Genomic DNA, 62,351 nt, shown 5'->3' with positions numbered 1-62,351 from the left:
CAAATTTCCCAAAGCTTCTATTCTGGTGCCTTGGAACATATTTTTACAATCCAACAATGCATTTACAGTTGGGGTGTCCCTCTGACCTTCCTGCCAATCAGCTTAAAGTTCTGTTAGGAGAATTGGTGCTAGACTTATGGTTGGAAGTCACCACAACATGAGGAATTGTATTAAGGGGTTGCGGCATTAGAAAGGTTGAGAACCACTGCTGTAATCCTGCAATTTGGGCTAGAGTTGAGGCAACTGGATGGAACTGAGTATTTCCTGAAACCATGCAGAATTCACAGTACAGTGTTTCCTCGATTTTCACGGGTTCAAACTTTGCGAATAGCCTATACCACGGTTTTTCAAAAAATATTAATTAAAAAATACTTCACGGTTTTTTTTCTATACCACGGCTTTTCCTGCCCGATGACATCATACGTCTCAGAACGCATCCCCCGCGAAAATTGAGGGAATACTGGTATATATTTTTTCTTTACGCCCTAGGAGAGAAACATTGGCCACTACGCTAGGATTGAACTCTCAACCTTTTGACCGGGAGGAAGACCAAGTATGTAGTATTACAGTGAATGAAAAAATCATGGCAATTTCAGTCAATTGTCTAATGTGGAAATAGTGCAAAATTTATTTATAATAGGGCTGTCACATTGGAGGTCGTCTGGTCGTGGCTGCTTTAAGGATGAATCTCAAAATACCTTCTACAGAGAGGGGGTCTCCTTTTCAGTCAAATAAACGTTCTTTATATATACAGTGATCCCCCGATTATCGCGAGGGTTCCGTTCCAAGACCCCTTGCGATAATCGATTTTTCGGGATGTAGTGGTGCGGAAGTAAAAACATCTGCGCATGCGCACCCCTTTTTCCATGGCCGCGCATGCGCAGATGGTGTTTTTACTTCCGCACCTGGGAAGACCCAGCAGCTGAGGAGCCGCCTGCCTGCCCGCTTGTCCGCCGCTTTTCAGCTTGTCCGCCGCTTGTCCGGCCGCTGTTTTTCCGCCCGCCACTTGTCCACCGCTTGTCCGCCGCTTGTCCGCTTGTCCGGCCGCCGCTTTTCCGCCCGCCGCTTGTCCGCTGCTTTTCCGCTTGTCCGGCTGCCGCTTTTCTTGTCCGCCCGCCGCTTGTCCGCCCGCCGCTTGTCCGCCGCTCTGGGAGTTGAAGACCCAAGGAAGGTTCCTTCGGCCGCCCACCAGCTGATCTGCTCGGCAGCGCAGTAGCAGCGAGGAGCCGAAGATGGGGTTTCCCCGTTGCCCACGCAAAGGGGAAACCCCATCTTCGGCTCCTCGCTGCTACTGCGCTGCCGAGCAGATCAGCTGGTCGGCGGCCGAAGGAAACTTCCCTGGGTGCCGCCCGCCGCTTGAGAGCAAGAGGGGGAGAGATAGAGAAAGAGAGAGAAGGAAAGAAAGAGATGAGAGAGGGAGGAAGAGAGTGTGAGAGAGGAAGAAGCAAGATAGAGAAAGAGAGAGAGAAAGATGGGAAAGGAAGGGAGTGACGTCATCGGGTGGAAAAATCGCGATATAGCGTTTCGCAAAGCTCGAGATCGCGAAACTCGGGGGATCACTGTACTGTACTTTGAAATAATTAAAAGCATTTTTTTATAAAGAAAAGACTGGAAATATTTTATTTATTTATTATTTAGATTTGTATGCCGCCCCTCTTCATATCATAGTTTGAAAAACTTATTATTTTGGAGAAATATTCACATCTTTTTGTCCATTCCAATATCTAACTTTAGTTTTAGCAACTTTGAATGAAATAAATTTACGTGCGGAATGGGAAAATATCTTTATTTTCATAACCAAATACCAAAGATGAGTAGAAGAAATAGTTACATAGAAATAAGTGAGACATAAGCAGAATGTGCATGCGATTATTGCAATTATAAATATTACAATGGAAAATTTATTCGATGTGCAACACTGCAGGTAATATTATTGAACAATATTTTATAAACACAACAAAATAAAGAATCTACCTTCTTTAGCCACCTATTGACGATTATATAGAGATGCTTTTGGAAAGTAGTTATTATACAGAACATGTAATATTTTATTACTGGAAATATATCATCAATTTTGTTCTGCAGACATGTAGGAGGCTCTTTTCATTAAAGTAAGATCTTTTCATTACACATATTTCAATTTTCAGAACTTATGTCTGAAAAAAATAGTGATGTTTCCACTCAAGCAATACAGTACATTCCACCCCATTGAGATCAATATGATTCATCCTTAAGTAAGCAAATGCTGCTTGGAAATCATTCTTCCCCATCCACTCCTTCCTGTAACTTTGAATTTATACATTGCACTAAGCCAATAACATTAAACTTGATTGTGACTTAGTGCAAAGTATTATTATAGTCATATTGGTATGTCATCAAGGACTTTTGCTTAATGTTCTATCTACCGCAGTCAATTGTGGCTTACTCCACAAATCAATTGCTAGAATCACACTGGTATGATGAAAAAACATTATAATGTGATGAACATATAACTGACAATTTAGCAAACCAACAAGATGGAGTGTTTGTGGATCAGACAAATCTTCAGTATTTCGGAAATACAGTACGTCTTTAGGGCTTAATATCTGACAAAGTGCAAGACAAAAAAAGTGATTTATGTGAAATACTATGGTAGCAAAAAGGAACCAGAAATTTGAAACACCTTGTATAGCTTGATCTATGACTTGTTCCCTACAGAAAGAATCCAAATGTATTGATGGAAACCAGTAGAGCAGCTTTGTTGATGTTCCGACAATCAGTTGTTATGAGATGAGTGGTAAGATTCAAATTTTTCCACTACCGGTTCTGTGGGTGTGGCCTAATGGGGGTCATGTGAATAAGTGGGCATGGCCAGGATGACAACACTCACACCCATTCAGTCACATGGCACCCCCCCAAACCACGCCCACAGAACCCATTAAGAAAGAAATTGAATTTACAGCTACTATTTCCACCTATTTTCTGCCCAGGCCTGGCCTAATCTGTCAAAGGCCTCCCGCATGCTGCCCACTCTACTTTTGCTAGTTGCACACGTCACCTCGTTTCCCCTCCTTTACAGGCCCCGCCCCTAGCCCCATTTCCTCCCCCACAACTTCCTCTTTCTTTGGATTTACCTTCCTCCCATGGTGGCTGGTAGCAGAGGGGAAGGCAAGCACTCTTTTGGGGCAACTGTGAGAAGCCTCCCACTTTGAGGCTGTGTCGGCTGGCTGGAGGCCGCAGAAAACTGTCGGAAGTCTGGAATGCGGCAAAAAAGCCACTGCAAATGGCACTGCAATGACCTTTTCAGTATATTTGAGAGTTTTCAGTGCAAGAAGCCTCCAGCCAGCTGCTGCTGCTGGCTCAGTTCTGGCTGGCAAAGAGGCTATGGCTGGGAGGCTTCTAGAACCGAAAAAACCATGTGGCAGCTGCAGGCTTCTTGCAAATAAAATTACCTCTGCTCCACTGTGCTGCCACTGCCCTTTGCTATGCACTTACCACACAGGCAGACCCCATTGCCTGCTGCGGCGCTACAGTAGGACTGGTAAGTCCCTCCAGCCGCCACAATGAAAAAAAAACACATGATGGCTGCAGGCATCTTGCAACAAGGGGAGGTGAGATACAGGCTGGTGGGGAGCCCAGTGGTAGCGAAGGTGAGTGGCTGGCATGCATCAATTACGTTTGGTGAGCTGAGCGGGCATCGGTGAGGTGACTGGCGATGCGATTAGCTGGGCTGTGCGGCGAAGGCAACATACATGGTAGGGGGGGGTGGGGCAAGCATCGGGTTGGCTGGATGGGGTGAGCAAGAGATAACCGGGGGGGGGGGGGCATGGCCAGCCGGAAGTCGCTACCGGTTTAGCTATCCCAGCCAAATTGCTGCTACCGGTTCTCCTGAACCGGCTGAATATAACCTCTGGAGCTCTTGCCAAAAGTAGGCAGCCACTGGGCAGCTTCCGATGAATATAATAATACTACAGTATTGGGAAAGCTGTCCTAACTTGAGTATTCCGTTCCTTTCTTCCCATTGTGTGATGTGTTTTCATTCGCTAAATGAAAAAGTTTTTAAATGAAGCCTGCTGCATTTATCAGGACTAATCAGAGAAGATTTACTTCCCTAGATTAGATTTAATTTTTTATGATGTTGATTCCATGTCTTGCGGCATAGATATTAAAATATGGCCAGTATTAGAGTTATATTCTTTCTCTCTCAACGTGTTCTCATTTGACCTACTCTTGTTTCCTACATTAGTATCACATGATTTATGCCTTAGAACCTTTTCCCACTGCTGTTGAATACTATCCATCTGTCCTTAATTTGGGGAAAAAACGATAGGACGATATCTTCCACTCAGGTTGCTGTCATCTATCTTGCTCCTCTGTAAATCACTGCAGTCATCTGACTTTGTCGCAAGATAATTTAAAGTTAATAGATGTAAATGCCTCAAGGCTACCCTTTGATAGTATCAGAATAAGGAAGAAACAATATTATAACACCAGTACATCTAAGGTTGATTTAAGCTTGCCTTAATGGACTGGGGATGATATGAAGGTGTTGTCCAAGAGACTTGACATTAAAAGGAGATTCTCGGGGCATGTTTGTAGTCTGGGCAGGTTCAAGAAGGAGATTGCCTTTAGATAAGCAGATTATGAAAGAAGCTCATGTCAGAAATACATCTCATCAAGTAATATCTGATCATCTCTATCATATTAAACCCTTGTGAATAATTTTTGTGGATAAATGAATATATATAAAACAAAGCAAAGCTGGTTGTGAAAAATTTGCTTAATTCCATCTAATATTTGATGCATTTTGTAGTGTGGTTAGGTTTTTGAAGGAGATTGCCTATATACAAACAGATAGATATTTCTTGCATGAATCTACAGCCATACAAGCTCTGTATAATGGGTCCCTGCCATTGACAACTGCAAATATAGCTCTGTGCAAAGATTCATGCAATGTGTGATCATAACATTTGAAAACATTTGAAAGCATTCGTAAACAATACAAGATACATCGAGTCTTACATATACTTTCAGAATTGAAGTTAGGTGCATACATTTATAGACGTACTGAAGATCAGTTTAATACAGGTAGTCCTTAAATTATGACCATAATGGAGCCTGCCCACTACAGTCATGAATCATGAAAGTTCTTAAGCAAGATGCCCACAGGATTGCATCACTTAACAATCTCAGGCCCTGCTCTCACAATTGTGTTAGGGTCTGGATGGGTGTCAACAGACTCAAACTCAACCCTGTGGGTTTTGCCTCCCAGGGACAATTCCATCTGTCCATCCATCACCCTGGGGGGTGGGAATCATTGACCCCTTCAGAGAGGGTCTGCAACTTGGGCATCCTCCTCGATCCATAGCTCACATTAGAGAAACATCTTTCAGCTGTGGCGAGGGGGGCGTTTGCCCAGGTTCTCCTGGTGCACCAGTTGCGGCCCTATTTGGACCGGGAGTCACTGCTCACAGTCACTCATGCCCTCATCACCTTGAGGCTCGACTACTGTAACGCTCTCTACATGGGGCTACCTTTGAAAAATGTTCGGAAACTCCAGATCGTGCAGAATGCAGCTGCGAGAGCAATCATGGGCTTTCCTAAATATGCCCATGTTATACCAACATTCCACAGTCTGCTTTGGTTGCTGATTAGTTTCTGGTCACAATTGAAAGTGTTGGTTATGACCTATAAAGCCCTTCATGGCATCAGACCAGAATATCTCCGGGATCGCCTTCTGCCGCACGAATCCCAGTGACCAGTTAGGTCCCACAGAGTTGGCCTTCTCTGGGTCCTGTCGACAAAACAATGGCGATTGGTGGGACCCAGGGGAAAAGCCTTCTCTGTGGCGGCCCCGGCCCTCTGGAACCAGCTCCCCCCAGAGATCAGAATTGCCCCCACCCTCCTCGCCTTTCATAAGCTCCTTAAAACTCACCTCTGTCATCAGGCATGGGGGAACTGAGATATCCTTTCCCCCTAGGCCTATACAATTTATACATGGTATGTTTGTGTGTGTGTGCTTGTTTGGTTTTTAATAAGAGTTTTTTTAGTTATTTTAAATATTAGATTTGTTATATGCTGTTTTTATTATTGTTGTTAGCCGCCCCGAGTCTACAGAGAGGGGCGGCATACAAATCTAATAAATAAATAAATAAACAGACGTTCTGGCTCCAATGACCCATGGAGTCCTCAGTGGTTGGGGGTGTCCTAGTGTAATTCCAGGCCTACATTTCAGCACCTTCCCTGTTCACACCAGGCCTGCTCCTGCCTCCCAAGGTCTCCCACACCCCTGCAGCATTGTGTGCACTAATTCCCACTCTGCTGATACCCCACAGGCCTTGGGGACTGCAGAGGGAGACTGATAGGGGAAGAGCAGGCCTCCTTCCCAAACACAATTGCCTGTCAGCTTCCCTATACAACACTGGGACTTCATGTGCCACTCCGGAAGTGGGCACCATTTCTGAGTGGCCACGCTTCATTGCAGCTATTCCCCAGATGGCATCTGTTGTCCAGATGATGCAATGTGGCTTTCATATAGGAAGGCCACCTGTCAGATCAACTGCTCCCTCCAGGAGATCTTGGAAAAGGTAAGAAACTGAGTCATTATGAGCGTGAAGAGGAGGGTGTAGGCCCAAGCAGGATCAGAAGTAGGCCCAAGGCCTGTGGGCATCGAGGAAGCACACTCAAAGCCTAAGTGGACCAGGAGAACATTCAGGTTTTTTTTCACATGACCCCAGGGTGGGACACTTCACCGGATATAACTAGGTAGGGGTTGTAAATCCCTTTGTGCAGCTCCATTGTAATTTCCAATAGCTGCAGAAGAAATAGTCATAAGTCAAGGACAACCTCTAACCGAAAGACTTATATTAAATTGCAATTTCATTATGGTGTTCTAGAACAGTGTTTCCCAACTTTGGCAACTTGAAGATATCCGAGTCTGCGGAGAGGGGCGGCATACAAATCTAAATAAACATAAACATATTTGGACTTCAACTCCCAGAATTCCCCAGCCAGTGAATGTTGGCTGGGGAATTCTGGGAGTTGAAGTCCAGATATCTTCAAGTTGCCAAGGTTGGGAAACACTGTTCTAGAAAATACAATATGCAAAAATTCTATTGTTTCCAGAAATGATTTTTTTTACTCAGATTCTTAGTGGCATACTTACTTAACAAAAGTGTAGGTATTCTTTATTTTGGTCAGTTCAAATCTGCACATAAATGGTAAGTATACATTCATATTCACAAAATGATGTCATATTTAATTTTATATCATTGGGGTCAGTTAGGATTTCATTAAAATATGTAGTTTAACCAAGAGTGCCTAAACACTTGCCACTATATCTCAGTAGCAAGCCTAATTAAGCTACAATTGATATATCCATTTGTAATATCATTGAAATTTTGATTATTATCTGATATCTTAATATAAAAATTGACCAGTGAGAATCAAACTAGTTATATTTAATATGTGTTATATAAAGGCTGAATGAGTGAAATGTAGTGGTTTTTTTTAAAAGAATGCATTGGCCACATAGTTTTTATTTGCATTAGCAATCAATAGCAATATTAGTTAATCTCAGAATACAACTGCATCATCAGATCATATTACATTTCAATATAACGTAAAATAGGATGTTGGAACAGATGTAGAGAGTATTAAAAGATTAAAACACTGCCTGGCAGAATCTGATGTGTGATGCACTTACTTTTCACAAATCATCTGTTTCAGGAACACCATTGACCTCTGTAGGCTGTATAGTTATCATTATGGGAATATTCTCAGTGGTCCAACCTTTAGGAGTCCTGTTGAATGATCTCCTGGTAGAAAGTGGGTTAGCAAGGACCATGAACCGTGGATCATTTAACAGCAGAAAATTAAAATCTGGAACCTTGTACTTGATAAGTTTTGATGCTTTTTCAAAACCTCCAAAAGGTATGGCAACTCTGTAAATGATGGAGAAAAAACAGAAATAAGACAAATGCTTATTCGTCCATCTGAAAAGGGGATTTTCAAAAAAAATTCTCCCTGTGTTATAAAAGCCTATATAGAATGACTAAGAAACATATAAGATTGACGGAAGAAAAAGACCTCATGGTCCATCTAGTCTGCCCTTATACTATTTCTTGTATTTTATCTTAGGATGGATATATGTTTATCCCAGGCATGTTTAAATTTAGTTACTGTGGATTTACCAATCACGTCTGCTGGAAGTTTGTTCCAAGGATCTACTATTCTTTCAGTAAAATAATATTTTCTCACGTTGCTTCTGATCTTTCCCCCAACTAACCTCGGATTGTGCCCCCTTGTTCTTGTGTTCACTTTACTATTAACCTTTCCTATCCTGAACCTTATTTAACCCTTTAACATATTTGCATCATATGCTGGCTCTGTTAAAAAGTGCTGTTGCTAACATGTTGTAAGCCGCCCTGAATCTTTGGACCCGTTCAATTTTATTAATATATTTTTGTAGATGAGGTCTCCAGAACTGAACACAGTATTCCAAATGTGGTCTCACCAGTGCTCTATACAGCGGGATCACAAATTCCCTCTTCCTACTTGTTATACCTCTAGCTATGCAGCCAAGCATTCTACTTGCTTTCCCTATCACCTTGACCGCACTGTTCGCCCATTTTGAGACTGTCAGAAATCACTACCCCTAAATCCTTCTCTTCTGAAGTTTTTGCTAACACAGAACTGCCAATACAATACTCAGATTGAGGACTCCTTTTGCCCAAGTGCATTATTTTACATTTGGAAACATTAAACTGCATAACTTCAGCAGTGGAGGCATCAGAGCTGTTCTCCCTCTCCTCAGCAAGCTGGGCCTGAAGGAATGTAGGCCAAGCACTGGAGGGTCATAAGGTGCTCTCTCACATTGCCCCAACATGCGTTTCCAGTGCGCATTTTTCTGTCCTGATGTGGGAGGTAGGGGGAAGGGAGCAGGGGAAAGAGTAGGGAGCTTCTAGGAGGAGAAGCCCAGTTGGCTTTCCTTTTGGCATGCGGCAGAGGGAAGACCCAATAAAAATCCAATTTCCCCCAATAAATGGGAAAATCAAACCCCAGTGGTCCAGAGTCCAAAAAGGAGTGTGGTCTGTTCATCAGAGGATCAGAGAGGAAATCAGTTGAAACCTGGCAAGAGGTTATTCAGAGAAGGATCTGTCTTGGTCTCTTCTTCCCTCCTGCTTTGATTCCCCTCTCCTAGGTTCCCCCTGTCCCCCCCAGCCTCATTTTAAGGGGAGGGGGAAGCAAGGTGGGACAATAGTAATTAAAAGTGAGGGAGGAACGGATAGAGAACCTGTTCCGTGGTATAACTGGCTCTTTGTCTTCCCACCTGCTTTGGACCATTTTCCGTGGGGAAGTGAAGGGCCTTGGTTGGAGGCAATGGGCACAAAATCCAACAGCTCCAGACCGTACCAAGTTCTCAGACTGGTAGTCCTTCGACTCTCTCTCTCTTTCTGCTCCCTCAAGTCCAGATGGGACTCCTCCCTGGATTTCCTGGTTCACATTTCTGAATCCTGATTTTTTTTTTCTGCGTGGGGGTAGGCGAGACACACCATAAAATGTGTGCTTTTGACTAGTCTCATGTTTTGACCAGACTAGTCTAGGACTAGTGAGGACTAGTCTATACAGTGTTCCCTCGCTTTTCGCGGGGGATGCGTTCCGAGACCACCCGCGAAAGTCAAATTTCCGCGAAGTAGAGATGCGGAAGTAAATACACTATTTTTGGCTATGAACAGTATCACAAGCCTTCCCTTAACACTTAAAACCCCTAAAGTGCAATTTTCCATTCCCTTAGCAACCATTCAGATTATTACTCACCGTGTTTATTTATTAAAGTTTATTAAAAAAATATTTATTAAAGGCAGACGAAAGTTTGGCGATGACATATGACGTCATCGGGTGGGAAAAACCGTGGTGTAGGGAAAAAATCTGCGAAGTATTTTTTAATTAATATTTTTGAAAAACCGTGGTATAGCCGTTTCGCGAAGTTCGAACCCGCGAAAATCGAGGGACCACTGTAAGTTGCCTGGCTCCAAATAATTCAAGTATGAGCAAGATCTCTAATCTCTGATAAAATGAATTTGGCAAATTTATGAAAGTCAGTAAATTGCATTTTAATATATTAAAATAACATTATTGACTATTATTATTATTATTATTATTATTATTATTATTATTATTATTATTATTTGGATTTGTATGCCGCCCTTCTCCGTAGATTAATAATACATATTATATATTAATAATACATATTATTTATATCCTAGATCAACCAAAAAAAGAGTTCCATATGGTAACAGTAAATTCCTTGAAGTAATCATCCAGATGATGTCAAGAAGTTGTAATGCTCTATATTTCTTGAAAACTAAACATAATTTGAGGTTTGACTCACTTTATGCAATCAAATAAAATCTCCTTAACTGAGTTCAGGGAAGTACAGGTGTTTTATGCAATATAAAATTAGCATAAGCCTTGTTCCACCCTCACCCCCCCTCTAGTTTTGTGATTTGTGATAGTGGTAGAGTGATACTTTCTGTTTAGAAGATGAATGTATTCAGATGTAATAATCAATTCATAGGTGCAAAAGGATCTATTCTAAAGAGGGAATATTACGAGTAATTCTAGAATATTTTATTCTTCCACACTATGCTGATCCAATTGTTCTGAGAGTGGTCTGGCTGTTTTCCACAAGCGTTTTGAAAAACTACCAGATCAGCCCCAGAATATCTGAATCCACCCAAGCTAGAAATGTTGTCTAAAATAAGCAGGACCCAATTAGAAATATTAATGATATTGACAACTCAGAAGCAACATGTACTTTAATTGCAGGTTCACATATTCCCACCTACTTTCCCCACCTATGTACATAGTTGATTTGAAAAGTCTACTGACCTATCTAAACATTTGATTTGCAAATCATGCTAAATGGTTTAGCACAAGCTGTGAATTAAATGAAACAAGCCTCAATACACCTTGAGTTGATGTTTGCTCTTCTATTTCTTCTATGAACTTGGCACATCTTTTAATTTTAAGTAAAGGTAACATCTACTAGGTTGGCATGCTCAATATCATGTAACAATATCAAGAAATCCATTTGAAATCATGGATTTTGAAGTTTGCATAATTTCCAGTGCTGAGATGGTTAATTAAAATCAGAAATGACAGTTTTTTATTTGCAAACTGCAAAACATGAATGTTTAATTAATATTTAAATGCAAATATACTTAGTTTTCACCCTGACCGCTTTTGGGATTGCCACCCCTCCCAAAGTGGGGTCGGCAGTATGAAAGCAGTGCACACCTTTGTACAAAGCATGGTTTAACTGGGATCGCACATACAGCCAGTGTGGGAAATTTGACTTTGCTGGAAGGAAGAGATATTTGAGGAATAACAATTAGGTTTCAATAAGTAAAGAAGAAGGAACGTGGTATTAAATGATCTTCAGAATAAAGTGCTATTATTTTTTGGTTTCTTTTTCTCATTAAGAAATTGTATACAATGTCGTTTGGCGGGACCCAGGGGAAGAGCCTTCTCTGTGGTGGCCCCGGTCCTCTGGAACCAACTCCCCCCAGAGATTAGAATAGCCCCCACCCTTCTTGCCTTTCGTAAGCTTCTTAAAACCCACCTCTGTCATCAGGCATGGGGGAACTAAGATATTCTTTCCCCCTAGGCTTCTACAATTTATGGTATGTTTGTATGTATGATTGGTTTTAAAATAAGGGTTTTTAGCTGTTTTAGTATTGGATTGTCGCATGTTGTTTTTACCACTGTTGTTAGCCGCCCCGAGTCTACGGAGAGGGGCGGCATACAAATCCAATCAATCAATCAATCAATAAATAAATAAATACAAGAAAGCCGGTTTGTTGATATATTGCATATAAAGGAAATGTTTGAAAGGAATTAATATATGTATTTTATTGCCATTGAATTGCAAGGAGAAAACTGGCTAGATTCTTTGGGCATCTACAGTATGCATCTACTGATTATCTTAATAGAAAGTATTTAAAGTACAAAATTAATTAAAGCCACTATATTAGAATTCTTTAAAATGCAATACTGATGAAATTAGCATGCTTCAAAGCAACATGATAGCCTTTACTATTATCTTTACTTCCAAGAATGTCGCTAGATCCCACAGAGGCGCCATAGGAGTCTTAGTATGTATAAATGGCCATGGCTGGAGTCCAGACCTTTGTTTAGAAATGTCACCTCCCCATAAAACATGCTGAGATTAGCTGGTAGGGATCATTCTAGGGCAATGGGAGCTTAAAAGCAGCAGCAGAAAAACATATTCAGTTTAGGAAGACAAAGAAAAGGCAGTACCCAGTCAACCTCCTCTGGATCTGGAAATTAAACAGCATCAGTCCTACTTAGTCCTTCAACCCAGAAGAAATAGTGGCAACTTCTTATGGTTGTTGACAAGAAGACTTATTTGGATATGTTAATAGAGTCATCAGACAATTCAATTTAAAGGAGAAGCTACCTTTTAAAGAAAGTGTTTTTGTTAATATTGTAGCCATTTTATATCTATCTCAGAAATAAAGCCCCCCAAAAACTGTTTAACTTGTTTAAGTGTGGGGCTGAATAGATGGGGTCTTAGAAAATATGAGGATTATTACACCGCTGGTTGTTTAATAATTTCTCCAATGTGGTAATGGAGGAGATGCTTCATGTGTTACAGCAGTGTTTCCCAACCTTGGCAACTTGAAGATATTTGGACTTCAACTCCTAGAATTCCCCAGCCAGCATTTGCTGGCTGGGGAATTCTGGGAGTTGAAGTCCAAATATCTTCAAGTTGCCAAGGTTGGGAAACACTGAGTTACAGGGTTAGGCTTGCTATATGTAGATTAGTAATACAGAACTACATCCAGATGGACAGGATTCCTTTATTGCTTTGAAAACAATCCATTTCAGGAAGGGAATTTGGCTTCTTGAACAAGATAGGAGGCATAACCAGTCAATCCAGTTTACTGTTCCATCTAGGCATCCTGCAGTGCTTCACTTCTGACTTAGGTTTCTATTTAAGCTATGACGTTAACTAGGGGGGGAAAATGGCTTAGCGTTGGGAAAAAACAGGGCAGAGGAAATAGTTTTGCAGTTAATTTCATCACCGCCACCACCGCCACCTAAATAAATGGGCTAGCAATTTTGAAATGTATTAATCACAGAAGTGTATTGTGGTATTCTTCTAAGCAATTTATTCTTTGTGGAATCCTAGGACATTTCCAAGGCAAGGGACATAGTTATTTTATTTATTTATTTATTTATTAGATTTGTATGCCACCCCTCTCCGAGGACTCGGAGCGACTCACATATACAGGTAGTCTTCAACTTATGACCACAAATGAGCCTGGAATTTATGTTGCTAAGTGAGAAATTTTGCCCCATTTTACGACTTTTCTTGCCACTTTGGTAAGTGAATCACTGCCGTTGTTAAATTACTGTATTTTAGGAGTGTAAGACACACCTTTTCCCTCTCCTAAAAGAGGATGGAAATGTCGGTGCGTCTTATACACCGAATGCAGCCATTTTTGCTATCCAAAAGCCCCGTCCCGCGTCCCAGTTTTGGACAAAGTGTCTGGGAAGCCTGCAGAGAGCTCCTGGGTGCTGGGGGATGGCAAAAATGGCCCTGTTTTTGTAAAAAAAAAAAAATTTTCACCCGTTTTTTCATAAAAATGGGGTGGGCAAAGGGTCTAGGGAGCCAGCAAAGAGCTCCTGGGGACTGGGGAAAGGCACAAATGCCTCAATTTTTGCCCCCCCCCAAAAAAGACGAAAACAGCCAATTTTTCACAAAAATGGGAGCATTTCTGCCTTCTCTCAGCACCCATGAGCTCCCTGCTACTCCCCAGACCATTTGCCCACCCTATTTTTGTGAGAAAATGAGTGAAAAATAGCCCATTTGTTTTGCAAAAACTGGGATGTTTTTGCCTCCTAATTACCCCATCTAGCATGAGGAGGAGGAAGGAGGAGGAATTCTGGGAGCTGAAGTTCACGCGTCTTAAAGCTGGGAAGTTTAAGACTTATTTATTTATTTATTTTTATTTATTTATTTATTTTGTCCAATACATAATGAGGGTTTTAGTGGGTATATATCTATATACACATAGTAAAATACATGATGAAGGTTATAGAGGAGATACTCATAGTAAAATATATCTAAGAAATAATAGAAAAGAAGATATAGTAATAGAACATATCAATGAAAGAATAGAAGAAGAGATATAGGAATAGAAGAAAGGTATAGGAGATATAGGAGAGCAAAAGGACAGGGGACGGAAGGCACTCTAGTGCACTTGTACTCGCCCCTTACTGACCTCTTAGGAATCTGGATAGGTCAACCGTAGATAATCTAAGAGTAAAGTGTTGGGACTTCAACTCGCATTCCAGAACTAGCATGGCTGGAGGAGGAATTCTGGGAGTTGAAGTCCACAAATCTTAAGTTTGAAGTTTGTAAAAAGTGTACATGGTTGTAGAAAGTATTCTACTACATTGGTGTTTTATTAAATAATATATTACTACACCATTTCATTCAGAATATTTTTTCCCTCGGTATCCACCTCTAAAATCTAGGTGTGTCTTATACTCCAAAAAATATTGTAGTAACATGATTTTGAAGTGAATCTAACTCCTCATTGACTTTGCTTGTCAGAAAGTCATAAAAGGTGATCCCAGGACATTGACATGGTGCAGGACACTAAATAAATATGAAGTATCCGAATGTAAATCACATGACCATGGGGATACTACAATGGTCATAATGTGAAAAATGGTCATACACCAGCATGGGTTCATCCCAGTTTAGACCAGATCACCAAAACTGTTAGCAACCTACTAGTGATGTAATATTGGCATCACAGATCCAGTTCTGTCGGTGCTGGTCCGTGTGTAATGTTAGTTTTCTGGGGAGGAGAATGTTATTAAAATGATTTTTTTTTCCATGAAGAGAAAGGTTTACTTTTCAAATAGTTAATATTTCCATTTACAAGTTACATTGTGAATGCCATTTAAATGGCTCACACGCACCACCACCCCCGTTCAATTTTGTCAGTTCTCAGAGACGGCCTGGATAAATCACAAACCTGGCATTTAATTCAATCTGTATAGACTGCAGGACAGAAGGAAAAGGGGGAACATGATCGAAACATTTAAATATGTCAAAGGGTTAAATAAGGTCCATGGGGGAAGTGTTTTTAACAGGAAAGTGAACACAAGAACAAGGGGACACAATCTGAAGTTAGTTGGAGGAAAGATCAAAGGCAACATGAGAAAATATTATTTTACTTAAAGAGTAGTAGATCCTTGCAACAAACTTTCAGCAGACGTGGTAGATAAATCCACAGTAACTAAATTTAAACATGCCTGGGATAAACATATATCCATCCTAAGATAAAATACAGAAAGTAGTATAAGGGCAGACTAGATGGATCATGAGGTCTTTTTCTGCCGTCAGTCTTCTATGTTTCTATGTTTCTATTTCCTGAATAAATAGTCTTAATTTAATAACATATTCAATGAAAATCTACTGTTTGCAGAACCATAGAAGGTAATAATAATATTTCCAAATATTGTATCCCTTTTGAAAATGAAGTTATACAGTTATGTCTCAGAACCATTCCTCTCCCTTCATGATCATCATTTTCCTCCTCCTCCCTTCCCTCCTAGTGGACATTAGATTAGAGATGTACAATTTTTCTCCCATTAAAGATTTAATTAACAATTAGAAGAGTTTGGTAGATTTTTGCCTTTTTATAAGAACCACTGTACTGAATTTTATGTTAGATGAATTTTATTCTAATTAATGTGCTGTGAGACTTATTATGACAGCAAATGACTCATACATTAAAAAACCTAAAGCAATGAAATAATAATAAGCAACGTTTTTCTTTTATGCCCTTTAAGTCCTTTAACTACCTTCTAAATCCATTCCAGCTTCTTTTGAATTGTCACAGCTAGATGTGAAAATATTCCAATGTGGTTGTAACTGATAACTAAACGGATGTTGCAGCTGTATTCAGTCTTTTTATCTGAGCTTGTTCTATTACAGTTGCAAACAAAGAGTTAGGTAACACAAAAGCTTTATAGGTTTAGATAATTTGCAAATCTGAATGGGGAGCATGACATATAGTCAAACTTTATATTTCTTTCATAGCAGTGAACATGCAACTGCAGTATTAAACTCAGTGTTATATTTCTTTGCTGTTCTTCAAATGACATCATATAAATGTAAGGGTCTGACTCACAGTTTAGACACTATGGACTCTTTGACATGACATCATTTGATTTTGACCTCCAACTTGTAACCTCCAAAAAGGAAATTTACACAGATATAGAAAGAATAGAAAGGGCAGTACATTCTGTAAGATTGTCAGTTTATTACTAAAGTGTCATTCTTACCTAGTTAATTCTAACAATGTTTTCTGAATCGTATATTGTTTTTCAGGTTTAAGTCTTAGTGAGCCATAATGACATTACATGCATCCAGGGTTCATGATTCACTAGTACCTACCCAACGCATCCATTATTGGGTTCTTTGTTTCCTATGGTTTCTAAGATTTAGGAGCAAAAACTCATCATACTTATAAATTAAATTAATTAAGAGACCATCTTGCACACAGGCTCTAATAAACACTTTTCATTCTCATTTATTTTTTATGAGGGTCCATAGGATATTGATTTTCTCACCATTAACTCAATTATTCTCATGTAAATGTAAAATGATTTATGACAGCAGGGGGTGTAGTTAAAAACAATGTTTTTTCTTAAGAGAATGACATATCAGTGATATTATCTTATTTTTTTTCCTTGTCTTAGTTTTGTAAGAGAAAAACACTGAAAAAATGTAGGGTTTTCCACTTGAATATTTTTTGTTTATAAAAGCTTCCAATACAATCTTTGCCTTTTTTATTTATAAGGTATAGTAATCATGAAGTCATATCCATCCATATCATTCTGTATTTTTCCAGGATGGGCAATTTTTCTTGTGAAAAGGCTTGGCCTAAGGTTGGTACAATATTTATACAGTAATCTCTCACTACTTCGCGGTTCATCTTTTGGGGATTTGCTACTTCACAGGTTTTCAAAGAGGCTTAAATCCATTGAAAATTTTAAATCCATTAAAACTTCATAAAATTCTTCTACAGTACTACTGTCCTCTATTAAATAAACTGGAAGGATATTACAGGGAGTTCCAGCTGAGAAATATTATAGAATGACTGTTTAATGCAAAGGCTGGGTTTTAAAAGTCCAAATACTCGTTAAATACATAAAAAATATATATTTCCTCTACTTCACGGAAATCCATTTTTTGCGGGTGATCTTGGAATGCATCCCCCGCGAAAAACAAGGGATTACTGTATACCTTTATTTCACATATTTATTTATCACATTTGTATAATATCTGCTTAGATTATCCTGCCAATTCTGATGAACCTTGAAGAAGCTTCTTAAAATATCTGATAACAGGGGACTTCTGGTGGCACCCGAAGAAATAGCAAGGGATTCCTTATTGATAATACATCTGTTTGATATGTCCATGCTAGCTAGGTTTATACATACAGTATCTTTAACTATATTGTTAGGGGTTTTTTAGTTCAGATTTGATAATGTTGAATGAGCCTAAGCATTATGTTTTGTACATGTGATTCAATACATTGTATGAATCCATGCAAATGGCTAATTAAGCGAACCGTGATTTTATTTTATTTATTTATTTGTCCAATACACAAAACACATCAAGGGGAATGGGCATGAAGTATTACATACAAGGAAAAGATATGGAAATGGAGGAGAAGATATATGAGAGGGAGGAAAGATATATGACATATGGGATAAGGGGAGACAAATTGGACAGGGGACGAAAGGCACGCTGGTGCAGATATGTACGCCCCTCTTAGGAATCTGGCGAGGTCAATCGTGGATAGTATAAGGGTGAAATGTTGGGGGTTAGGGGTTGACACTACTGAGTCCGATAATGAGTTCCACGCTTCGACAACTCGATTGCTAAAGTTATATTTTTTACAGTCGAGCCTGGAGCGATTTGTTTAAGCTTAGTGTGACATGTTAACCCTAGTCTGATGTATTATCACATCTTTAGTAATCAACAGTAATATTTTGGTTAGTTTTCTTAAGAAATATTTGGAATGCCTTATTTTGCACAGCAGAAAACCTTTCTTGACCAGCTGCTGGAAGTGTGTTGTGTCTGTTTCCTGTTTTCTGTAGCAGTGAAATACTACCTTTTGATAGTTTTGTCTGTGTATTTTGTGAGTATGATGTATTAGTCACTCAGCAGTCGCTACAAGCTATTAAAACAGACAGTCTCTCAATAAATGAGATTACTATATTGGGTATGAATAAACATGATCCACAACCTGGATCTTTTATAAAAACAGTCCCAAAATATTTTGAGTCAATGTCAACATGTTTAGAACTTTTGCTAAAAGCTACAGATTAGAATTTCACTGATGAATAGTGCATTTTTTTCTCTTTTGTGGTCAATCTCCTTAACACGTGTGTTGCATTTAAAAATCCTAACCGTCTAATTTAAAAAATGACAAAAAAGTCAGTTTATTAGAAAAGCACAAAGTTCCTACTACTGCTGAATAAGACTGATTGCAATATTCCGAGTCTCCAGTTTATATGAAAATGTGTGGCAATTAAGTAAGATTACATCTCATTCCCTAAACTTCCGCCTGCTACCTCACGAATCCCAGCGACTGATAAGGTCCCACAGAGTTGGCCTTCTCTGGGTCCCGTTGACTAAACAATGTCGTTTGGCGGGCCCCAGGGGAAGAGCCTTCTCTGTGGCGGCCCCGGTCCTCTGGAACCAACTCCCCCCGGAGATTAGAACTGCCCCCACCCTCCCTGTCTTTCGTAAACTACTCAAGACTCACTTATACCGCCAGGCATGGGGGAGTTGAGACACCTTTCTCCCAGGCTTTTTTATACTTTGTTTTATGTTTGGTATGAATGTACTGTTTGGTTTAAAAAAAAATTAATAATGATAGAGTTTTATATGTTTTTTAATATTAGATTGTTCCACTGCTATATTGTTTTTATTACTGTTGTGAGCCGCCCCGAGTCTTCGGAGAGGGGTGGCATACAAATCTAATAAATAATAATAATAAATAATAAAATGGTTTAATGTGGAACCTATACGTCTATGAAAGTAGTTGGAGAGAAGAAATAGTAACATATATTTTTTTAAAAAGAGCCTGGGCAACCATTTGGTTGTTGAACAAATATTTAATGTGTGGCTGGTGAAGATTGCAGTGGGAATCATGATTTTGATATAAAGTCAGAAGAGGATCATGTCATATTTATGGGCAAGATTCTGGGTTTTTCCCCCCAGGGGTTGTTTGTTTTTGTTTCTGAAAATTATGTTCAATTTTTTTTTAGAAAAAAAAAAGGAAGATGTTATCTGTAGCTGAGTTGACCACTTAGTTGGCTCTGAGCTTGGTTGTTTGTTTGCAGACATTTCATCTGGATAACAGGATTATAGAGTACCAAGAACTGCACATTGAATTTTTCCTCCAGGAAAGATGGTGAACAGTGCATTGGGGTAAGAGACTGACTGGCTCAAAAGTAATCAGGAAGTTTCCGTGGCTGAGGATGACCTAGTCCTAGAATGTCAGTCTCACTCCTTCTTCCTGGTACAACAAATTAACCATTCCATTAAAGTGATGATGGGGAGGGTGACTGTTTTTTTAAAGAAGAGCAAAGTGTATATTTAGCATATGTTAGGGCCAAATGTGGAATATGGAAATATATTTACAGAAATATATTGTGAGGCTTCAGTGCAGTCAGGCGGTAGGGAAAGCAAGTAGGATGCTTGGCTGCATAGCTAGAGGTATAACAAGCAGGAAGAGGGAGATTATGATCCCGCTATATAGAATGCTGGTGAGACCACATTTGGAATACTGTGTTCAGTTCTGGAGACCTCACCTACAAAAAGATATTGACAAAATTGAACGGGTCCAAAGACGGGCTACAAGAATGGTGGAAGGTCTTAAGCATAAAACGTATCAGGAAAGACTTAATGAACTCAATCTGTATAGTCTGGAGGACAGAAGGAAAAGGGGGGACATGATGGAAACATTTAAATATATTAAAGGATTAAATAAGGTCCAGGAGGGAAGTGTTTTTAATAGGAAAGTGAACACAAGAACAAGGGGACACAATCTGAAGTTAGTTGGGGGAAAGATCAAAAGCAACATGAGAAATATTATTTTACTGAAAGAGTAGTAGATCCTTGGAACAAACTTCCAGCAGACGTGGTAGATAAATCCACAGTAACTGAATTTAAACATGCCTGGGATAAACATATATCCATCCTAAGATAAAATACAGAAAATAGTATAAGGGCAGACTAGATGGACCAGGAGGTCTTTTTCTGCCGTCAGACTTCTATGTTTCTATGTTTCTATTTAGGAAAATGTGTATCTCTTCATATCACAAAGAAGATATGACAGAATGAGAAAATATGAAAAGGGAATATGACCAAAACAGCAATTGGCCTGCATTGGCTGCCGATCAGCTTCCGGTCACAATTCAAAGTGTTGGTTACGACCTTTAAAGCCCTGCATGGCATTGGACCAGAGTACCTCCGGAACCGCCTGCTACCGCACGAATCCCAGCAACCGATAAGGTCCCACAGAGTTGGCCTTCTCCGGGTCCCGTCAACTAAACAATGTCGTTTGGTGGGCCCCAGGCGAAGAGCTTTCTCTGTGGCGGCCCCGGCCCTCTGGAATCAACTCCCCCCAGAGATTAGAACTGCCCCCACCCTTCTTGTCTTTCATAAACTACTCAAGACCTATCTATACCGCCAGGCATGGGGAGTTGAGACACCTTTCCCCCAGGCTCTTTATATTTTATATTTGGTATATATGTGTTGTTTGGTTTTTAAATATGATAGGGTTTTATATGCTTCTTTTTTAATATTAGATTTGTTTCCCTATAATATTGTTTTTTATTATTGTTGTGAGCCGCCCTGAGTCTTCAGAGAGGGGCAGCATACAAATCTAATAAATTATTATTATTATGAATTCATTACCACATAAATTACAAAAAGGATTTGTGTAACAGGATAAGGGATGATATGATAAAAAAATATAAAATTACCCAAGTACAGAAAATGTGCATAGGATTAGAATTTGGATCATTCATTGAAATGAAATGTGTGGAGATCTACGGAGAGGGGCGGCATACAAATCTAATTCATAAATAAATAATAAATAAAATAAATATAGTTGGTGAAGGCTGCTGTGAAAATCATGGTAACAATGTAAAGTAACAAGGGGGATCTTGTCATTCACATGGGCAAGACTGAGATTTTATGTTTCTTCCTGGGTTTGTTTGTAAGCGAAATATTTTTTTACATAATAAATAGTTAGGAAATACTTTTTTACACAATGAATAGTTTAACTATAGAACTAACGGTCATCAGATGTGATGAAGATCACCAGTTTAGTCAACTGTAAAAAGACTGGAAAAATTCCTTAAAGATAAGATCATTTATTAGTAGTTGTAGCAGCAATAACACACCTCGTATAACCCAGGCAGCATCATAAATAATAACTCTTGGGGAGAGAAAATGGAAAAGTCTACTTCTCTTTTAATTGGTGTTCCCTGCCAGTTGATATTTGAAATGTGAATATAAGGTATTAAAAGGTAGTCCTCACTTAATTGGGCCTGAAACTGTACCGCTAAATGATGTCACAAAGTAAAATATTACAAGACATACTAGCTTATAACATCAGTTCTAGTTGCACTCATGAAACAAATTACCTGGAGTAGTTAAATGTAATGTCACATGATGGTGATTTGCAACTATTATCTGGCTTCCCCACTAACTTCATTTGTCACAAGCCTATTGTAAATGTTGAAGATGGTGATCATGTCATTGAAGGATACTGGAACCACCATAAATGCACAACAATTGTTAAATGCCTGAATTGTGATTGCATGACTGCAAGGACACTGTGATAGCAAGACTGGTTCAAATCTCTTTTTTCAGCCCTATTAAAACTTTAAACAGTCACTAAATGAGCAGTTAGTAAACAAGGAATATCTTGATATACTGTACACCCTTTTGTCACAATGCAAACCAGTGGGGAAGGTAAGTAGAACCCACCCCTGTTTAAAACCCATATTCATTTTCTTCATGCTATTGTTTTCTGCATTTGATGGAATCCAATGATTGTTCAAAATTACCTGTTGAAGCTCTTAAAGTTGGGTAGTTCTGGTATTGCTTCTGGCTTAAACAATTTAGGATACAAAGCTTCCAGCAGCTCAGGGTCATTACTGATGGCCTCAATCCAAGGCGATTGATAGTATTTTGGTACAGACGTAGTGTTGAACTTCTCAGGAGGAATTGTCTTCAAAGGTCCAGAGTAACCTTTAGGAGAAGGAGGGTACAAACACATTTGAATTTGATAATACATTTGGACAATTCATTGTTACTATATCTCTAGTAACTGACACAACATTATAATTATATTTTATAGCCCTGATAAGACGGAGTGGCTGTGGGTTTTGCTTCCCAGGGACAATTCCATCTGTCCGTCCATCACCCTGGGTGGGGAAACAGAGAGGGTCTGCAACTTGGGCGTCCTCCTCAATCCACAGCTCACATTGGAGAAACATCTTTCAGCTGTGGCGAGGGGGGCGTTTGCCCAGGTTCGCCTGGTGCACCAGTTGCGGCCCTATTTGGACCGGGGGTCACTGCTCACAGTCACTCATGCCCTCATCACCTCGAGGCTCGACTACTGTAACGCTCTCTACATGGGGCTACCTTTGAAAAGTGTTCAGAAACTTCAGATCGTGCAGAACACAGCTGCGAGAGCAATCATGGTTTCCCCCAGGTATGCCCATGTTACACCAACACTCCGCAGTCTGCATTGGTTGTCGATCAGTTTCTGGTCACAATTCAAAGTGTTGGTTATGACCTATAAAGCCCTTCATGGCATCTGACCAGAATACATCCGGGTCCGCCTTCTGCCGCACGAATCCCAGTGACCGGTTAGGTCCCACAGAGTCGGACTTCTCCAACTAAACAATGTCGTCTGGTGGGACCCAGGGGAAGAGCCTTCTCTGTGGCGGCCCCAACCCTCTGGAACCAGCTCACCCCTGAGATTAGAACTGCCCCCACCCTCCTTGCCTTTCGTAAACTTCTTAAAACCCACCTCTGCCGTCAGGCATGGGGGAATTGAGACATCTCCCCTTGACCTATACAATTCGTCTATGGTATGTTTGTGTTTATGTTTGGTTTTAAATAAGGGTTTTTAATTATTTTAAACATTAGATTTGTTATATGCTGTTTACTAGTGTTGTTAGCCGCCCCGAGTCTACGGAGAGGGGCGGCATACAAATCTAATAAATAAATAAATAAATTTTAATAATATTTTTAAAATAGGTAGCTTTAGGTCATTATTCTGTGTCCTGTACCTTTGAAGTATTCCTGTTGAATATCAGTGGCTTTGCTCTGGAAATAACAATTTGGTTTCACATTTTCATGTATTATGTATTATAAAGAAAAATCATATTTGAAAAGGATGGATGGAAAAATATGAAAGCCAAGGTAGTAGTTTCAAAACTTGTAACCATGAAGTTTCCACCCATGCAAGATTTAGCTGTGCCCTAAATATAGAACCATTTAAACATCTTCAGTAAGGCAGGTACAGATGGCTATATATAATTTGAGCAGTCAAGGAATTGCGGAGCAGCATGTCAGTCAAATGAACAACCTACCCTGAAGGGCCGGAATCAGGAGAAACCAGCTTGGCTAATTTCCAGCAGATGTCGGGCAGGCACTAATTAGCTGCCTTTGCAACATCACTCCCCCTCACTACATAGTTTTTAAGTAGGTTAAGAAATAAAAGCATTTTAAAAATAATAAAGTGGCAAGCAAATATAATGGAAAATATAATCCACTCGAACCAGGTAAGATCAAGAAGACCTTATTAGCTTATTATTTTTAAGAAAATATGTGAGAAGAGTTAAACTGTGGAAAGGGGAGACAAACTTGTACCAAAAACTAGGGCTGTACAGATATATGGAGGCATATTTATTTATTTTATTTATTTTATTTATTTTATTTATTTTATTTATTTTATTTATTTTATTTATTTTATTTATTTTATTTATTTTATTTATTTTATTTATTTTATTTATTTTATTTATTTTATTTATATTTTATTTATTTTATTTATTTTATTTATATTTTATTTATTTTATTTATTTTATTTATTTTATTTATTTTATTTATTTTATTTATTTTATTTATTTTATTTATTTTATTTATTTTATTTATTTTATTTATTTTATTTATTTATTTTATTTTATTTTATTTATTTATTTTATTTTATTTATTTATTTTATTTATTTTATTTATTTTATTTATTTTATTTATTTTATTTATTTTATTTATTTTATTTATTTTATTTATTTTATTTATTTTATTTATTTTATTTATTTTATTTATTTATTTTATTTATTTTATTTATTTAATTTACTTACTTACTTACTTACTTACTTACTTATTTACTTACTTATTAGATTTGTATGCCGCCCCTCTCCGTAGACTCGGGGCGGCTAACAACAATAATAAAACAACATGTAACAAATCTAATATTTAAAATAATTTTAAAAACCCTTATTTAAAAAACCAAACACACACACAAGCATACCATGCATAAATTGTATAGGCCTAGGGGGAAGGGAATATCTCAGTTCCCCCATGCCTGACGACAAAGGTGGGTTTTAAGGAGGTTACGAAAGGCGAGGAGGGTGGGGGCAATTCTGATCTCTGGGGGGAGTTGGTTTCAGAGGGTCGGGCCGCCACAGGGAAGGCTCTTCCCCTGGGTCCCGCCAAACGACATTGTTTAGTCGACGGGACCAGAAGGCCAACTCTGTGGGACCTAACCGGTCGCTGGGATTCGTGCAGCAGAAGGCGGTTCCGGAGATATTCTGGTCCGATGCCATGAAGGGCTTTATAGGTCATAACCAACACTTTGAATTGTGACCGGAAACTGATCGGCAACCAATGCAGACTGCGGAGTGTTGGTGTAACATGGGCATACCTGGGGGAAACCATGATTGCTCTCGCAGCTGCGTTCTGCACGATCTGAAGTTTCCGAACACTTTTCAGAGGTAGCCCCATGTAGAGAGCATTACAGTAGTCGAACCTCGAGATGATGAGGGCATGAGTGATAGTGAAGCAATACTATGGATTAATAATGTGCCTCAGTGTTAGAACAGGATGGCCAAATTGAGTAAAACAGCTGACTGGATTGATTCATCTTCTGGGTGTAGTATAGCACATTTTTTTGAGTCAAGAGTCACTGTCCTGGACTAGATTCCTGCAATGATTCAAATCAACATATTTTATGTAGCCTCTCATTATTATTTAAAGCAAGTGCCCCTTGGCTATTTAATGGAAATGTTATCATTTAAGAACAACAATAAATTGCAACTGGCATCAGAATATAGTTAATTCCATGATTGTGTGCATGTATATATACTATCAATATTTATTCAGCAGTAAGTCATGCTGCGTTCAATAGTGTACAATTTCAGGAAATTGTGAGGACAGTCCCAGCTTTAATTAAATAAATCTCCCTTGAGTCAAGTCCATTATGTGGCACTTATAAAAAAAAGACTATGACCATTGTATAATTTATTTCTTACAAATTAGACAGCTCATGTTTTCCAAATGGTAACAGAAAGGTTCTTTGTGTCTTGATGTCTTCAAATAAGTAAAACAAGTTTTCTTACAGGTTTTTAAATACGCTAGCAAAAAGTATTTTTGCTGCCAGAAAATTAAATTATCCTCAGTAACTCTCATAGAAAAGTTCCTTTAAATCTTTGTATTTGATTCAAAACCTGAATATTGATGTTGTGTCAATCTAAAACAGAAGTCTTCAAACTTGGCAACTTTAAGACTTGTGGACTTTAGAATTCTGGAAGTTGAAGTCCACAAGTCTTAAAGTTGCCATATTTGAAGACCCCTAGAAAATGTTAGATGCTATCAGTAACAACAAGAACAACAAAAATGATAGCTTTATAAAGCTTCCTTATTCATAAGGAACACTCTGACTTCTCTAAACCATAAAAAAAATCTTATTTTTAAATTATGACAATTAATGTCTGACATTTATTAAGACAATTTGCATAAAGTATCATTATACTAAATTCCAATCCAAACACACTTAAAATAAACATCCACCTAAATTAAAATCTTCCAGACAATCAGTGGTGGATTCCAGCCGATACGACTAATTGTGTGCAGCTCCATGGCTCTGGTGCGCGAATGCAGGATTGAGCACAATTTTGCTCCCGTGCAAGTTTCAGAGAAATGTTTTGCTTCCGCAAATGTGGGGAAGCACGTGCATCCCCGTGTGAGATTTTGTTTCCCCCACAGGTGCTGGAATCAAAATTGCGCTTGATCTCACATTCCCATGTCAGGGTTGCAGAGCTGCACGCAATTAGCCATACCTGCAGGAGCCCACCACTGCAGACAATCCACAGTAAATATACAAGGGAAGAGTCAGAACACTTTCCTCAAATCATGTTGTTTTAGAACTACAGTATATTTTTATTTAAAGTATTATTGCGTCTTCCTCTTCCACCCACGCAGAGCGAACGGAGCATTTTCCTTTCTCTGGGGGCTTAAAGATGGTATAAACCACTTCGCTGTGGTGACTCCCTTGCGCTGCCTCCCATACACCCAGCGTAAGGTTGCCTCTCGGAGCATCTGGCCACAGAAAGGCAAAAGGGGGCGCTTCGCCACAGCCAGATCAACTCGGCTTTAGCCAAACTGAGGAGTCACCACAGTGAAGGAAAGACACCGGCTACAAAGTGAGCGAGTGAGCAAGAGGAGACGGGAGACCTTCAGCATGGGGAGGAAGAGGAAGCAGGTAGCAATAGTAGCAGCAGCAGCTGCCTTTCGGTCAAAGAAGTGGGAGATTCCCCCCTCTCGCCCGCCTGGGTTTCTCTCTCTGGCACAGTGTATGGGAGGCGCGTGCTCCTCCTCACCGCCTCAGAGTCCCTCTTTTTTTTTAAGCCTTAAAGTTTTGGATTTTTAAAATTCCCCTCACCTTCTTCCTTCAGCAGCGACTGTCCTCCTCCTCTTCTTCCTCCCCCTCCTCCCACCCAAATTCCGAGCTTTTATTTCTTTCCTAATGGGTTTGCATGCATTATTTGCTTTTACATTGATTCCTACGTGAAAAAATGCTTCTACTTACAAACTTTTCTACTTAAGAACCTGGTCACGGAATGAATTAAGTTCTTAAGTAGAGGTACCACTATATTGCCTTCTTTTTCTTATTGTTAATATATTCTAGTGTTTTTATTATTATTTTAATATCTGTCATCTTTTGGGGGGGAATATAATCTATTTTGCCTAGATGTATACTTTGGGAAATATATTATCTTGTACAGTATATTCAGTTAGTACATTTCTATCCAGATTTGGACCAGTTTTATACTTGCTTGAGCCATTATATTTAGTGGAAAATTTATTCTTACAATACTGGATTTCTTTAGTTCTGCTTTCTTTATTACTGAAAAACTGTCTATAAGTTTAATTTATTGAATTAATTACAGAATTAATTACATTAGTTGCCTCCTCTTCCCTAACTAATACCAACTCTTAGATAATCTGCAAAATTATTTATTTATTTTGACATAACCAGTCAATATGAAATTGCGTATTATTGACTTAGAAATTACAATTTATCTAATCTAACAGTAATTAGAACTTGATATCTGACCTTATTCACTACAAGTTAAATGTAAAATCTGTATTCCATGCTGAACTATAATTCTTCCCAAAGTTTCTAAGGAAAGCACTGTGATTGATTTGTTTAATAAGCTAGTTCAAAAGTTTTACTTGCAATACCTGTAAAATCTCCTAACTATCTGTCCCAGTTACATTGCAGGATTTCTGTTTCATCTACTATATAGCTATACTAGAATTTTTTTTATTTTTTTTATTTATTCATTTGTCCAAAACAAAATACATATGGAAGAGAATAGACATGAAGTAATATATATAAAGATAATATGTAAAAATAGAGGAGAAGATATATGAAAGGAAGAAAATATATATGATATATGAGATAAAGGAAGGACAATTGGACAGGGGACAGAAGGCACTCTAGTGCACTTATGTACGCCCCTTACTGACCTCTTAGGAACCTGGAGAGGTCAATCGTGGATAGTCTAAGGGAGAAATGTTGGGGGTTAGGGGTTGACACTATTGAGTCCAGTAATGAGTTCCATGCTTCAACAACTCGATTGTTAAAGTCATATTTTTTACAGTCAAGTTTGGAGCGGTTGATATTAAGTTTGAATATTAAAATTGCATCACTGAGAAAGCTAGTTGGATTACTATCCTATATAATCTGGATGTTTTATTTATTTCAACTGTAGAATAATCCTTAAATGTTGGATATGACAGTTCCATTCCTTTCACAGTAACTATTATGATTCAGCTACATCATTTTGATGTGAATATAGACATTTCATCATCTTTCTCGAGTGGTACTTAAGAGTAGTTCTCCTGGAGACTTATTAATTCTTTGCTATTTTAAAAAGATTGTTTAATATAAAAGCTGTGCAATAGCTTACCTGGGGCAATAGTTTCAGGATTGGGTGGACCCCTTGGATCAGGTGTATTAGGAGGTGTCATTGGTGCATTTAGATGATTAGCTTCCATGCCATGAGCATCCAACTGGACACACTGTATGATTTCATTGAGCTATAATTGAATAGGAATAAGAATCACATCTATTAATTACAAATACCATTTAAGAGATACGGCAGAGTGTATCTTGGCTAGTCAGCTTTCCCTAACCGGAAAAGGGATAGTGTAGCTGGTCTTCTTAATGGCTTTTTAGCCATTTTTGCCTCTCTCTTTTTGTATCTGAGCGACTATGAAATAAGCTTCACAAACTCTGCATTAACTGTTAATTACTACTCATGTTTAATGGATATGGGAATAGAGAGGTGCAAGGGTTTTAATTGGCTGTCAAACCTACAATGAAAATTATCTGATATGCTGAGAATTATAGGCTTCTAATGCTCTTATCAAGATTTTTTTTGAATGAAATGTCTGTGATAAAGGCATAATCAATAGCTCTGTTTTAGGACCTTTTTCATAGAGAAACTACCAAAACACCTAAAACACGATTTAAGTATTGCCCACAAGATCATATGCTGCAATGTCCTACCGGTCAATGACTACTTCAGCTTCAACCGCAACAACACAAGAGCACGCAACAGATTCAAACTTAATATTAACTGCGCTAAACTTGTCTGTAAAAAATATGATTTTAACAATCGAGTTGTCGAAGCATGGAACTCATTACCGTACTCAATAGTGTCAACCCCTAACCCCCAACATTTCTCCCTTAGACTATCCACGATTGACCTCTCCAGGTTTCTAAGAGGTCAGTAAGGGGCGTACATAAGTGCACTAGTGTGCCTTTCATCCCCTGTCCAATTGTCTTTCCTTTATCTCATATATCATATATATTTTCTTCCTTTCATATATCTTCTCCTCTATTTTTACATATTATCTTTATATATATTACTTCATGTCTATTCTCTTCCATATGTATTGTGTATTGGACAAATGAATAAATAAAATAAAAATAAATAATAGGTGAAATAGGAGAACTACACAATTGGTTTCAGTGAGGTATTGGATTCTAGACCCTTCAAGCTAATCTGATCAGGTCTTTAGCTCTTTTATGCAGAAGGGAGTTTACATTTTCCAAAAATTGAACTGCAGACTAAATATAATGAAAAGGATACACAGATTCTGTGTAGGAACAAGATTTTTTTTAAAAGTCTACTATGGAAAGGTTGACATTGACTCATCTATTTCATTTTTTAGAATTCCTAGATTAAGAGAAATTATTAATATATGGGCATCAGAGTTTTAACAATTAAAGGAAATGCTTCTTCAATGGCCCCATTGCAGGTGTTGAAGTTCAATAGTTTATTGGGAAAGCGAACGTGCACATACACACCAGTGGCAATCACACCACCTCTACTGCATTAAGATTATCATTGCTTTTCTCAATGGATGTATGAGACATCGATATATGTTAAAATTAAATTGGCTCTCTTAAAATCTCTTTGCCTTGCTATACTCAACACTTTCTCTTATTCGTTTACAATTCAAAATATTAGATATACTGTAATGAGCTACTGAGAATATTTCTAGTTCATATTACCAATACAGATCTACCCTACACCGCCTCTTTCTTTTTTTCTTTTTCTTTTTTCTTTCTTTGTTTGTTTGTTCTGTTTGCTTGGTTTTGTTTTGTCTTGTCTCTTGTTTACTGTTAAATGCATATTGTCTAGGCCATAGTTTGATATACAATCTTTGTTTCTTAATTACCCATTTCTTTGTTTGTTTGTTTGTTTGTTCTGTTTGCTTGGTTTTGTTTTGTCTTGTCTCTTGTTTACTGTTAAATGCATATTGTCTAGGCCATAGTTAAATGCATATTGTCTAGGCCATATACAATCTTTGTTTCTTAATTACCCATTTCTTTTTTCTTCTGTATCTCGATATGTTTACACTGTTATCCATATTTAAATGTATTCATTGTATTTATCCTTGTAAATAAAAACTTTATATATAAAAAAAGATTATCATTGCTGCAATCATATGTCCCATTAGTTTGGAACAAACATCATTGGAACTTACTTGTAAAAATGTATGGTACTTATTTAAAACATACAGAGTGATAATTAGTATCAGCTACAGAATGAATCCCTGTTCCCCAGGGGTTGGTTCTGGATCCTTTTGCTGCTGGTTCCTTCAGGGTTGCACCATGTATGCATGTGCCCACAGCAATAAAAAATACTATTTGTGTATACGCAGAAGCAAAAATCCAAGATGGCAGCGCCCATAGAGACACTGACAGAATCGGCTCAGTGATGCCATCGCCGAACTACTAATGGTTCTAAAGAAACCCTTAGAACCAGTACGAATATACTTCCGCTCTTCCCTGATTCTCTGATTCCTTCAGGTCAAATAAAGATGATTTTAGATCGTAGGGTTAGTCCTCTCCCAAATGGTCATCTGAGGGCTAAAATACTTTTCCAAAAATTCAGAATTTTGGAAATCCATGTTCTAGCCCAGTTTTGGTGAACCTATGGCATAGATGCCACAGGTGGCACGCGGAACCCTATCTGCTGGCACGCAGATGCCATAGCTCAACTCCAACATGCAGGTGTGTGCTGGCCAGCTGATTTTGGACTTGCACAGAGGCTCTGGGAGGGTGTTTTTTGCTTTCAGAGAGCCTCAGAGGGATGGGGGAGAGCGTTTTTACCTTCTCCTGGCTCCAGGGAAGTCTTTGGAGCCTGGGGAGGGTGAAACACGAGCCTATGGGCCCACCAGAAGTTGGAAAACAGGCCGTTTCCAGTCTCCTGAGGGCCTCTGTGTGGTGGGGGAAGATGTTTTTACTCTCCCCGGGCAGTGAATTATGGGTGTGGGCCTTGCGCATGTGCAATAGTGTGCGCGCACACTCTTTTGGCACCCGAGGAAAAAAAGGTTTGCCATCACTGTTCTAGCCAATCCCTTGATTATGTATGATCTTCAGAAGGTTCCTTCTTCTTCTTAAGTTGTATCACAGCATACCTCAAATACACCCCCATATTTTGAATTTGGTTTTTGATATTTTGAAAATATTAAAGACTCTGCAATGTGAAGCAGAGTATAGAATTCTGCTATATTTATATGATACATTTTACAGATGTCAGAAACTTTTTTTGCTCTTTGAACTTTATTAACACAAGAGTCCAGTATGTTTACTATTTATACAATTATTATTTATATGTCTCTTGACTCCTAGCATTTCCTAGATTATTTTTTGAAATGGTACACATTGAATGGCGTTCCATTGAATGTACATTCCTACTTAAAGTCAGCTATCCCTTTCATAATTATATTGCCTTGATCAAATGAGTTTGAAATATGTCAGTGCTTCTTAATTTATTCAATGAATGCGTTTTTTAAAGTGGACTTTTTGTACTTGACATTTTACTGCTTGAAATTCCATAATTATTAATATTGAAAGAATCATCTAGGCCATCAGTACATTTTAAATAGAAGTGATTTTATTAAAATGGTATGAATTAATAATCAGGATTTGCAACGATAAGGTTTGATTTTTCTTTTCTGAGCATTCTATTTTTCTTTTTGTTCTTTTAGTTTGTATAAGTTTTTACCTTTGTAATTGTAATTTTTAATAAAACTACTATTAAAAAAAGTAAATGCTAGATTCAAAGATTATCCAAGCAAAATATAGAATTCAATTTTAGAATAAGCTTATAAAGAAATACAGAGGTATAAGAGTATCTACATTTTATTATGAGATCAAAGTGCATCTGTTTCTCATTTGTGGTCTCAGTCCTCACATGTTTGCTTCGGTGTTTGCTTCTGCTTGGTGGGATTGAATTTCTAAGTATGCAAAGAATAATATTTTGTAACAGGAAAGATAATGTTTCTTTTCTTCAGACAGAAAGATCAGCCATGCTGATCTTCCCTGAAATAATGAATGTATACACAGAAAGATGTGCTAGTATTTTTGCGATTCATCTATAGAGTTCCAAGGATTCACTCTAGGATCAAAGGGCAAAACTAGATGTTTACTTGGCAAGTAACTACTTAAGTTTGGTGATGGTGAATAGTCTTGCTGTTGACCATTATTTTGAATTAAATGTCCTAAAACTATAGGAAATCTTTTCAAAGTAAGTGATGCCTAAAAGCCAATTTACTTTCTGACACTTAGAACTAAGTCAAATTACTAAATCTGGAAATTTACCAGTTACTGTTCTGTTGGGCTCTCTGGTAGACTCCTCCCGAAAATTTACAGGTACAAATTTCAGACACACACACGTTTGAAAATTCAAAACCATGTTCTTTATAATGAAAATTCACTGAAACTAAGCCCTCTTTTTGTATAGCAAAGAGCACTCGTCTCCAAACAAACTGGTAATTGGTACAAGTCCCTTATCAGTTCTGTGATACTTAGCTTGCAGCTGTGAGGCAATTCACAGTCCTTCTTCTTTCACAAAGTGAAACACACTTTGCTCTGGTTTAGTTTCAAAGCGGGGAAAAATCAGCACATAAAAGGTCAAACGCAGCAAAGCAGGCACGAAACACAACGATCAGATAATCCTCCTCAATGGCCAAACCCACAGGCTGCTATTTATAGCAGCCTCACTAATTACCACAGCCCCACCCAACCACAGGTGGCCTCATTTTCTTTGATAATAATCTCTCAGTTGTTGTTGCCTATGCATCGCTCTCCGCATGCGTGGCTGTGTCATTAACTCTTGTTCTGAATCCAAGGAGGAGCTAGATAATTGATCTCCTTCTGAGCTGTCTACCACACTCTCCTCCTCCCTGTCACTCATGTCTTCTTGGTCAGAGGAGCCTTCATCAGCAGATTCCACCGGGGGCAAAACAGGCCTGCAGCATGTGGATGTCTCCCCCACATCCACAGTCCTTGGGGCAGGAGCTGGGCCAGAGCTAACCACAACAGTTACTCATTAGCATTTTGACAAATTAAGTACATAATCGATCAGTTTTACTGAGTTTAGGAACTCATGAATTTTTCTACGACTCTCATGCTGCCTTACAACTGAAAACTAAATAAAATACTCACATTTCTTGGTTTGCTAGATAAAAAATGAAGGTTTTCATATGTGTACTTGTCTGATCTCCTTTGCCGCATTTTGAACAGTCTTGCTCCTCGATTGCTGAGTACTGATAGTTCTTCCAGCATGATATCCCTGGGAATGCTAACCTTTTTCCCAAGATCCATTTGAGGGGATTCTACAAAAGAAAACATATTTCTATGAGAATTCTCCTACATCATTGGTATGATTAATATGGTAATAGGTCAATTTCAATGTTAGATTATTCCCCCCCTAATAAAGCTGATTACTTTCAGATAAATCCCAATTCAAAAGACTACCTTTAGATAAATGATTAAAATAAGATATTGTCTTTGCAACAATACAGTGTTCCCTCGATTTTTACGGGTTCAAACTTCGCGAAACGTCTATACCACGGTTTTTCAAAAATATTAATTAAAAAATACTTTGCGGTTTCTCCCCCCTATACCACGTTTTTCCCCGCCCGATGACGTCATATGTCATTGCCAAACTTTCATCTGCCTTTAAAAAACATTTTTTAAAATAAACTTTAATAAATAAACATGGTGAGTAATAATCTAAATGGTTGCTAAGGGAATGGGAAATTGTAATTTAGGGGGTTAAAGTGTTAAGGGAAGGCTTGGGATACTGTTCATAGCCAAAAATAGTGTATTTACTTCCGCATCTCTACTTCGCGGAAATTCGATTTTCGCGGGCGGTCTCGGAACGCATCCCCCGCGAAAATCGAGGGAACACTGCTAAAGGCATAGAAGGCAATTATAGCAATGCCAGAACCTGTAATTTGAGAGAGAAAATAGTAACAAGGCTGCCTTCATGAAATCCATTCTTTTCAATGATATTAAATTATTGCTAATATATACTGAAATCATAATTACATATATCCAGACCAGTAGGTTTCAAGGTGTAGGAGATGTGTGAGAATCATTCTTATTTCCCTCCTGAATCAAAATGTGGAAAACGGTAACACATACTGGTAAACTCTTTTCCTGGGTCAAAATTGGCCTAAAATTTATTAAATGCCCATTATTGTTCTTATATTGTTTAAAAACAATTCCGCATCAAGAGAGCACACTAGCAGAAAATATGTGAATTTGTCTGTCTTCTACATGCACTACTTCTGTTGTTGTAGTATGTCTGTCCTGTAATGAAAGGATTGGTAGTGGGAATTTGGTAGTGGGGATATTTATTAAAGTTCCACATTAGAATGTGGTGGTTGTAAAGTATATTTTTTCTCATCAGTTAAAAAACCTGCTAGTGTAATGAAATGAACAGGATAAGAGTGGTTTATAAAATCAAATTATAGTATATCTGATGCAGTGGAAACTTTTATAATATATCCACCCACCAATCTAAATCTTAAATATATAAATAGAACATTACATTAAAATAAGTACTGTCATGTAAAATGGTATGGAATTTGGGAGAATGAAAAATTACATTACCAGCATCATTTTATCTTCTCATATTGAATCGAAAAACATTATTCCAGATTCTATATCATGTCTAACATGACCCCAGATTTGTTAGAAAAATATTTTTTAAAAGCTGAGGCATGAACTGGTCGCCCTAGATGAACTGTTAATCTTGCAGACAACAATTATTTCAATTTTTAAATAGAAATACAATATTGATAACTTATTTTTAGTTTATAACTTATAAGATTTTCACTTGTCGTGCAGGTGTAAGGTTTTTATTTTGGGTCTAAAGATTAAATTCGAACACTAAATTGGACAATCTTGAAGAAAGATAAGAAATTTTTGAAATTTGAATGCACAGCTATATTCATTTTTATTTGGACAGTCTTGAAGAAAGATAAGAAATTTTTGAAATTTGAATGCACAGCTATATTCATTTTTATTTGAACATGGGCACATATGTTTTAGGACAGTTTCCAAGATCAAACCTTAGCTCTGTTTTTAACATCAGAAGAAAGTGGAATATTTAAACTGTTTATTTTGAGGTGCATACATCCTATAAAATAGCATTATACTCAGTTGAAGGTTGTGTCATTCTTTGCTTTGGGAGAAAAGAAGGCTAGTGTTGATCAGCCAAAGACTTCCAGTGATGGCAAAACAGAAGATTCTGTTGCCAAATGTTTCTTAAAATAAATTATCTGGGAAGTATGCCTTGTGTGGTTGGATATGAACACAAACTTATTTGAGTGGGAGAGGTGGAGACTGAAATATAACATTTCATATAATTTGCTTTTTAATTTAAAATTGCATAGGTTTAAACCCTTAAAGATAGTTTTAAGTCAAAGATGGAAACATTTCCCTCCCCAGGAATTCTATAATACAGTGTCCAGACATTAGCATCTCCTCAAAAAAATATTCCAAAAGTCAATTCTAGGCAGAATATGCATCAGCTGTTGAGTTACTTCATTCCTCCACAGCAGTTGTTCATCTGAAAATAGCTTTGAAATGAAAAGAAGCCATTACAAAAGGATTCGTTACCATAGGCAGCGCAATAGCTGCATGAGATTATTTATGGCAACATACCTAGAGGGAAAGCTATAGGAGAAATATTGCTGTAAGACTAAAAAGAAAGATTAGATGTGACAATAGCAGGATAGCAGGTATTTAACTACGTACCATTCAGCTGGATCTCCTTCATGATGGCTGATGCTTGCTGCTTTCTCTCTTTGATCATGTCAGAATGTGAGAGCATTGTTGTGATCAGCAAAAAAATTCTTACTAGAAGAGAAGATGGTTAAATGTTATATCAAAAAGTGCATTAGTTTGTATTGTAAACCACTGCTCCAGAAGTTTACAAAGGCTATATTTTTAATCTCAATTCTTGACAAATTATACAAAATATACTCTACCACACTGCATATACACCTTAGAGCATCAACAGTTCCTTTGTTTTATTAAACTGATTATTTGACAGGTTGAGGATTGGCCTTCTTATTTTTTCTGAAGATGTTCATCTTTGCTGAAATATAGATAATTCATTTTTTTTTGTTATCAACGAAGTCAGTGTATCTGTTGCCTCAATGCTATGGATATATCCTCAATGAACTTCATTGTTGTTTTTTTCTGTTTTCAGCCTTTAAAAAATAAAACCTTTTGCAATTTCTATTACGGGGCCCCTAAAAATCAGTGACCGCATCAATTGCTGAATTAGCCTCTATTAATAAGCAACAATCTAGACAGAGAACCATCTTGGTAATGCTGCAATATCTCTCTACAGTAAATTGCCTGTTTGTTTCTGCAAGCTATTGCACTCATAGGACAATCAATGTCATTTATTTCAGGAAACAATATGCTCACTTACCTTATTGTTCAAGAAAACACTGATCTTGATGCTTTGAGCAGGATGTATGGAATTTGCTATGAATGGGGATGACCTATCCAGTCCTGAGAGGTTTCTATGCTTCTTCTAGGGTTTGCATGATGCCTAGTACCAAGACAAACTGGGGACTGACCCTCTCCCAAAAGATTGGCATCTAGCTGACATAAAGTAGCTATTTATAGATGCAAACATCCAGCCACTCATATCTTCCTGGCAAAAGAAGAGAACAGAAATGATTCTGCTCCGTGCATCACAAAAGAGCATGCATGACTTCCACAGGTTATTGAAATATTTGATAGAACAACTATACATGTGCAGCTCATCCGGCCATCACCTTTGAAAAAACTATTCTCTATGTTGTAAGTGGGCAGAAAAACATATAAAAACAAGGTCAACTAAATGTATAGCAAGAAGTAAATGAATTGAAAATTTTATTTATTTATTTATTTATTCATTTGTCCAATACATAGGAAGAAAAATAAACATGTAGTAATATATATAAGGGTAAAGTGAACTTAGAGGAGAGGATATGTGAAAGAAAGAAAATATATATGATAAGTGAGAGAAAGGAAAGACAATTGGACAGGGGACGAAAGGCACACACCAGTGCACTTATGTACGCCCCTTACTGGCCTCTTAGGAACCTGGAGAGGTCAATCGTGGAGAGTTTAAGGGAGAAATGTTGGGGGTTAGGGGTTGACACAATTGAGTCTGGTAATGAGTTCCACGCTTCGATAACTCGATTGTTGAAATCATATTTTTTACAGTCAAGTTTGGAGCGGTTCGTATTAAGTTTGAATCTGTTGCGTACTCTTGTGTTGTTGCGGTTGAAGCTGAAGTAGTCATTGACCGGTAGGAGGTTGCAGTATATGATCTTGTGGGCAATACTCAAATCGTGTTTTAGGCGCCGTAGTTCTAGGCTTTCTAGGCCCAGGATTGTTAGTCTATTTTCGTCGGATATTCTGTTTCGAGTGGAGGAGTGAAGGGCTCATCTGGTGAAGTATCTTTGGACATTTTCAAGGGTGTTGATGTCTGAGATGTGGTATGGGTTCCAGACAGATGAGCAGTAGTCTAGGATGGGTCTGGCAAAAGTTTTGTAGGCCCTTGTGAGTAGAAAATGAATAATTCTTAGTTGATAGATATAGAATGCTCTTGTAATAATAGCTAAAGTTTACTCTTGGACAAAACCTTGCTAGATATTACTCAGTGTTGTTTGTACCGAAATAGTATTCTTATACTTAAATGTAAGACCCCACATGTAATAGAGAAAACCATAATGTTAGTAGCATTCAACAGAGCACCCTTTCCTTTCTTTTAATGCTAGCTGTGCCACAACTTCAACATTAATGAGGTGGCTTACATTTGTAGCTTTGTTACTCAACAGAACAACCAGACATATGTTCATGTTCACTTCTGGTGGAAAAAGGGAGATAATTATTTCTAGAAATGTAATACTGTCCGGATATTACTGGTTCTCAAAATTAACAGATCAGATTCTGGTCTGTAAAAATTAAATTGGAATTGAATTGGTGAGGAGGGTGGCATATGAGTTGAATAATTCAATTCAATTCAATTTATTAGATTTGTATGCCGCCCATCTCCGAAGACTCGGGGCGGCTCACAACAATAATAAAAACAGTATAACAGTGAACAAATGTAATATTAAAAGAAAAGATATATAAAACCCCAACAATTAAAACCATACAACACATACATACCAAACATAAAATATAAAAGCCTGGGGGATGTGTCTCAGTTCCCCCATGCCTGGCGATATAGGTGGGTCTTGAGTAATTTGCGAAAGACAAGGAGGGTGGGGGCTGTTCTAATCTCTGGGGGGAGTTGATTCCAGAGGGCCGGGGCCGCCACAGAGAAGGCTCTTCCCCTGGGGCCCGCCAAACAACATTGTTTAGTCAACGGGACCTGGAGAAGGCCAACTCTGGGGGACCTTATATGTCATTGGGATTCATGCGGTAGCAGGCGATTCCGGAGGTACTCTGGTCCATTGCCATGTAGGGCTTTAAAGGTCATAACCAACACAATTTATTAATAAATAAATAGATCCAGAACATTCAGACGTGCTCATACATGATAGAATTACAATAGATATTACAATAAGGTTAACAATAGCTATATAATCATTGCCTAGAGAGAGGAAAGTATATAATTTAATATATAAATAGGGCACAAATTGCTATACATCTAAAACAGCGTTACCAAACTCCATTCAATCATCTGTTGCATAATTGTTTCTTCACCTTTCATAAAATTTGCCCAAGATATTTAGGCTTAGTATAACCACCATTCATAGTCTTCTCTTCTTCGGCACCATTATACTAATTCCTGATATTATATCCTGTGAACATAATTCCAAGTTGCTACATTATTTTATGAAACCACAAATAATTTAGAGACTGATTATTGCCTTATGCTATATAACTTTATTTGGGCTAGTTATATGCAGTTCTACTAATAAGTGTTCTAGAACAAACTGAATAAATTTCACATTTTATGTAAGATTATAAAAAATTGAAAAGCTATCTAAAATAAATATTTTGCATCTCTGCCTGTGTGATATGCCAATCCCATTTCAAAAAGTAAGCTAATTATAGTTGACTGAACTCTCCAATATGCCACTTACATTTCCCCCCGAGTATGCTATAATCCTTTAACAATCAGAGGTGTTCAATGGTGCAGTGAACATGATGTTACTGCTAAAGATAACAATGCGTTGGCTCAAGCTCATACAGAAACAGCACAGATCAGATGTTGTAATGGTATGTGAGAATGACCTTGGGAAGGTGAAGGGAAAGAGATGCTGGATGATCAGGTAAGGGCATAGCCTGCAGCTGCATAATGGGCAGAGAAAGAGATTCAGAAAGGAACATCCTTATTTGTTTGTTTGTTTGTTTGTTTACTTATTTATTTATTAAATTTGTATGCCGCCCCTCTCCGTAGACTCGGGGCGGCTCACAGCACTAATAGAAAAAACAATGTAGAATACAAATCTAATAATTAAAACTAAAAACCCATAATTTAAAAAAACATGCACACAACATACCATACATAAACAATATAGGCCTGGGGAAGTTATCTCAGTTCCCCCATGCCTGACGGCAGAGGTGGGTTTTAAGGAGTTTACGAAAGGCAAGGAGGGTGGGGGCAGTTCTAATCTCAGGGGGGAGCTGGTTCCAGAGGGTCGGGCCGCCACAGAGAAGGCTCTTCCCCTGGGTCCTGCCAAACGACATTGTTTAGTCGACGGGACCCCTGAGAAGGCCAACTCTGTAGGACCTAATCAGTCGCTGGGATTCGTGCGGCAGAAGGCGGTCCTGGAGATATTCTGGTCCGATGCCATGAAGGGCTTTATAGGTCATAACCAACACTTTGAATTGTGACCGGAAATTGATCGGTAACCAATGCAGACTGCGGAGTGTTGGTGTAATATGGGCATACCTAGGGAAGCCCATGATTGCTCCTTAACTTCTTAGGTGGTGAAAGAGAAAGCTGTGAGACTTGCAAGATTCTGTAGTCTTAAAATAAAATTAGCTGATCTAGTCATATTTCCTATCTGTTGTACTTAGGGAGGCTGGCAGATATAGCCTGTTGGGTAAGGAAATATTAGGGTGGTCATGATATTGCTATATAATTGCTTTTCCTGTCCTCTTGAATATCATTCTCTCTATTGCACAAGGTCCATTTACCCTGACCCATTTGTCCTTTAGGAAACTTTTTAAAAATGTCTTTTCAAACAGGTAAGTTCTTTTGACTGATGATGGGTGATTGGAAATGTCTTGTTTGCATATTTCCCCAATGTGCTGGTATTTCTTTTAATTGGCTATGTGTTGTTATGATATTTTGAATTTTTTATGCCACATTGAGTGTGGTGATATTGTAAATGTAAAGGACTTATCCATTTTTACGTTTTTATTGCAATTTAAAATATTTTAGTGTCTTTAAATTATTTACATTTATTTATTATATATATACAGTATATATATATATATATATATATGTGTGTGTGTGTGTGTGTGTGTGTGTGTGTAGATTGTTCTGAGTTCGGGTTTTGCCCTGTGTAATATTTTGCATGTTTATGCGACGTTTCGGTGAAATCACATTCACCATCATCAGGCTGAAGTTTTGGTTAATTCAAACCAAGATAATTCTTCATCCAATAAAAGAATACAAAATCACAGTGCATACTCTGTACTTACAGACAATAGTAGAACAATAAAACAGCAAAATGTCTCCCAAACAGTGATAATACCATCACTTGATTGTGGCTTCAGTTCAACATGGCCTAAAGGCCCAGAGAAGAAGCCAGATTTTGATTGCCTTTCTAGAGGCCAACGGAGTCATGGCCATCCTTACTTCAGGAGAAAGATGGAACTGGAAAAGATGCAAAAAAGGGCAACAAGAATGATAAAGGAAATGGAGCATCTCCCTTATGATACCAGGTTGCAACGCCTTGGTCTCTTCAGCCTTGAAAGATGGCGTTTAAGGGGTGACTTGATCAAAGTGTATAAAATCATGCATGGGATAGAAAAGGTGGATAGAGAAAAGTTATTTTTTCTATCACACAATACTAGGACAAGGGGGCACTCCCTAAAGCTCATAGGTAAGAAAGTGAGGACAAATCAAGGGAAATATTTCTTCACCCAGAGGGTCGTTGGTTTATGGAATTCACTTCCAGAAGAGGTCGTGACAGCTGTCAGCCTTGATAGCTTCAAGGCAGAATTAGACAGATTCATAGATGCCAAGTGTATCGATGGTTATTGAAACGGATGTCCATGTGCCGCCTCTGTGTTGGTTGAGGCAGGCAGGGTTCCCTTGAGTACCATTTGTTGAGGGTCAGGGGAAAGGGAGGGACTTGCCTTCCCTTTCTGCTCAAGATCCCCATGGACAATTGGTGGGCCACTGTGTGACACAGAATGCTGGACTCGATGGGCTTTGGCCTGATTCAGCATGGCTCTTCTTATGTTCATATGTTCTTATGATGGTTTGGCAAGAAAAGAAGAAAAGTACATTGTTCAGCATTTTAATGGTTATATCATTTTTAAAACAAAAAACTATTATTATCCCTTTGAACAAAATAATTCATTTTTCTTCCCTTCCCCCATTTTATCTCACTCATCTGTCTTCTCCTTTTACGCTCCCCCACTTTCCTACACCATTTTCAGCGGTATTTTAATGTTTAATTAAGAAATTGTGTTAAAAAATAAAGCAATAATGTGGCCAGACCTAGGGGACCAATTGTAATTTCTTGGTAGTCTTCAAAACAGCCCCATGTAGAACATATTATAATAATCCAAACAGGAAATTATCAAAGCATAAGTAGTGATGGGCGAACCCAACGGTGTTCAGGTTCAGCAAGTTCGGATAAACTTTACGCAAAATTCGGCCGAGCGTGAACCGAACCCGAACTCGAACCCAAATGGGGAATCCCTCCCACGAAGAGATTCTGGGGGTGGAGCTTAGAATCCAGGAAGTGATCACCTTGGCGTCCTTAGCAACCTGTTGGTGATGTCAAAGCTCCGAATGCCGAACACGACCCTGAACTTTGCCCGAAGTTTGAAAAAAAATTGTGTTCGTGTTCGGCATACCGAACACCGCAAAATTTGGTACGGACCCAAATTGTGTGGATTTGGTTCGCCCATCACTAAGCATGAGTGATTGACAGCAGAACATCTGAATCCAGGAATGGATGTAGTTGGTGGACAAAATGAATCTGCAATGCCTGTAGCCTCAGTTGCCCACCTACTTGAGCCATGAGCTTAGGAAGCCCCCAAATTGCACACTAACTCATAGGGGGAATGCTACCCAATCTTGATTCAAAAATATCATCCAGACTTGTGAGTCCAAAAACCCAAAGCCACTGAATCACTCCTGAGTTGAATGAAAACGTGTTTTTCTCCACCCTTAAAGCTTGCAGACAGTCTGTCAGCATCACAACAGCATCACTTGTCTGGCTAGAGATGAGATGTCTAGCTAGGCATCATCAGCATACTGTTGTTACTGTACTCTATGCTGTCAGATAACCTCACCCAGCAATTGCATGCGGATGTAAGGGCAAAGCAGTCCACATTGCAGGCATAATGTGGAGGCCTTGAGTGCTCTTCTTTAAAATTTCAACCTATTCAACTTACTTACTTACTTACTTACTTACTTACTTACTTACTTACTTACTTACTTACTTACTTACTTACTTATTTATTTATTTAAAAAATTCAATTTAATTGAATTCTGGAAATTTTGTTCAGTGTCTTAGAGTTCTTTCTATCCATTAGCTGGATAACACTCAGAAAACAGAAGAGAATGGGGCCAGGTTCGGTTTGACAGAAGTAACTGGAACATCAAGTCCAAAAAATGGGATGGATGGGATTAAATATCCAGAAAATTTCCCCCTTGTATGTGGAAACAGCATGCTGGACCCTGCTTTACTCTTATACCTTTCCCTCCAAAACAAAGAATTGGAAATAAAGGTCTTGCATCCCTTTCCTATATTTTTACCTACTCTGGCATGCATTAATTTAAAAAGAGAGAGGGAGAGAGAGAGAGAAAGGGATATCCATTAGGCACAGAGAACTTTTACCTATAGACTTGACATATAAATGTTAATCATTAAACTTGTGAAATGCCTCCAGGGACCTTTTTTTAAAAAAACCTTGGGAACAGAGCCACATTTAAATAAAACAAGATTAGTTCAGCCAGGTGTTTTCTACTGAAACCTAATTAAATGTTTGATCAAGAGCTGAACTCTAACTTTGTTGCACTAGTCTTCAAAAGCCACAGAAAGAATGATTATTCCAGTTCAAAATGAGCTCGGTTGAGAGAGAGAGAGAGAGAGAGAGAGAGAGAGAGAGAGAGAGAGAGAGAGAGAGAGAGAGAGAGAACCAGCTTAGAACAGGAGCTTAAAATTTAGGACTCCAATTTGCAAGTTTTTATTAATCACTATATAGTGATGATATACAGACGTGTAATGCTAAGACTGAAAGAGTAGTCAGTGTAAACCAGCTATGGCAGATATTTTCTAACAGTATTAGTAAAAGACCTTGGAATACTAATATCAAATGATCTAAGTGCCAAAGCCCAGTGCAACAATATCGCCAAAAAGGCTTCTAGAGTTGTTAACCTGATCCTATGTAGCTTCTGCTCTAGCAATCTCACACTACTCACCAGAGCCTACAAAACTTTTGCCAGACCCATCCTTGAATACAGTTCATCTGTCTGGAACCCATACCACATCTCGGACATCAACACCCTTGAAAATGTCCAAAGATACTTCACCAGAAGAGCCCTTCACTCCTCCACTCGAAACAGAATACCCTACGAAAGCAGACTATCAATCCTTGGTCTTGAAAGCTTAGAACTACGACGCCTAAAACACGATCTAAGTATTGCCCACAAGATCATATGCTGCAACGTTCTACCTGTCAATGACTACTTCAGCTTCAATCGCAACAACACAAGAGCACGCAACAGATTCAAACTTAATATTAACCGCTCCAAACTTGATTGTAAAAAATATGACTTCAGCAACCAAGTTGTCGAAGCATGGAACTCAGTACCTGACTCAGTAGTGTCAACCCCTAACCCCAAACATTTCTCCCTTAGACTATCCATGATTGACCTCTCCAGGTTCCTTAGAGGTCAGTAAGGGGCGTGCATAAGTGCACCAGTGTGCCTTCCGTCCCCTGTCCAATTGTCTCTCCTTATCTCATTTATCTTTTCTTCCTTTCAAATTTGTTCACCTATACTTTTATATCTTTTCTTTTATTCTTTTCTTTAGTTATATTACTACATATCTATTCTCTTCAATGTGTATTATGTATTGGACTAAATGAATGAATGAATGAATGAATGAATGAATGAATGAATGAATGAATGAATGAATGAATAAATAAATAAATATTATTGGCTAACATTAAAGTATTCAGAATTTGACAGCGGTGAATATGCTGATCTGATCCATTTTCTAACACTCCTGGTATATTCTCCATACCATATTTATTTATTTATTTTGTCAAGTAGGTATTGGTAGTATACAATGAAACAACAATGTGTATATACATGATACTAGTAAGAGAGAAACATTAGGGCAGGGGACGGAAGGCATGTTGGTGCACTTATGTACGCTCCTTACTGACCTCTTAGGAATTGGGAAATCTCAACAGTTACCTTCTGATCTTCTGAATAATGAATCCCTCTTTCTTTTTCTTTTGCATTAAAGAGAAACGTGTTTATTATAAATTATTTGGCAATTAAATTTCCTTAATGTAACATACGTATTTCAGGTTTCTTTGGGAAAAAAAAACACTCAAGGGGGCTTAAAGCAATCTATCAACAATTGCTGTAAGTGTAAACATTGTTGCTCTGATCACAATAGCAAATAGTTACTGGCTGGGTGCAACAAAAATGACGCATTAAATACTTAACTCATTTAATCAATTTCTAATTTTATTCTGACTTTTAAAAAAGTTGCCAACTTGTCCCACTTGCTAACAAGGCTTAGTTGCATATTAACTGCTCTACAAAAGCTTTGTTTTTTTGGCACAGCAGGAAAAAACCATAAATGAATTGGATTGCTGTGAAAGGAAATACTCTCCTGGATGGCAGACATCTGTCTATCTGGAGGCCAGGGCAATACTGACCTCAGTTCTTCCTCTGAAAAGTTATAGACTAAATGAGCCAACAGTTCCCACATCTGCTTCTTATGGAAATATCTTCATCACAGTTTGCAGAATTAGTCAGAAAGGAAAAACAAGCTTGGTGAGAGACGAACATAAGGATCAGCTCCTCCTCCTCCTCCTCCTTAAACATAGAAACATAGAAACATAGAAGTCTGACGGCAGAAAAAGACCTCCTGGTCCATCTAGTTTGCCCTTATACTATTTTCTGTATTTTATCTTAGGATGGATATATGTTTATCCCAGGCATGTTTAAATTCAGTTACTGTGGATTTATCTACAACGTCTGCTGGAAGTTTGTTCCAAGGATCTACTACTCTTTCAGTAAAATAATATTTTCTCAGGTTGCTTTTGATCTTTCCCCCAACTAACTTCAGATTGTGTCCCCTTGTTCTTGTGTTCACTTTCCTATTAAAAACACTTCCCTCCTGGACCTTATTTAACCCTTTAATATATTTAAATGTTTCGATCATGTCCCCCCTTTTCCTTCTGTCCTCCAGACTATACAGATTGAGTCCATTAAGTCTTTCCTGATACATTTTATGCTTAAGACCTTCCACCATTCTTGTAGCCCGTCTTTGGACCTGTTCAATTTTGTCTATATCTTTTTGTAGGTGAGGTCTCCAGAACTGAACACAGTATTCCAAATGTGGTCTCACCAGCATTCTATATAGCGGGATCATAATCTCCCTCTTCCTGCTTGTTATACCTCTAGCTATGCAGCCAAGCATCCTACTTGCTTTCCCTACCGCCTGACTGCACTGTTCACCCATTTTGAGACTGTCAGAAATCACTACCCCTAAATCCTTTTCTTTTGAAGTATTTGCTAACACAGAACTGCCAATACAATACTCAGATTGAGGATTCCTTTTCCCCAAGTGCATTATTTTACATTTGGAAACATTAAACTGCAGTTTCCATTCCTTCTTCCTCCTCCTCCTCCCTCCCCTCTCCCACAGCCTTGTCTCAGTAAAATTTATTTATTTATTTATTTATTGGATTTGTATGCCGCCCCTCTCCGTAGACTCGGGGCGGCTAACCACAATGATAAAAACAGCATGTAACAATCCAATCCAATACTAAAATAACTAAAAAACCTTTATTATAAAAACCAAACATACATACAGACATACCATGCGTACATTGTAAAGGCCTAGGGGGAAAGAATATCTCAGTTCCCCCATGCCTGATGGCAGAGGTGGGTCTTAAGAAGTTTATGAAAGGCGAGGAGGGTGGGGGCAATTCTAATCTCTGGGGGGAGTTGGTTCCAAAGGGCTGGGGCCACCACAGAGAAAGCTCTTCCCCTGGGGCCCGCCAAACGACATTGTTTAGTTGACGGGACCCGGAGAAGGCCCACTCTGTGGGACCCAACTGGTTGCTGGGATTCAAAATATCAACTTTCAGGGATAAAAATAACCATGTAGATGCAATAAGCTTAACCTGAAACCCCACCCTTCCACCCCAGTATTTCATGAAACTGATTCATTTAATGAAGTTATTACTCATTAGCATTCATTTAATACCAGACATTATTACCAGACATTTCCACAGCTGGATTACTGCATTTCTGTCTAACAGGCAACAAGTGGTCAAAATAGGAAGCTCCATATCCACACCCATCCCTGTTAAAAGTGGTGTCCCCCAAGGTAGCGTACTGGGACCTACACTTCATTCTCTACATCAATGACCTTTGCGACCTCATCACAAGCAACTGTGTTCTTTTTGCAGACCATGTAAAACTCTTCAACACCACTGATAACACAACTACCCTACAAAAAGACCTAGACTCAGTTTCTGACTGGTCCAACACATGGCAACTCCAAATCTCAGTCAGCAAATGGTCTATCCTACACATCAGCAAAAAGAATCAGAACTTCAAATACAAACTTAATAAACAAATTATCATAGATAATCCCCACTCGGTCAAGGACCTCGGAATACTAATAACTAAAGATCTAAGTTCCAAAGCCCACTGCAACAACATCGCTAAGAAGGCCTCAAGAGTTGTTAATCTAATCCTATGTAGCTTCTGCTCTGGAAATCTCACACTACTTACCAGAGCTTACAAAACTTTCACCAGACCCATCCTCGAATACAGCTCATCTGTTTGGAAGCCATATCGCATCTCAGACATTAACACCCTTGAAAATGTTCAAAGATGCTTCACAAGAAGAGCCCTTCATTCCTCCACTCGAAACAGAATGCCCTACGAAACTAGACTTACAATCCTGGGTCTTGAAAGCTTAGAATTACGACACCTTAAACATGATCTAAGTATTGCCCACAAGATCATATGTTGCAATGTCCTGCCTGTCAAAGACTACTTCAGCTTCAACCACAACAACCCAAGAGCACACAACAGATTCAAGCTTAACATTAACCGCTCCAAACTTGACTGTAAAAAATATGACTTTAGTAATCGGGTTGTTGAAGCGTGGAACTCATTACCGGACTCCGTAGTATCATCCCCTAACTCCCAAAATTTTAGACTATCCACGGTTGACCTCTCCAGATTCCTAAGAGGTCAGTAAGGGGGATAAATAAGCGCACTAGAGTGCCTTCCATCCCCTGTCCTATAGTCTCTCCTATATCTCGTATTTCTTCTCTACTATATCCTCTATAACCTTAATTTTGTATTATTGTGTATTGGATGAAATAAATAAATATTTATAAAATGAATCTTATATTTCTGTGTAGATTTCTGTTCCTAACTCTTATAAAAATGAATATAGGCACTCGTTTAGTGAAGATTATTATATTTCACACTCAGTTCTTTATTAATAAAGTGCAAATAACAGAGATGGATCTTTATTCAACCATAGTGCTGTGATAAGCCTTCTACAACATAGAGAATGCATGAGAAGTAAACTATAGCTTCTTTGTTTATGGAATTCCACTTGTAAAAACTCCAGAAAAAAGGGTTTTCCTGCTCTCCCAAGCCCTATATCCTATTGCATAGTGACCTTTGTAGTTAAGAATATTTCCCATCTCAATCAGCAACAATGCAAATTGTGCCCTCCATGCACCAGCCTTTCATATATACCATATAAATACTAGTTAGGATCCCCCCCCCCTTTGTATCAGCAAAGTCTTCAAATGTTTGACATTTGGTCATTGTTGTCATATTTGTTGTAGTTCAGTCGCTAGGTAGTGATTCTTCACAACCCCATGGACCATAGCACACCAGGGCCCTTGTCTTCCACTGTCTCCCAGAATATGTTATTGTCATATATTGATTGGTCATTAGGATATTTTTTGCCTTTAATAAAAATCTTATCCAAGCATTCTTACCTATCTTATGTCTTCAAAATGCAAGAAATTCCACTACCGCTCTCAAATTTCCAGTTTTACAACATATTTGTTAATAGTAAATGTAGGTTGATTGGGTTTGCAACAGGTTCTAATTCCATTCATTTCCTTTAAAACAAACAAAAAAGGCCAGCTCAGTGGGGCAGGAAGTAGGACAGGTGCCAAAGGAAACACCTGTAAGGCAATCCGTAATCCATGAATGGCCCTTTGACTAGCCTTATTTTAAAATAGATGACCCTTTGCTGCAATATTAATTTATTATCATATGTCTTAATCCAGGGCTCCTCAAACCTGGCTACTTTAAGACTTGTGGACGTCAACTCCCAGAATTGATAATAATTTGTGTAAAACATTTTAAAAACAGCATAAATAGCCCCTTCCCCTGCCCTGCGTGCGTAGGAAAGAACTTTAAGACAGACTAGGAAACCAAAGTTATAAATGATAATTTTATTACCCATCTTTCAACCCTTCTTTGGACCAAGAATCTATTTGATCTAACGCTTAAGACAGTGTTTCCCAACCTTGGCAACTTGAAGATATTTGGACTTCAACTCCCAGAATTCCCCAGCCAGCGAATGCTGGCTGGGGAATACTGGGAGCTGAAGTCCAAATATCTTCAAGTTGCCAAGGTTGGGAAACACTGGCTTAAGATACCTGGCTAGAAACTAGGAGACTGAGTTCTAGTCCTACCTTGGCCATGAAAGTTGGCTGACTGGTCTTGGGCCAGCTCACTTTACCTTAAAGAGTTGTTATTGTGGGGACAATGTTAGAATCACGATTATATTTTAATAGTTATGACGTGAGAGGAAATTTTCATTTATTTGCCTTTTTACTGATCAAATAAAGCAAACATATAGAATAGAATAGAATAGAATAGAATAGAATTTTTATTGGCCAAGTGTGATTGGACACACAAGGAATTTGTCTTGGTGCATATGCTCTCAGCGTACATAGAATAAAATATACATTTGTCAAGAATCATGTGGTACGACACTTAATGATTGTCATAGGGGTCAAATAAGCAATGAAGAAGCAATATTAACAAAAATCTTAGGATATAAGCAACAAGTTACCGTCATACAGTCAACATGGAAGGAAATGGGTGAAAGGAATGATGAGAAAAACAAGTAGAATAGAAGTTCAGATTTAGTAGGAAGTCTGACAGTGTTGAGGGAATTATTTGTTTAGTACAGTGATGGCGTTCGGGAAAAAACTGTTCTTGTGTCTAGTTGTCTTGGTGTGCAGTGCTCTGTAGCGACGATTTGAGCGTAGGAGTTGAAACAATTTGTGTCCAGGATGTGAGGGGTCAGTAAATATTTTCCCCGCCCTCTTTTTGACTCGTGCAGTATACAGGTCCTCATATTAACTTCACAATGGTTATATTGCTGAATTATAATATATGCAAGAATATTCAATGTTAATGAAGAATCACCATGCCCTTTAAGAACAGTTGTGCACTTAAAAACAAACCTGCTATAATTGTAATACAATTTGATATCACATATTGCTGATATTACTTGAACTTCCCAAATATATTAGCTTTTCTTATAATATATGAATTTTAATTGGTTTTATTTTCAGTTGAAATTTTATGAACTATTTTAGGCCAGTATTGAGTTAAAACTGGCAATATGTGGACGTTATGACTAATAATAATAATAATAATAATAATAATAATAATAATAATAATAATAATAATAATTTATTAGATTTGTATGCCGCCGCTCTCCGAAAACTCGGGGCGGCTCACAACAATAATAAAAAACAATATTATAGCGAAACAAATCTAATATTAAAAAATAAGCATATACTACTTTGATTAATATATACTAAAAAATCATAGTTGACAAAGGGAAACAGTTTTTGCTTCCAGAAATGTAACCAGTAGCGAGGAGAAATGAAAATTTGTGAAAAGGAAAGCCATTTTCTGTTGAAATCCACCGCTGTAAAAATGTGTCATCTTAAAATACTTCTTTTATTTTGCTTTTAATATTGACTCTTGCAAATCTTTCCAAAGAAAAATAAAAGAATGGCGTATTTGAAGGAATCAAATACCTGCTTAATATGCAACCGCTTTTGATATTCCATCTTTTTGTGGTGTTTTTTTAAATGGTTTCCGTTTTATGTTAGTTTTTCTAAGCTCTCATTCCCCAAGGAAGTAGAAGTTCAAAGAAAAGTTTCTCAGAGTCAGCATGTTCTGCCAAGTATTCATGCTTCTCTTTAGAAAGAAAAACCAAATAGCTCAACTTGGCAAAGTCTCCGCCTTTCAATGGAGGTAAAATGTCACAGGAAGAGATCCTGTTTGAAATGTGCTTTTAAGGGCACTATTAACTGCAAGTTGTTTTCTGACCCTTGGAGAGGCTGGTTTGAAGAACATAGGATGGGTTGTTTTGGTAAAGAATGCTACTGGAATGAAAAATAAACTTACTTTGTGTTTTTTCCCCTCTGGCATTGACATTTTTTACAGAAATCATCATTATTGCTTTACACATTCAAAGACATATTCAAAGAAAACATAGAAGGGTGGACCAAGCCATATCAGTTGGCTGCAAGTTGTCCTTTATCTGAATTAGATCATATATTGCTCATTGTGTTGTAGTGTGCATGTGTTTAAATGTTACTTGACAAAAATGCATGATCAGAACACCTACAAGTTTCTTTAAGAACTTTTAAAAACAATATACCGGTAAACAGATTTTTATTGTGACCTAAAATACTGTCTGAAATCTGTTCTTGCTTGTTTCTTTAGATTTTTAACTAGAGTTACTACAATGGGTTTTAGATTATTGCTAATGATTTGATGTTATCTATATTTTACAGAAATGTTTTAGTCTGAATATAAGTCATGCATTGTGGTATACATGATGTTAAGCCACAGGTTTAAACCATGACTGTTTAGTAAACCATACTAGCCGGGCTCACATGTAATGCCACATGAATGTAATGAGTGGGTAGATTCATCCATCTTGCTGACCCAAAACCCAAAACTATTTAGCTTGATATTGTTGGAAGAAATGTCAATCTAGATTTAATTCCAAGTGGAGAGAAAGACACTGGAAACAAGGAGACTGCCGGGAAGGATGGTTTTATGGTCAACAGGACCACATGGATTTGAAATCCTGGGTAGCTGACCTCATGGAGGATGTATGTATGTATGTATGTATGTATGTATGTATGTATGGATGGATGGATGGATGGATGTATATACAGTGATACCTCCTCTTACAAACCCCTCATCATACAAACTTTTCGAGATACAAACCTGGGGTTTAAGATTTTTTTGCCTCTTCTTCCAAACTATTTTCACCTTACAAACCCTGCTGCCACCACTGGGATTTCCCACCTTCGGACTTCTGTTGCCAGCGAAGCACCCATTTTTGCGCTGCTGGAATTCTCCTGAGGCTCCCCTCCATGGGAAACACCACCTCTGGACTTCCATGTTTTTGCAATGCTGCAGGGGAATCCCAGCAGCACAAAAATGGGCGCTTTGCTGGCAACGGAAGTCCGGAGGTAGGGTTGCCCAACGAGGGGAGCCTCAGCGAAATCGCAGCATCACAAAAACAGGCGCTTCGGCTGGCAAAAGGGGTGAGTTTTGAGCTTACACGCATTAATCGCTTTTCCATTGATTCCTATGGGAAACATTGTTTCGTCTTACAAACTTTTCACCTTGCAAACCTCGTCCCAGAACCAATTAAGTTCGTAAGATGAGGTATCACTGTATATATATATTGTAAGGCAGAGAATTAATCTCTAGAACACCAGATCTGATCCCTTCAGCTTTGTACCAGGCAGAGGTTATATGTTTTTTCTGTTGGATCACCCTGATATATTGAAGGAACGTCACAGCTCCTTTTTGTCTCCAGGCCCAACCCCGGGCCATTTCAAGGCAGTTAATTTATTCATAGCCAACAAACTATATATATATCGGGAGGGGGTCTTAGCAAACTTTGTAGGCTGTCTGTATCCCAGGCTGAATTTTACTTTGGTTAATGGTTGAATCTTGCTAAATGGTTGAATCTTGCTGGGTGATGCAATGAAGGGTAATTTCCTATTGTGACTGAATGGCTTTGCCCTGAAGGATAATAACCTGAGATCTTTTGTTTGGTAGATAGACTGGCCCAGTTTTTTGTCTTATAGATAAGCTGGCATCAAAATATCTGCTAGGGGCAGGTAGGTGGGGTCTTTTGTTTCTGTTTCCTTTAATATTTTTATTTCTTTTTTAGGGAAAATATTCTGCCTTTTAAATATTTCCTAGACCAGTGATGGCAAACCTATGGCACGGGTGCCACAGATAGCACACAAGCCATTTCCCTAGCTCAGCTCCAACGTGCATGTGTGTGCCTGCCAACTGATTTTTGGCTTGCACGGAGGCTCTGGGAGGGCATTTTTGGCCTCCAGAGACCCTCCAGGGGGATGGGGGAGGGAGTTTTTAGCCTCCCCCAGCTCCAGGGAAGCCTTTGGAGCCTGGGGAGGGTGAAACACAAGCCTACTGGGCCCACCAGGGGTTGGGAAACAGGCTATTTCTGACCTCCGGAGGGCCTCCAGGGTGGCGGGGAAAGCTGTTTTCGCCCTCCCCATGTATTGAATTATGGGTGTGAATTATGGAATTAAGACCGTGTGCACACACTCTTTTGGCACCCCAGGAAAAAAAGGTTTGCCATCACTGTTCTAGACTATTTCATTCTTCTACAGTGCTTCTCAACCTTTCTAATGCCGTGACCCCCTTAATGCAGTTCCTCATATTGTGGTGACCCCCAACCATATGTCTAGCCCCAAGCTGATCGGCAGGAAGATCAGAGGGACACCCCTATTGTAAATGCCTGATTGGTCGGATATAAAAATATGTTCCAAGGCACCAGAATAGTAGCTTTAGTTCCTAACACCATGGGAAATTTGTCTTTTCCCATGGTCTTGCGCAATGCCTTGAAATGATCATTCGACCCCCCGATGGGTTCCCTACTTCCAGATTGAGAACCATTGTATCTAGATAGATGGGTACTAAATTTGTTCAATATTTTAACCTAGCCATTAAAACAAAAAACCATATAGCTTAGAAGAAGCAATATCTTCTATAGTATATGTAGAACCTCTGTCCCATTCCCACCATCAAATTTACTTACGAAGAAGATATTTATTTATTCATTCATTCATTCATTCATTCATTCATTCATTCATTCATTTATTGGACTTATATGCCACCCCTCTCCGTGGACTTGGGGCGGCTTACAACTAAGACATCTCCCCCAGGCTTTCTTATATTTTATGTTTGGTATGTATGTGTTGTATGGTTTTTTAACCATTGGGGTTTTTTATATAATTCTTATTATTAGATTTGTTCCATTGTTTATACTGTTTTTTATTGTTGTTGTAAGCCGCCCCAAGTCTTCAAAGATGGGTGGCATACAAATCTAATTAAAAAAATAAAATAAAATAAAATAAAATAAAAAATAAATTTTAGTAAAAAATACAATAAATAAAACATTCTAGGCCAATTAATAGGATAATAACTTTAAAATATTTCTTAAAACTAAACATTTAAAATAAAAAAAATCACACACCTACTATCACACCAGATACATTCATTGGGCAGGGGCTGGGGTCTAATGACCCCAATCCTGGCGAGATAAATGTGTTTTCAAATTCTTACAGAAGGCAAGGAGGCCGGGGGCAGTGTGAATCTCTGGGGGGGAGTTGATTCCAGAGGGGCCGGGACTCTCACAAAGAAAGCTGAGGAGACCAACTTGGATATGTGTCTTTCTGTTTAGCATGCCAGTAATATGCCAGTAAGAAGCATGCCTTCATTCTTCCTTCAGAGTAGGAAGTCCACAGCTTGCATTCTGTAACGTTTATTCTATAGAGAATAAACTAACAGACTATTACATCAATTATTTCCCATAATTTCTGAACAACAATATTATCCCATAGGTGAGGTACTAATTTTTGAGAGCAAAGGAGGATGACAGAATTGCAATTCTCAAATAGTCAGGGTGAGATACTGATTATATTCCTGGTAATCCATCAGATGCAGATCCTAACGATAGATGTCAATTATTTCTTACGTTACAATCTTTTGCTTAAAATTTAAAATATCTGCAAGGATTTTATTTATGGCTTGCAACTCAGTTTCATATTTTGCTGGGCTGCCAAAGCTTGGGGTGCGGCTTCTGGGAATGTGGAGTGTGTTATTGACTTCAGAAAATTAAGGGTGTGTCATGTTTTTAAAAAACCCAAAATAAGGTAGCTTGGCCTTAGAGAAAGCCATTTAGACAGTTGCTTTTCATAACTAGATGATTTTTCACTGCATCTGAATTACTTTTTTTATCTATCATATTGCATTATTGACATATTTAGCATTTGGTCTACATAAGTTGACTTCTTGTACTTCAGTCCTATGGACAATAACCAAGGGTTCCCATATTAAACCTTTACTTATCTTTATTTTAAAATAATGTAAGTAGTAATACTACTAGGGTTAGGATAAAATGGGAAAACTACCACATATTTTGCTATGAATTTCTTAGAGGAAAACCTGGGTATATGTTCTGTCGAGCTCTCTGGTAGAATCCTCCCAAAAAATGCACAGATACAATTTCAGACATACACACGTTTGAAAATTTAAAACAATGTTCTTTATACCAAAAATGCAAATAAACAGAGCATTCTTTTTGTATAGCAAAGAGCACTTGTCTCCAAACAAATTGGTAATTTGTACAAGTCCCTTATCAGTTCTGTGATACTTAGCTTGCAGCTGTGAGGCAATTCACAGTCCTTTTTCTTTCACAAAGTGAAACACACTTTGCTCTGAGTTAGTTTCAAAGCGGGGAAAAATCAGCACACAAAGATCAAAGTCAGCAAAGCAGTCATGAAACACAAGGATCAGATAATCCTCCACAATGGCCAAACCCACAGGTTGCTATTTATAGCAGCCTCACTAATTACCACAGCCCCACTCAACCACAGGTGGCCTCATTTCCTTTGATAATAATCTCTCAGTTGTTGCTGCCTATGCATCGCTCTCCGCATGCGTGGCTGTGTCATTAACTCTTGTTCTGAATCCAAGGAGGAGCTAGATAATTGATTTCCTTCTGAGCTTTCTGCCACACTCTCCTCCTCCCTGTCACTCATGTCTTCTTGGTCAGAGAAGCCTTCATCAGCAGATTTCACGGGGGCAAAACAGGCCTGCAGCATGTGGATGTCTCCCCCACATCCACAGTCCTTGGGGCAGGAGCAGGGCCAGAGCTAACCACAACATTATATATAGAATATTTTTCTTGAGAGCAATACAAATATTTCAATAAGGTTTTTTTAATAAACTATTTCTATGTTTTAATAAACTATTTTTAATAAACTATTTCTACATCTTCGGAGAGGGGCGGCATACAAATCTAATAAATTATTATTATTATTATTATTATTATTATTATTTATTATTATTATTATTATTATTATTATTATTATTTCAATACAATTCAGCAAACGAGATCACTATGCTGGATTTCGTATTTCATCACCAGTCGGGCGCTTCCTAAGCACCTACGACTGCATGATGTAACGGCGAATTATGTTTGCCGATCCCAGTAAAGCGGCCTTTTGCAATTGACAGATTTTGTCATTTCCGATGGTTTTCAAATGTCCGCTGAGATCCTTTGGCACTGCGCCCAGCATGCCAAGTACCACTGGGACAACTTTCACTGGCTTATGCCAGAGTCGTTGCAGCTCGATTTTTAGATCTTTGTATTTCACTAATTTCTCTAGCTGCTTCTCCTCAATTCTGCTGTCTCCCGGGATTGCGATGTCGATGATCCATACTTTCTTTTTCGCCACAATTAGGATGTCTGGTGTGTTATGCTTCAGAATTTGGTCAGTCGGAAGTCGGAAGTCCCACGGTAGTTTTGCTTGCTCATTTTCGACCACTTTTTTGGGCTTATGATCCCACCAGTTCTTTGCTACTGGTAAATGGTAGTTCTGGCACAAGTTCCAGTGGATCATCTGTGTGTGTTTTGGTACCTCTCCTTCAGTTCGTATTAGAAATATCCTCGGACATAAGCAACATTGATTGGTTCTTTTTTTGTTTTTAAAATTGATCAATATTAAAATACTTAACTATCATTTTTGAGCCAAAACATTATTATTATTATTATTATTATTATTATTATTATTATTATTAAATACTAATAACTCCTAAATAAGTGAGTTCACTATCGATGAAACAGCATAGATGTGGTTTTGCTGTCTTCATCCCAACTTGGAACAACCCCTTATTGGAGATATCTTTGCTTGTAGAACCAAATGAGAAAACACTGGGAATTAATTTCAGCCCTTTCTATACTGGGCTGTGACTTCAGTGAATTGCAGAATGCTCTTTGCTGCTTTGGCAAAACTATTTGGACAAGGTTACATTGGGAGCAATGAGCTGGCTCAAACACAATCTTATTTTAAAAACACATACAGTATATTGTTAATTATATATTTATTTTAAGTTGACAAAGAAGGATCTTATACCTGTCAATTTCCCCAGGGTTTACACATTGCACCACCAAGACGTGAGCAAGAAATGCCATCTCCTTTTGAATTGTCACATTGTTTCTGCATAATAATACTTTTTTAGAAATACATTCATTCATCATGCTGATCTTTCTCTCTCCTCTATCTTTGAACAATTTATAATACAGTAATACCTCATCTTACGAACTTAATTGGTTCCAGGACGAGGTTCGTAAGGTGAAAAGTTCATAAGATGAAACAATGTTTCCCATAGGAATCAATGGAAAAGCCAATAATGCGTGCAAGCTGATTAGGAAAATCCAAAACATTAAGGCTTTAAAAAAAAAAAGCTGCCGGCAGACGAAGCTGAAGCGAACGGAGTGGGGGGAGGGAAACCCATGGAGATCCAGAGGGGAGAATGGGGCAGGACAGGGTGGGGAAAAATGGGGGAAACCCATGGAGATCCAGAGGGGAGAATGGGGCAGGACAGGGTGGGGAAAAACGGGGGAAACCCATGGAGATCCAGAAGGGAGAATGGGGCAGGACAGGGTGGGGAAAAATATGGGGCAGGACAGGGTGGGGGAAAACGGGGGAAACCCATGGAGATCCAGAGGGGAGAATGGGGCAGGACAGGGTGGGGGAAAACGGGGGAAACCCATGGAGATCCAGAGGGGAGAATGGGGCAGGACAGGGTGGGGAAAAACGGGGGAAACCCATGGAGATCCAGAGGGGAGAATGGGGCAGGACAGGGTGGGGGAAAACGGGGGAAACCCATGGAGATCCAGAGGGGAGAATGGGGCAGGACAGGGTGGGGAAAAACGGGGGAAACCCATGGAGATCCAGAGGGGAGAATGGGGCAGGACAGGGTGGGGAAAAACGGGGGAAACCCATGGAGATCCAGAGGGGAGAATGGGGCAGGACAGGGTGGGGAAAAACGGGGGAAACCCATGGAGATCCAGAGGGGAGAATGGGGCAGGACAGGGTGGGGAAAAACGGGGGAAACCCATGGAGATCCAGAGGGGAGAATGGGGCAGGACAGGGTGGGGAAAAACGGGGGAAACCCATGGAGATCCAGAGGGGAGAATGGGGCAGGACAGGGTGGGGAAAAACGGGGGAAACCCATGGAGATCCAGAGGGGAGAATGGGGCAGGACAGGGTGGGGAAAAACGGGGGAAACCCATGGAGATCCAGAGGGGAGAATGGGGCAGGACAGGGTGGGGAAAAACGGGGGAAACCCATGGAGATCCAGAGGGGAGAATGGGGCAGGACAGGGTGGGGAAAAACGGGGGAAACCCATGGAGATCCAGAGGGGAGAATGGGGCAGGACAGGGTGGGGAAAAACGGGGGAAACCCATGGAGATCCAGAGGGGAGAATGGGGCAGGACAGGGTGGGGAAAAACGGGGGAAACCCATGGAGATCCAGAGGGGAGAATGGGGCAGGACAGGGTGGGGAAAAACGGGGGAAACCCATGGAGATCCAGAGGGGAGAATGGGGCAGGACAGGGTGGGGAAAAACGGGGGAAACCCATGGAGATCCAGAGGGGAGAATGGGGCAGGACAGGGTGGGGAAAAACGGGGGAAACCCATGGAGATCCAGAGGGGAGAATGGGGCAGGACAGGGTGGGGAAAAACGGGGGAAACCCATGGAGATCCAGAGGGGAGAATGGGGCAGGACAGGGTGGGGAAAAACGGGGGAAACTCAAGTCTGGAGGTGGGGCATCCCAGCGGCCGGCGGCAGGTTCGTAAGGTGAAAAAAGTTTGTAAGAAGAGGCAAAAAAATTCCGAACCCTGGGTTCGTATCTTGAAAAGTTCGTATGATGAGGGGTTCGTATGATGAGGGACCACTGTACTTTCCAAGTGGGGTTTAAAATAAATAAATATATGGTTGAGACAGGAAAGGAAAGGTTGAAGAACAAGAATAGAATGGACCAACAGGGTTTATGTGAGATGTGAAATTATGTTGAATTGCAGTGTTGTCAGCAGGAGTAATTTACCAAAATACTGTATGTATTAGCTTCTCAGTAGCTCTGTGTAGTGTCTGGAGATGAAATTTGACTGAAAATATATGTGTGTGTAAACATATACACAAAACACACATATTTAGCAACAATGTAAAGCTAATTCATACCTCATTGAAAAGTTGACATTCTGTCCATCTCTATTAATCTTTGGGGAGGGTGTAATGAATACAAACCAAACTAAGAAGTAAACCAATAAAACTACAGTTTACCTTCACAAATAAATACCCACCAATTTTTTTGAAATGCATCTTTGTGTGTTTTGGTATCTCTCCTTCAGTTCGTATTAGAAATATCCTCGGACATAAAATGCAATAAGCAACATTGATTGGCTCTTTTTTTGTTTTTAAAATTGATCAATATTAAAATACTTAACTATCATTTTTGAACCAAAAGTATATGATTCCATCTGAATATTCCATTTTAATATTATAAAGAGTGTTCCATACATACATTTTCATGCATTCTGTCCTTTAACAATAGGACATTCTATTTTGTCAGATGTAAAAAAAAAAAGGAACATATGGTTAATTTTAATTTTAATGTTGCTATGTGTCATTTCCTGATATTTTGTGAAAAGAAAAGTAGATGAAAGATTCTTAGGAATAGCTGTTTCAGTAAACATTTTTTAATGTTTTAATTTCAGTAAACTTTTTTTTAAAAAAACTTTTACAATTTTGTGAGGCAATGGTGATCACAACTGATAAAATTATTTCAGTAACAGATTTTTCTGTATATCATATGTTTCCTATAGATCAGTGCTTCTCAATCTGTTACACCCCCCCACCCCCAAGAAGAAGTAAACATTTCATGTCCCCCTCCAATTTTCCGATCTGGGCCCCAATGGAATTTTAGGGTTAATACAGTGGTACCTCTACTTAAGAACGCCTCTACTTAACAAATTTTCTAGATAAGAACCAGGTGTTCAAGATTTTTTTGCCTCTACTTAAGAACCATTTTCTACTTAAGAACCCAAGCCCGAAAAATTTCCCAGGAAATTTGAGAGTGGCACGAAGGCCCGGCCAGTTTCCTGCCATTCCCCTTTTAATCCCGGCCATCTGGGCTGCCAGAGGAGCCTTTTGGTGGCGCCTGAGGAGGCTTTGGCAGTCCAGAGCGAACGAAGCATTTTCCTTTCTCTGGGTGCTTGGAGAGGGAATAAACCTCTGCCAGTGCTCAGAGAAAAGAAACGCTTCCTTCACTCAGGGCAGCCGAAGAATCGCCACAGTGAAGGGAAGGCGCTGACTACAAAGCGAGCAAGTGAGAGGAGAGGGGAGCCCTTCAGCATGGGAAGGAAGAGGCAGTCACAGCGAATGGTGTGCCTTAGGGTGCCTTTTGAAGGTTTTGCCCAGCTTCAGAAGATGCTCCTTGTCCAACAGCAGGTTCGCCATGCCGATAATGGCTACCATAGCACCCGCCATAGCACCCGCCGAGAACAACAAGAAACCATGCAACCACACCGCCCCACCTGGCCGCCTTCTTTTCTGGGCTCAGAGCAGAGTGCAAATGGGAAAACAGGGAGGAATCGATTGAGGGGGACTGCGGGTCACACGTGTCCTCCCTGACATCGCTCAGCACCCCTCCAAGGGGGATTGTCTCACTATTTGAGAAGGACCACTATAGATTGACTGAAGAGATCTATCCTATTAAGTGCTTAATTTGTAAGCTTCAAAGAAGAAATTAAATATCACGTCTCTTCCATCGTATCTGTGGAAAAATAGATTCAGCAGCCATCGCTTAGTCCTGAATTACTTCTGACTAGCTAAGCCTCATTTTTAGAGGCTTTTGGTGATATGAAACTTAGCATGTTCCTCTACTTTATTTTATTAGTCTTTTTAAAAATTCTGTTTTATCCTCCCTCAGAAAAGAAAAAAGATAAACATTAGTTAATTATTTCACCATCTGAAGCCACGTTCTTTTCAAATGATTAACAGAAAACAATGATTTCATTAGCACATGCTTTCCTATTTACAACAGTCTGGTCACGCCAGAAGTGCATTCCATGCTTAGGTCCTATCCCCAACAATTGCATAATTAAACTTGCCTTAAGATCTTGAAGTTTATGCTAATTACTTCTTGTGCTGAATTAAGTAATATAATAAGCCAACCTTTACAGTTGTTGAAGCAAGATAGCAATCCCTGAATTGTTGTGTCCTTAGGCTGCACTTTGGCATTGTGACCACTCAGCGCAATGAAGGTGCCTAAGGATTTAAGAATAGCATCTTCAGATGGGTCAGAGACAAACTGAGTTTTGTGTGACATGTGAAAGTCCTTGTTTCAAAAAATGAATAGGCCAAGAGACTATTTAGAGATGATAGGCAGTGTGGAAATGGGTGAGCAGTGTGGTCGGGCAGTAGGAAAAGCAAGTAGTATGCTTGGCTGCATAGCTAGAGGTATAACAAGCAGGAAGAAGGAGATTGTGATCCCCTTATATAGAGCGCTGGTGAGACCACATTTGGAATACTGTGTTCAGTTCTGGAGAACTCACCTACAAAAAGATATTGACAAAATTGAACAGGTCCAAAGACGGGCTACAATAATGGTGGAAGGTCTTAAGCATAAAACGTATCAGGAAAGACTCCAGACTATACAGACTCAATCTGTATAGTCTGGAGGACAGAAGGAAAAGGGGGGACATGATCGAAACATTTAAATATGTTAAAGGGTTAAATAAGGTTCAGGAGGGAAGTGTTTTTAATAGGAAAGTGAACACAAGAACAAGGGGACACAATCTGAAGTTAGTTGGGGGGAAAGATCAAAAGCAACATGAGAAAATATTATTTCACTGAAAGAGTAGTAGATTCTTGGAACAAACTTCCAGCAGACGTGGTTGGTAAATCCACAGTAACTGAATTTAAACATGCCTGGGATAAATATATATCCATTGTAA

The 62,351-nt window shown here is 38.8% G+C and overlaps 1 protein-coding gene across 1 annotated transcript; it reads right to left on the bottom strand.

Moving 5' to 3' along the window:
- Positions 1-4,515: 4,515 nt before the first annotated feature.
- Positions 4,516-48,978, bottom strand: MYOZ2 (myozenin 2). Its single transcript, XM_070756626.1, has 7 exons — positions 48,945-48,978; positions 36,267-36,368; positions 33,663-33,832; positions 28,606-28,735; positions 22,189-22,372; positions 7,685-7,922; positions 4,516-4,605 (listed from the first exon to the last, which is right to left on the bottom strand). Exons 2-6 carry the CDS (start codon positions 36,340-36,342, stop codon positions 7,688-7,690), a joined length of 795 nt encoding a protein of 264 aa, XP_070612727.1. The 5' UTR covers positions 36,343-36,368; positions 48,945-48,978; the 3' UTR covers positions 4,516-4,605; positions 7,685-7,687.
- Between the last annotated feature and the right edge of the window lie 13,373 nt (positions 48,979-62,351).

This window comes from Erythrolamprus reginae, chromosome 7, assembly GCF_031021105.1.
Source record: "Erythrolamprus reginae isolate rEryReg1 chromosome 7, rEryReg1.hap1, whole genome shotgun sequence".
In the NCBI taxonomy this organism is placed as follows: domain Eukaryota; kingdom Metazoa; phylum Chordata; class Lepidosauria; order Squamata; family Dipsadidae; genus Erythrolamprus; species Erythrolamprus reginae.
Note: the sequence above shows the minus strand (reverse complement) of the source record. Positions and strands in the feature narration are given on the sequence as shown.

Coding starts and splice junctions, on each gene's coding strand:
- MYOZ2 (XM_070756626.1), bottom strand. CDS start 36,342: ATGCTCTCACATTCTGACATGATCAAAGAGAGAAAGCAGCAAGCATCA. Junction 33,833..36,266: donor GAAGGAGATCCAGCTGAATG/GTACGTAGTTAA, acceptor TTTCTTTTGTAG/AATCCCCTCAAATGGATCTT. Junction 28,736..33,662: donor TATCTAGCAAACCAAGAAAT/GTGAGTATTTTA, acceptor ATTCAATTATAG/CTCAATGAAATCATACAGTG.